The sequence below is a fragment of the Enoplosus armatus genome, chromosome 14 (assembly GCF_043641665.1).
Source record: "Enoplosus armatus isolate fEnoArm2 chromosome 14, fEnoArm2.hap1, whole genome shotgun sequence".
NCBI classification, from domain to species: Eukaryota; Metazoa; Chordata; class Actinopteri; order Centrarchiformes; family Enoplosidae; genus Enoplosus; species Enoplosus armatus.
In genome coordinates, this window is record NC_092193.1 from 18,161,386 (window position 1) to 18,233,474 (window position 72,089).

At 42.7% G+C, this 72,089-nt stretch overlaps 2 protein-coding genes and 1 long non-coding RNA gene across 3 annotated transcripts; all 3 read left to right on the plus strand.

Annotated features, from left to right (window-relative positions):
• Nucleotides 1–1,077: 1,077 nt before the first annotated feature.
• Nucleotides 1,078–16,401, plus strand: LOC139296294 (transferrin receptor protein 1-like). Its single transcript, XM_070918658.1, has 18 exons — nt 1,078–1,163; nt 7,133–7,182; nt 8,321–8,558; nt 8,946–9,129; nt 9,266–9,488; nt 9,573–9,695; nt 9,843–9,938; nt 10,590–10,729; nt 10,860–11,011; nt 11,139–11,258; nt 11,441–11,526; nt 11,656–11,719; nt 11,837–11,904; nt 12,039–12,106; nt 12,326–12,419; nt 12,532–12,753; nt 13,012–13,170; nt 13,662–16,401. Exons 2-18 carry the CDS (start codon nt 7,150–7,152, stop codon nt 13,902–13,904), a joined length of 2,313 nt encoding a protein of 770 aa, XP_070774759.1. The 5' UTR covers nt 1,078–1,163; nt 7,133–7,149; the 3' UTR covers nt 13,905–16,401.
• Nucleotides 16,402–18,227: 1,826 nt separating this feature from the next.
• Nucleotides 18,228–20,272, plus strand: LOC139296982 (uncharacterized). Its single transcript, XR_011598460.1, has 3 exons — nt 18,228–18,447; nt 19,474–19,528; nt 19,779–20,272. It is a non-coding gene; the product is annotated as an uncharacterized lncRNA (long non-coding RNA).
• Nucleotides 20,273–48,617: 28,345 nt separating this feature from the next.
• On the plus strand, nt 48,618–66,724 carry tnk2b (tyrosine kinase, non-receptor, 2b). The gene is made up of 21 exons (XM_070918613.1): nt 48,618–48,680; nt 51,960–52,137; nt 53,532–53,602; nt 56,094–56,363; nt 56,498–56,650; nt 57,233–57,396; nt 58,306–58,425; nt 58,785–58,911; nt 59,072–59,218; nt 59,537–59,631; nt 59,851–60,045; nt 60,333–60,424; nt 61,082–61,515; nt 61,618–61,668; nt 61,714–61,881; nt 61,930–62,226; nt 62,257–62,610; nt 62,662–62,856; nt 64,099–64,194; nt 65,354–65,484; nt 66,202–66,724. Exons 1-21 carry the CDS (start codon nt 48,618–48,620, stop codon nt 66,206–66,208), a joined length of 3,408 nt encoding a protein of 1,135 aa, XP_070774714.1. The 3' UTR covers nt 66,209–66,724.
• Nucleotides 66,725–72,089: the final 5,365 nt, after the last annotated feature.

Below are 72,089 nucleotides of genomic sequence, written 5' to 3' on the forward strand. Positions count from 1 at the left end.
ACTTGCACTGCATTACTTCTGGATATTAGAAAAAGGAGCCAAAATGGTCCCAGACAACTTAACTGGAAATAAATCTGTGCGTCTGACTTAGTCAGCACACCCATGACCAAACTAAATAGGCTTGCACTTCCTTTCCTTTCCTTGGGCTGATATTTCCACAGCTGCAGCATAAAGAAAACACTATTTTGTGGACTGTGGGGTCTTGAAAAATGTTAACAAATCTGGGCACACTGGTGTTTTGTTTGTTCTCTTTTCAAGGTGAACAGCAGATGGAAGTCGCCGATCTGTCTGTGACACACTGGGGGTCATTCAAGGTAATCCATGACCGAGATGAACTACAGGCTTCTTCCCAATCTAAAACACTGGCGTGGTTATAGTGTTTTTGACCAGAACTCAAAAAAAGTTTGTCTATAATGTGCAACATAAATAGCAAATGTTTCATTATTTTTACTTTACACAATTTATCTCTCATCATGGTATGGCTTTATATCATATAGGCCTTAGAGACTATTATTCCTATTGGCACATCTAAGTAAATCTGTCACATAAATATAGTGCAGTCCAGACTGCTATATTCAATAGAAGGAAAGTAGTGACATAGAGCTATTAAACAGCATAAATTGGAAATACTAAAGAAAACCACACATACCTCAAAATTATACCTAAGTTGTAGAGAAAATGTACTTGGGTACTTTCTCTTTCACCTCATACAGCAGTATAGTTTTAAGTATAGTTTTGCTGCTATAGTATCTTTTTGAATATACAATTACCTTACAATAGCTTACATTTTCATTAAAATTAGTGTAAACATATGTGTTAAGAAACAAATGGCCCCTTCTTATGCAAGTACAATCCTCCCTCAGTCAGTGTCAAACAAGCACGTGTAACCCTCACCCACAACCAACCGGTCGTGGGACAGACAGGGTCTCGCGATGACACGACTCATTCATTTGGCGCGAGAACAAGACTAGGCACAAGGGAAGTGACGTTCGAGCTACGCCTTTTCTCAGACCCAAGCCAATCCGATAGGTATAACTGGAGGCAGCATGGTCAAGGGCACCGGCTGAAAGAGACCAGATAGCAAGGAAGCAGCAAGGAGAGGAACCTCGTATCAAAGGCTGCCACGGAAGAAGTCAGTCGGTTTGAGCTGTGTTGAAGAGAAGGTGAGCGCTTTATCCGCGACAAACAGCTAGCCATGATAGTCCAAACTGAGCTGGAGAGGCGTTAAAGCTTAATGTGCTGAAATAACCATTAACTGCGCTTCAAAGACTGCTCCGTGGAAGGACATAAGCCCTCGTTTTTCTTTGGAGAGCTTGTTGATAAATGCCACATGTATTGCATAATTAATATACTCCTTTTTAGTAACTTTAATTTAGGTTAGCCGTGTGAATGCAACGCTAACGTGTCCTAGCATGTTCAACGGCAGCGGAGACGGTTACACCACCTGTCACTTGTATTAAGACACGTTTCCTCTCTGCTTCATTATGCTGTGGTTAGATAGGGATCCGTATTCACAATGCTGCTTGTCACGTTGCCAGTGCAACGAGGGCGCCATCATGAGGAAAGCCCGTGGTCACGTTCAGCAAGTCTTGCTGAGCGGAGTGATCTGCACTGTGCTTTTTTTAAAGTATACAGCTGGCCTCCCTGTATGACCCTTCCTGCTCAGGGGTAACCGTGTCAGTAGGTAGACATTACACTGTCCCTGTTTACTGACCTTGACAGGCAGCAATAGACTGCTGCATAGATAAGCTATCTTTACAACAATATTCACAGCCATAACCTCCAGTCTAGACGGTTGACAGATAACCCAACATGCTTTTTCCACATTTTAGGTGAAGTATAAAAAGCAATTTGATGTACAAAAAGCCTCTCGGAGACGTTATGTCAACGTGGGAGGACAGGAACTAGAGTTGGTTCGAGAGTAGTTCTCCCTAAGGCGGTATAGTGGTGTGAGTCATTACTGAAGCTTTCAACACACTGTTCATACTAGCAGGAGGTGAATGTGACAAGGTTCTCAGCCATTCTTTGTACGGAAAAGAGCAGTTATTGTCTGTCATTGCATGTTAGGTCACACGCACAGTAAAAGTAAAACAGTGTTAAAGAGGGGACCTGCTTCCAGTTTTAGTTGCATCTGTAGTAGTATTAGACGTTTTGAATGTGTGTTTTTGCTGCCTTCAATTTTGATCAGTCCCTGCCTCAAAGGTTTAGTGTGTCCCCGAGAGACATGCACACACTGTGATGCCACCTGGTGGGGTCCGTGTGTAAAAAGGTAATGTGAAAGGAAGTGACCATCAAAACCTGCATTATAGTAAAAAAATATATATATAAATAAATAAAACTGCTTAAAGCTGACAAGAAGTCATTGTCTCCTCAACTGCAACAACTGCATCTTGTGTTGCTGCTCATTTCTATAATTCAAATTGTGCTGCTGTGTTAAGAATACTTGTGCAGACCTAATAAATGGGATTTGCCTGCCTCAATGTTCTACTTCATTTTCCCATGAGCTACTTGGAGCTCCCCCCAGCGTGACTCTCACATGATTTGCCACTGCACAATGACTCCTACGCACCCCTGACCCCTCGCTCCTTCTCCTCTCCTGCTCCCCCATCGTTTCTTTTTGTCTCCCTCGCTAATGTTTCCTACATCTATATCTCTTTGTGCCTTGGTCATCGTCTTTATTTTTTTTGTCCTCTCTGAAAGAGTTCTGTTGCCAGAAATCTGTAAGATTAGACCAAATACTGATTTAGTGATTTTTTTTTTTCTTTTTTTTTTGGTCAGAGAAGAATATTTAAGATTAAACAACCCCAATAACAAAAATCATTAAATGAATCAAATCTTAAGAGATATTTTATGCTTCTTTATAATTATCTAAATTTAACTGTGTTAACCTGTATAATTGTCAGTGTTTAATGATTCATGGGTGATGCTCAGTACAGTAGTGAAATATTTTTAACAGAATATCTAACTACACATACATGTATTGGAGATTGGTTTGTATCTCTGTCTGCACCTACAATTTCTCAATTTAACTTAACCTCACCCATTTGGTGTCTGTACGTGGGTGCATATTCTGCTAAAAAAAAAAAAACTTAGATGTAAAACCATTGTCTCTGATGCGCCGTGTGTGTTTCCAGTTGAGGTTCAGCTACAAGTTAGACAGGATTTTCAGTTAATTGTATGTGTGGCTCCAGGAACGCCTCAAAGCTCTTGCTGTAACAGGAAGAAGACTGTTTTTTATCAGTAAAGCCACTTCATACCATTTTAATGAAATGTGATAACTGATTCTTGCATGCCTTGAAGTGCTTCTACAAAGCCAGATGAGTAGGCAGTTTGTCTTTTGCAACAACAGCTGAATATACACATGAACACAAACAAGGTGTATTAAGAGGCTGACCTGCTGATAGCAGAGCCCTTTAGACAAATGGCTTATGTCCGTAAAACCATAATGATAGTTATTATGTTATCATTATTGACTAGTAATACTGTAATGTTAGTTGTTTTAGTGAAGTGATCATCTGTAAATGATCATGTCAGCAGTTTAAAATGCATAACTATATTTGACTGTCCACTAACAGTGGAATTACATGTTCACACCCGTTGGTTAGATGTATTTAATTTTATGAATGAGTGATTGATTCAGTAATTGTATGAGAGAATGGCCTTTCCACCTCCCAACCTCTTCGCCTCCTCCCAATGACCCTCAACTGAGTTCACAATAGTGCTGTTGTAATGTCTCCTTCTTCAAAAGTCTTCTTGCCACAGCTTTTATAACACACTATTTATGAAGCAATAGTTACTTAGTTAATAGTTTCAACAGGATTTGTTCAGTTCCTAAGAACACTATGAGGAAGCTACTTTTGCAACATGCTTTGACCCTGGAAAGCATGCCTGTCTAACAGGCCAAGCCTGCCAAGTGCCCTTCTCAGAAGGGCGTGACTCAAGTTTGCTTTTACTATCTTTCTCTCGCACACACGTCTGAAAATTATTCAATGGAGACACAAGTCATTCCTCTTAGTCGTGGTTTAGAGACTGCTACAAGCTAATGGACGCCAGTAGAGTTGTTAGTGTAGAGTTAAAAGTTGTTTGTGTTATGTTTCTTGTTTGAATGTGTGCTTGGGCATTCTTGATTTGTGTTCTGTTTCATATTTCTAATATCCATAGGTCTCTCAACTGAAAGAGTAGCTAATCTGATTAAAGTATTAAAGCCTGGTATGTTTGGTATGTAAGATTATAGATGTAGCTCTGCCCACCTTAGAGGGCAATTAGCTGTACAAAGCAGCTAAGCCTGGTCTGTTAACATTTTTTTTTTTTTTAAAGTCCATATTCGTCAAGTGTCTTCAGGTTGTGTTGCACAGCAGGCTTTTTTTAGTTTGTTTCTAATGTACTGTGTTTTAGTGGGGTTGTATCACCCCTCAAGGTTGTAGAAGTCAAGGGCGTCCTGCAGCCATTTGAGGCCAAGCCATGGTCTAAAGTTGGCTGTACTTCATACTGCCTGGAATAGCCAAAGTGTTTTCTGAGCTAAGTTATTGTATGGTCGGGTTCCAACATGTCTGCACCCTCATTTGCTTTATTTAAATACACTTGGAGTACAAGGTTAGGCTTTTTGTCTTTGCTGTTTTGGGAGCATGCTGTTGGAGTTCAGCAAGGCCATGCTGTGGCGCTGCAAATTAGGGCAGGCCTGCCTGATGGTTTGTGTCCCCTTGGCATTTGCCCACACAAGCTCTTCTCACGCAATGTCCAGTTTGGGATCTCTCTCCAGTGGAGCTTGTAAATTGGCCCGTAGGGGTCATTAAGAGTTTTTCTCTGCTGTTTGGCTGCACAGCACACATCACTCCAGGCAAGCTTGCTGTCTGTTTTTCTTATTTTCAGTTTTAGCTTTACTTCTCTTTGATTACTTCACTTACACATAACAGGCAGAATACATTAAACTGATAAACAAATAAAGGCGTGAGCCATATTTGACCATGTTGTGGAGAATGTGGTTAGTGATTGAGAGCCTACTGTCAACAAAGTGTCTTATTCAGTCCAAAGTTTGGTGAGCGTGCTATTGGTTTAACCCCTGAGGCCATATACTTCTCACATATATGTTGAGTGTTAAGGGCTTGATAAGAATAGGCTTGTCTAAGAAGTTTCGGTCTGTTTTGTTCTTCTCTTCGTCAAATCATCCTGTCTGCTCACTAGAACTGGCTTAAGAGGTTAGTTGCTTGGTTTAAGGTGGAACGGTGTGAAATATGGCTAGCTCTTCATGAAAATCCCTTTAGGGTTTAGCTGTCATATGGTCACCTGCAAAAGTAATTTGCTAATCCTTTGAGTACATGTTTTCACTCAAATGATTGCTGCAGGCAAGAGTTTGGAGAAATCGTAAGTTGTCGTGCAGCAGGCAGTGGTATCCCCTCCCTGATGCATATTTAAGAATACAAGTGAGTCGCTCCATGTGAATAGAGCCCCCTGTAGCCAAGAGAGTGGAGACGAGGCAAAAGGGCACAAATCTCTTACTTGGTTCTATGGCCTTTTGTCGTCTATAATGATGCCCTTTTAGCTATTCTCAACCCCATTTTTGTGTCTACATCTACATTGTTGTCTAGTGTGTATTGTTGTAGAAACATGGTGTAATTTTGTACTGCGTCTAGTGTTAACATCCCTTTAGTACAAGCCATATTTGAACAAAAATACCACTGACCTGCCCGCCATTGTGCTTTTATAGTGAACAAGAAAGCGATGCCACTGTTATTTATGTGCAGCAATGTTGTTCATTGGGTAATTTCCCAAAAGGGCATAAATGTCACTGCAGTAGAATAGTTGCAGTGTTGTTTTTGCAGATCTGTCACTTAACAAGTGTACTTTGAGTGAAGAGACTAATATGGCAACCAGATGGATTGAAACATGTTAATACTTTTACATACACCTCCTTTATATACATCTCTCACACATGTTTTATGATCATCATTAAACCCATTTATTCTTTAAAGTACTTGTGGTACTACATGTATTACATATGATAATACATTACACATGATGTTACATGAACCCTATCATCACAAAAGGGTGTGTCTAAGTGTGTGAGCCAATCTTTAGACTTCTTCTTGACCATTGTAGTCACATACACTGTCTACTACTAAATCACAGCTAAATTCTGTGTTTCTTACTGACATTACTAACCTATGTCATCTGCTATGTGAAAATGATAATTGCACTGTATTTGGTTACCTTAGGTAATGACTAATGTAGTCAGCTGGATTCACAAAAGTGTCACTGCAAGCAGCAGTGGAAGGCCATGAAGTGACTATGCAGTGAAGTGTCAAATATCAGTGAATCAATAGAAAATGAGTGGTGATGTGCATTTATTATTTATTAAATTATGATCCTTCTGATATGCGTATGATAATATGTATAGGAACTGTGCACAAAAACATGATATACGAAAGCCAAATGGTTCAGATTAGTTATCATCAAACGTTTGTTTTGTGATAAATGCAATAAGACACCCATCTGACCTTCTGTAGCTGATGCACCTTACAGAGCGAGTCCTCTCTCCTGAGGACGATCACATGCAAAGCTCTTATTCTGCTGGTAGTGCATGGCAATGTTTAAGAAAATATACAGAAAACTTGCATTTCAGGCCTTGTTCCTCTGTTAAATTGAATCTTTGCTTTGTTTGGCTTGTCTTTTGAATCGAAGCTAGTGGGAAGCAAGTTATTCTGTTATTGTATTCTTCTGGCAGTGGAGTTCACATGGAGTGTTGACCTGTGCTGGACACTGGTCTTTTGTGCCCAGAAACAGTGCTGCCTTTCTAGTTAGCAGCAAAAGGAAACCCCTTGGATGTTTGGACAAGAGGTGGGACGTGTTCTTTGGACACCCCATTATTCCCACAAGTGAAACAGTAACACACTGTACAGAAGTGAAACCTTAAAGTACGTTATACTCCACCTAAAACGTATCTTTTGAGTATATGCTCATCCCTTTGTAGACTTGAAAGGTGGCTGTTTTTAAAGAACATATTTATAGCCACAGAGTCCACAGGGGATGAGTTTGGGTGGAGTGTAGTTTTTAAAAAACAAGTGGAATGATGAGAAAGACAACCACAATCAATCTGTAGGCCTGATGCTTCACTAACAGACTTTCCTTTTTTTAGATTCCTGTAAAGCAGAAATGGACCAGGCAAGGTCAACGATATCCAAAATTGTGAGTATTGTAACCTCGGATTGCGACCTAATCCTAAAATAACAAGCTTTGTCATGAGGAATTATCTTCCCCTTATTACCACTTCTGAAATGAGTGTTATTATAACTGTCCATGTTGCATAATTGAATGTTTTTCTTCATTTTTGGAACAAATGCTTATTACTTTACATTTAATCAGCACCATGCTGAATGATTATTAGGCTGAGGAACTTGAGAATGTTTTCAATGAAGTTAATGTTTCATATTATTTAAGTGCTGTAAATTCATCTTTAGTAAGAGTATGGGTGTTATTATTTTCTAATCACTGCAAGGGACAAATACTGCACCACTTTTAAAAGAGGCATACTTTATAAAGGGTTTATAAGTTACAACTTCTAATTATTGTTATTACGCTGATTTTGGTTCTTGGACTTTTGGTTCTTAATTAATTGTGGGTATTTTACTAACCTCAGTTAGCGGCCCTATTAGCTTGCTGACGCTAACCATCTGACTCTCTGAGCCTGGGCCTGTAAACCTCCTCCTCCTCCTGGCGATCCGAAGCTCCTGTGCTAACGGTGTAAACCCCAACACTCCCCCGGAGATCAGAGCTCTCTGTCTGGGCAGAGTCAGCTAAGCTAAAAGGGCCACTAGCTGCTTACTGAGCTAATTGCTGCTACAGTCATCAGCAGTTAGTGGTAACTTTAAAGATATCTGTCCATCAGGAAACTTTATAAATCACAGAGAGTTGAGGCAGAGCAGCCAGAGGACATCAGAGGGAAATCTTCCTGATGACTATTTGAAGTGCTTGCTAAAAGAACTAAGCAACTCATGCTGGAGGAGGAAATAGACAACCTGAAAACCCAAAAGTTGCTGGTTATTACTGAAATAAGCATTGATAAAGGATTTATTAGCATTAGTTAAGGCATTAGCTGCAACTTGTATGCCCTTTATTTAAAGTATGGCTTATTAGAAAGTGGTACCAAAACTGTATTGCTGATGTTGAAAAATTTAAACATTCCATACATTCACATCCATAATGCATGTCACAAAACACTTTGTACAAAACCCCACTGGTCATAGATTCCAGCTTATGTCCTACTGTAATGGGTAAATAATAAACCATATCTTCTCCTCATACCTGCATTGTTCTGTCATTACAGTTTAATGGGGAGCCACACTCCTACACGCGTTTCAACTTGACCCAGAACATGGAAGGTGATAACAGCCAGGTGGAGATGAAGCTGTCGTCCGACGTGGATGAGGAGGTTGGGGGAAATGGTGTGGGAGACCACCTCAATCACAACTCTAACAACAAACCGTACGTGGCTCAAAAGCTTGGACGCACCCCCAAGAACCTCTGCTTCATGGCATCCGCCACCCTCCTCATCTTTATCATTGGTAAGAGGGGGTCGTTGACTGGAGTTTTTTTGCATCACTCTAAAATAACTGTGGAGTTCCTTGATTATATTTTAGGGCCACTACGTTTTAATCTGTATTGGTGGTGTTATTAGGAGACACAGAATGTTTTTTTTTTATGATGGCATTTAGTAGGTAATTCAATAAAATGAATTTTATGGATGTTTCTCGGGTGGTGTAAGGTATACATACTGTACTGTACTGTCATGGTCAGTTGGTGGTAGGGTTTCAAAGTGCCGACTGTGTGGTTTAGGCTGTAACTTGATGCATTTAGTCTGTCCTTGGATGTCTGCATTATTCCTCTCTGTCAGTGCAATTGTTCCTGTCTTTCCCTGGTTGTTCCTCATTTGAAAGCACTGCCACTTTCAGGGTACTTGATTGGCTACCTGGTTCATCGGAAGAAGGACGTGGCTCCCATCTGTGCAGCCTCCGTGCTCCCTTTTGAAGACACTGTTGCCCACGAGACGGGTGCTGCCCCCCTCATGGACTGGGACGATGTCAAAAAGCTCCTTGCTCAAAAAGTCACTGCAGCCAAATTTGAACCTGTTTTCAGGTAAATATGAAGCCCACAGAGTAGAATCTGCTGTGAGGCAGTGTCGGCTTCTTTCCAAAATGACTTTTCTTTATTTTTTTTTTTTAAGTTTAAAAAAATTGTTTTCTTGCCTCCCTTTTATTTCCTCCTATGCCAGGGAGTTTTCCAGTGTCGACCACCAGGCTGGTTCTCCAGGTGATGAGGCTCTGGGGAACAAGGTGCTCAAGAAGTTTAAAGAGTATGGCATGAACAGCTGGACCGATGAGCACTTCGTTAAGGTTCAGGAACCCCCAGCTTCTGGCTCCAACAGATTAGTTTTCAATGGGAAGGAGGAGCGTCCAAACGGATTCCTGTCCTACAGTGCCAATGGAAACGTAACGGTAATTTACAAGCTAAATTAAGTAGATGTATTTAGAATTAAGTGGAGTAAAATGTAGTAAATGTTTTATTGTTCTGGGGTCCAGGGTTCCATCTTGTACGCGTATTACGGGCGGGAAACCGATTTCACATCGCTGCGAAACAATAACATCAACCCGAGTGGCAAGGTCATACTGGTCAGAGCCGGTAGGATCAGCTTTGCTGAGAAGGTGGGTGTCTTTAGCAAGAAATACACTGACTTTTTCCCTCAATCACTCTAACAGCAAAATAATTTGTACAAAATCACGTTCCTTACTGACAGTAATACTTGATTAACTGCAGTCAATAGATTTCTTTTTTTCCCTTTTTGCTTACAGGTAGCCAATGCTGCCAAATTGAATGCGTCTGCTGTGTTGATCTACCCAGACCCCGACGATTACTCTATTGGAGTCAACACTGACCTCTTTGGACATGTGAGTGTGGACAGTTTAGAAGCATAATGTTGGAGGATGAAACCCAGTTTGTTCAGTGTACATAAATACGTCCAACAACTTTAAAGGTACCTTTCTATTGATGCCATGGAGGAATTTATTTATGATGGTTCCCTGTTTTGTTTGTATTTTGTGCTCTACTAGCTTAGTGGGGGAATATAAATTCCTGTTGAGGGTTTCACATTAGTCCATTAGTGGTGGCGCTAATGCACCGGCTGCTTGCCGTTGTAGACATGGAAATAAACAATGCAGGTTTCCAAATATTAAAAAAAAAAAAAAAAAAAGCCTTGCGAATGTTTTATGAGGACAGGAATGCTCAGACACACAATACATGTATTGTGAACACTGAAAGTAAGAGAGCAGAACTTCAAAATGCATCAGTAGTGCTTCTATTCAGCACTGCAACCGATGGACTGATTATTATAATAGGAGTATCTTGGCTATAAGAGTGTAGCTGTCAATGTGCAAATTGAGTTTTTTTTCATATAATTTTTTAAATCTCAAATGCAGCTTGAGGGTAAGGCTCCAGGCTGCTGGGAGATAAGTCTGGAACACAAAAGCATTTTAAAGATTCAGAGTTGAATCGGTAAGACTTCTATCTTTCCTTTACCTTCTCGTGTCCGTCTCTCGCAGGTCCACATGGGTTCAGGGGATCCCTACACCCCAGGCTTCCCCTCCTTCAACCATACCCAGTTTCCACCTGTCCAGTCTTCAGGCCTGCCAAAAATCTTGGCTCAGACCATCACGGCAGGAATGGCTGACAACATTCTGAAGTAAGGCTCGCAGAGACTTATAATAAATACAGCGTCCGTCACTTTCAAATATTGCTCTTGTACTGTAGTCACTACGGTGAGCTCTGTAGTAGCTTCCACAGCGTTAATGTTTATTGTCTGCATCCCACAGGCAGCTGGGGGGCCAGAGTAAGCCGGAAGGGTGGAGTGGCTACTACAAGCTGGGAGAAGAGAGCAATGTTATAACTGTGGAGGTCAACAACGTTCTTACTGAGAAAAGGATACACAATGTCTTTGGGGTCATCAAAGGCTTTGTGGATGCAGGTACGTTGAGATGTTAATTTAACAAGAGAAACAAACTGTGACCAGGAATTCAGTGCACTGAAAAAGAATGAGTGCTGAATGTTGTCTCGTTGTCTTTTTAAATTATTATTATTTTTTTAATTTTTAGATCGATATGTGGTTATCGGTGCCCAGAGGGACGCTTGGGGTCCAGGTTTTGCCAAGTCGACTGTCGGCACCAGCGTCCTTGTTGAGCTGGCACGTTCCATCTCGGACATGGTGAAGAACGGTAAGTTTCATGTGGCAGCTGACGTTTAGTTTTGAATGTGAAATGGTGTGAGATTTTGACTAAAATAATTTTGATGTGTGGGGAGTGGATGTACATTTCATATCAGATCCTACGGAGTATTTTCTATTTAGCGAGGGCACTGCTTTTTTTTTGCTGATTTGCGTTTGTTATCCCCTTGACAGACGGCTTCAAGCCAAGGAGAAGCATTGTGTTTGCAAGCTGGAGTGCTGGAGAATATGGGAGTGTTGGCGCCACCGAGTGGTTGGAGGTGAGAATTGCAAAATACATTTTGTACATCTTACCAACTCATTTATCTTGATTAGCAGCTTCCATCCAGTAATAATACTGATTGGTGTTAGAACTTTATTTTGTTATTGTGGTTTTTTTTTTGGAATAGGGTTATGTCTCTTCTCTGAGCATGAAAGCCTTCTCCTATATCGACCTGGATGGTGTTGTAACAGGTATTTACTGTCATAGTTGCTAGACTGTAGATTAGAATATTAAATAATTAACTTCTTCTTTTACCTACAATATCACACTGTTTTTCAGATTGATTGAATGCAAGTCTTCTTTTGCAGGTCAGAGTGGATTTAAAGTAGCAGCCAGTCCCTTGATGAACAGCCTGATCGAGAGCACTATGAAAGAGGTAAGTCCACAGCTGGAGGCTTTTCAGTGAATCGGACCTAATACAAGCCTGAAGTATTGCCAGTTAAATACTTTTATCAATTTGTCTGTGAATGTTTAAGACATAACATTCTTATACAATTGTCTCCTCCTTAGGTGAACTCCCTAAACAAGGCTGTGACGCTCTTCTCTCAGTTTGGAAGTGGCAACTTGGAATCAAATGTGTAAGTCTGACTCATTCAGTGTCTAGTCAGTTTATACATCACCATGACCTCCAGGCTTTTCTCACTAGTATCACATGCACAGCTGGAATGTGTAGGATAGCTGCCGTTCTCATGTTTGACGAATGTTCACTAACTAATTTTTTTTCCCCAAATATTTAACCCTACGTCGAGAGAAAGCACGGCTAAAGCTCCACCTTGCATGTGTTTTTTATTTTCCAGGTTGGAGCCTCTGAAGTTGGATAATGCTGCATATCCTTTCCTTGCCTTTTCTGGCATTCCCTCAGTCTCATTTAGATTCACCTCTGCTAACGCAGTAAGTCATCCCGCTGTACTATAAGTTAGAGAAATCTTTTTGCACCATTACGTTAAAGTCTGGTTCATCATGGGATGCGTTGTTCCTAACTGTGATTCTCAACACATCTCAGGACTACCAGTACTTTGGCACGAAGCTGGACACCTGGGAGAAACTGAACATAGCCACGGGCAACAGAGTTCCTCAGCTTACTGAAATAGTGACCCGGTTCGCAGGTCACATAGTGCTGAGGCTGGTCCACGATCATCTGCTGCGGATGGACCTGACGAAGTACGACAAGATTATACGCAATGAAGTGGCTCGGATCAACACGAAAGTCAAGGCTGTTCAGAGGGTGAGTGTCCAGTTGTTTTCTTGCTGACAACAGTTGCTTCAGCTGACAAGAGTCTGCATGTTCATTCCATGTCAGTCGGCAGCAAGTGTTTTTGTACAGCAACCAGTGTACTGTTTTCTTTTTTTTAATGCCTTCTAAATGATTTAGTCACTTTTTGTCCAGTTCCTTTTGATTGCATGAACTCAAATGTGCCCTGTCGCATGATTTTAGTTGTTTATTTTTACTAAATTAACTTGTGGATGCCGTGTGTGCTTCCAGCTGCAGCCCCATCTGTTGCCTGAGACCCTGACTGTCCGGTGGTTGTTCTCGGCCTCTGGCTCGTACAGCCGCGCCTCTCGTAGCCTGGCAGCGGACGTACAGAACAGCAACCTGGACGACATCGAGTTGTGCCGCCTCATCAACGACCGCATCATGGCGGTAAGACCTCTACTAACAAAAAAACCACAAACCTTTGTCCGGCATGAACACACTGTTTTCTGCCAGTGTTCGGACAGTTTTTCACATGAGATTTCTGTATTTGTATTTTTGTCCTTGCCTTTCTCACTGGTTTGAATTAGGTGGTGCAGTTGGGGAAAAGGTGATGTCACGTACTTCCTTGCACCAATTAGAATTAAGCATTAAATGTATGAATCAAAATGAGACATTTGTGAGGTTGTTTGCTCATTTTGTCAGGTCACTGTCAATCAAATCTGATCAACACAGTCCTGATGAAGCAGATCAGAGTTAAACAAAAAAATGATATACTTGATTGTTGCTCTTCTAGTCTTCCATATTTAATTGTACAGAGAAAGAAGTAAATTTGAAACCATGTTTTAAAATGATTTATCATATTGCTTTTGCAGTATTAAAAAAATAAGAGTACCAAAGGAGGCACAGTCCATCATCCTGTGTTCCTCTTGTTTCTGCAGGTGGAAAGGAACTTCCTGTCCCCCTATGTGTCTCCCAGAGAGAGTCCTTTCCGTCACATCCTGGTGGGCTCTGGTGCTCACACTCTCAAGGCTCTGTCCAACCACCTTGATTCCCTCAGGATCAACGACCCCAAGGCAGGCGCCGACCTGTTCCGCAACCAGTTTGCCCTGGCAACCTGGACCGTTCAGGGCTGTGCCAATTCGCTAGCAGGGGACATCTGGTCTTTGGATAATGAAATCTAAAAAGCCCTCCTCCCTTGTTCATGGTTTGGCCCTCTTATCACAACTGGCAGTGTGAAAACCAGTGATCATTAACCAACAGTCACAGCTTCTTAAATTAACTGAATTGATAAAAGTGGAGCTGTTTCTGAATGGATACCTGTCATCACCTGTTCCATAATTTTCAGCCAGACATTAATGATAAAATGTACTTAAGCCTTCCGCCTTAACAAAAAGAAAGTTTAGTAGGTCATTCTCTTTTTCCCCCCACTTTAGAAAAATATATCTTGAATCATTTTAACATGTGGTACTTAAATACCACATTATGAATACTTTGGTGCTGGTAACGACTACCTTCAAATGGTCATACGTGGCAGTACTACTTAAATTGGTGTTACCTTATGAATGAGTTGAATGTAGTGAAAGTGATGCTTTTTCAGCACAGTATCAAGTGCTAATCACAGGAAAGGCTGTGTTTGCCAGCTCAGAGATTAATAAACTACAAAAGGGCAGTGTGATATAATAAGCTACTTTCCATTTGTTTACCATACTGATTACAAAATCAAAAACTGCTGGTATTTCCACTGCTGCTGTTGCCTCATGTTCACACCTGAGCTGGTTTCTGTTGGTAGCTATAGTTTCATACTGTGCTGAAATCTGCTACTCAACTCATTGAGATTCAGAAGTTGCTGAAAACATTTACAATAACGCAGCCGTCGTGTTGCATAGAAAGAAGTAGATTTTGGACAGTCAGCTGTCGCTTCTTAATCAGTTTAAGAAAAGTCTGAATTACAAAAAAAAGAATAAATAAAAAATGTAATTTAATGATCTGAATTGTCCACCTCCTGACATGAGAGCACACCTCTGTAGGCCTTTTCAAAAACAGAGAGAATGTCTCCAACCATGTGGCACTGAAACAGAAACCGTACGTCTATTTATTGTGTTATTTATTTATCAGTGGCAGGGTTCACTATAAATAGTTTTTTTTAATTGCCTTTTATAAGATAATATATAATTATCGGGAGCAGTGCCTTCCATAATTATGACAGTTATACTGTCGAAATGACAAAAGCAGCATCTGCTAAAGGAAGTGTACATGTTGACCAACGGCCAGTACTGAACACACAACCATCAGGCACCTCTCGGCAAACGACACGACTCTGAGGTCTTTTTTTGTTTTGTATTTTCTACTTAACTGACACTGGATTGGTCTTCCAGGCGAGGCCAGCTCACATATCACACCTTGGAAAATATTAACTCAACACCTGGCTGACTGTCAGTACTTGGTCCCGTGGTACATGTACACTTCTCATCCTGACAACATTATCGGGAGCAGTGTCTTCCATAATGTGAAAAAAGAAGGTAGTTTTTGCCTACCAGTGTGTGTCCGTATCGGAGGCAGTGCCCTCCATATTTCACTGTAGGGGTGGATGTTTTAATTATCGGGGACAGTGTTTCCCATAATGTGTATATATTCAGTACATTGCTACGCAATTCACATGTTGTCTGCATCTTAAGAGCGCTTCTATGTTTCCATGCTCATGTACCTCTGCAGCTTCGAATCCACAGATCTGAAAGATAGTGATGAGTTTTAACATCAGCTCTTATGAAAACATTTCTATCATTAATAAGGTGAAGAAGCTGCATGTCTTTAACGTGTTCTGGGTTTCTTTTCTCAATCAAACGCTGATAGCGTGTTGTCTTTTCTTTGGGCGTCACGTGGAACTGATATTGAAGGTGTTTTGCTTTAAAGAAAGAAAATGTTCCAAACATGTTTGGGACCACTGTGGTCACAGCAGCGTGGTCCAGGATTTCCAGGAAAGCTCACCACTTTTGCAAAATGGGTTTTGTTTTTAATGATTTTTTTGCTTCATGTCTGCATAATAGAGCTGAGTTTCTACATACAGTACATAGAGGGTTTTCGGAGAATGTGTATTTGGCTTGTTTTTGTTTAGATTTGACATTTCTGTAATTCTTCTTTTTCCTGTTGTCTGTGAGAATCAAAAGTTACTGGGTTAAATGCCTGTTATGCTTCAACACCCTTTTTTAGGTAAAGTTCCCGGAAGAATGGAAAATTGTGAAAACTTGATGTAAAATGGGATTTAAAAATTGCAGTGAATGTTACAGTAGTTGACGTAGTCGTCCTTTTAGCTAATCTGCAAAGTCTGGTTACTCATTGTTTTCAATTTATGTTATTGTGAAAAGCCACCTGATGTTATGCCTCGGTAGAAGAATATAGCCATTTTAAACTGATCTGTTAACCACTCATACAGGCTACAATGAGGCAGGTGCTGGAAGTCTGATATTGGCGTCTTGCTAAGAACTCGCCAAAATCAAAACTGTCTTTATTATTAGGAGGTAAGAATTGTTCTGCAAAAATGTTTTTTGGTGTATTTTCCAAATTCTGACAACATGGATGAAGAATGTGTGTGGAAGTTGTTAAAATAATTATTTTTCTTTTCTCAAACTACACAAGTCTGCTTAGCTTTATGTGTTGCTGCAATAAACAATCACATCACAACTGTTGAGTCATGGTATGATTATTGGTCTATATTATCTGTATCTGTCGAGTTTTAAACTTCTGTCAGTTACATGACTCTAGGCTGTAAATAAAGCTTTGTCTTGCAGTGTTTTACATAAAAACAATGAACTCCATGCAGAAATGATTCCCTGTTATAACTTGTATTGAAGGGTGCCCCAGTAGCTCACCTGCGGGAGTCCTTGCCGCAGGGGCCCGGTTCGAATCCCGGACCCTCTTCTGCACGCCATCCTCCCTCTCTCTGTCCCCTGCTTTTCCTGGCTCTCTCTACTCACCTGTCAAAAATAATAATTTGCATTGAATAGAGATAATATAATAATAAATGTTTTCACATTCATCTGCTGAAGGGGGGGAAAGTTTCTCTGTGCTCACCTTAAATGTTTGACATGTATGTATACAACACGATTATGTGACATCACAACTAGTTTGGAAGCCAATCGTGGTCCAGTATGACTTATGCAAGTGTGACGTGGGAAACTTGAAGCCTCCAGTGCACATACACTGAGAATGGACTTTGCAGTGAAGTAGGCGACATCTTGTATCCAGCAGTTAAACTTTTGAAAAGAAAATATTTGCAGATTTTAGATTCAATGATCCAATGAGGCAGAAGGAGTAGATGTCATTTAAAAATGTTTTTTGTAAAAAAACAAAAACAAAACCCAAAAACAATCAAACAAATTATTGCTCAAAGCAGAGTATTTCTACCCGTCTTAAAACACATCTGGAGGGGATCTTTATTATTCCTTCTTGGTTTCCAACAGTGATACCCGTCCAACTAGTGCAGACCTCTTTATTGGAGGAAATTGTTGTTGTGACAGCCTTTGACCAGGTGATGGAGACAAAGTAAACCATTTGTGTCCAGCTGTTACCTTTAGTCTCCAACTGAAGTTATTCATGAGGTGAAGGTTTTAAATAGGAGGTGGCCATTAGAGGGTCCCAAACCTTTATTTACCATAAGATCCCATTAAGATTCCCCTCAGCTTGAATTGGAGCCATTAGTATCATTAATAACATTACTAATTTTGTCAATTTTGTTTGTAATGCTTGTGGGTGAAACGGCAACCATGATTTTAAATACATATGTCTGAATATACGTTAAATATCAACGCACTAAATTGGTTTGTAGGAGCTGCAGCCGCCAAGTGTAGTAATATTGTAAAATTGTGGCATGTTCCTTTAAGAGTGGGCTGACAGCCTGAATGTGTACCAGAGATGAAAGAAAAACAAAGAGCTCTCACTCCGCTACTGATTCCTGCTGCAGCAAACATCCTCACGAAGACCACAGTCTTCCGATTCAATGAAATGAGATGAAACATAAAATGAAAATATAACAATGGGAAATATTTCAAGGCGGCAAGAAGCACTAACAGTATGTGCTGCATTAGTTTTACTTTAAACTTTAGATGTTTTACTTAGCTTACTAGGCTTAGAAGTACAATTTTAAACTCGATCGTGAAAATATATGAATATGATCATTTTGTCTTTTGTAGACAATTTTGTAAGAATGCAAAATGCATGCAGTGTAAGTTAATGGAAATTGAAATTCCACTCTTGCAAAAGTGTAGAAAACAAGGATGCTTACAAAACAATCGTATTAATTACACGCAGATATGTCTAAAACAAAACTAACTAAAAAAGTTAATTTTAAAGCTAAGGAATCCAGCCGAGTAAATCATTTAACCAAGTAAGTACATTTGCAAACAGGGACAAGTGCACGGAACAAGAGCCAGTTTGTTTTCCCTCGCTGGAGTGATCCATCTTCAGACACACAGACGATCTTTGTGTCGTACAAAGACGGCAAAGAACCGACGCCAGCGGCCACAGCGCTCAAACCCGGCCTGTGTTTTCGGACGGTGAACCGTTCAACACGGACTGGTGCAAACTTTACTCCGTTTCAGCCTCGTTCACGCCACGACCAGGGCAGGTCACAGGTGTCAGGACTCGTGAACTTGTAGCCGGTTTTGTCGGAGTGCCAAAAACACACCGGAACAGGAGGTGACAGCAAGTGACAGGCGCTGAGATTGACAGGTAGGCGCGCTCACTGGAGATACGTGTGTAACAGTGCAAACACGATTAGACTTTCAGTCATCACGTTTCTGTTAGAGAGTGTTAACTTTGCAATGAAAGTGTATTGCAGAAGAGGCGGATTTGTGGTTTAGCCACTTGATAAAAGTCGTCTAATGTAACGCCACCCAGCAGGCAAGCCACATCGGGCCGGTTGCGGAGTTTGCCTGCCCATTTTGGTGAACCGTCTGCGGGTAAAGTTTGACGCACATAAGTTACAAAACTCTCCATTTCCTTTTTTAACAGAAAACCGCGCGACAACCTGAGGCTGTGCTTACTGTCTACACTGCTTCAAAATAAGATAAAACACAAAATGAAAGGTTTCATTCAAATGTGATAAAATGTAATGATGATAAAATGACTGTATGACACAGAAAGTTTGTTTTTAGTGCTCTGCGCAGGTGACCGGACTTTCATAGTTTCAGGTTGTGCTCTTTGAAAGCGTGAAATGTTTTCCTCTGAACTTTGCAGTTGTACCCTGCACAGTGTTGTTCTGTCATTGATTGTTCCGCAGTCTTAAAGTGATGAATTGTCTCCGTGGATTCAATGGGTCTGCCGTTTACACGCCTGAAGGCTGGGGGAGACACGGACACCCAGTCACACGTGTAACTCCAACCCCAACGGGGAAAGCTGCCTGAATAGATTTCCTTACACAAGCCACAGAGGAGAGGAACTGCACGCGGATGGAGACATTTCAAATTAAAATGACAGTGCCGCTTCACTCCGTCCTGTTGTTGCTACAACTGAATATCAGAAGTTGGGGGGGGGGGGGCAAGGTGTTCATTGTGATGGACTATTTATAATACACTCTGGTATATTTTCCCAGTAAGATATTCACAGCTTGGTTGCAGACTGATGATGAGACTCTGATAAGGTTGCAGATGGCTGTGGGTTAGATCTGTGATCAGTGGTTGTGTTTGTGTGTCACAGAATTGACCACTTGGTTGATATTACACAAATAAGCCTACTTTTTTTTTTTTTTTTAAACAGCTTTTTCACTTGTATTGGAGGACCCAAAGTCAAAGGTGGCAACACTTCGATTTAGGTAAGATTTCATCTGATGTTTGTAGGTGAAGCATTTTGGATGGCCTTGGATGTTTGTGATGCTGGTAGATGGATGGAGGGAAAGTTCATGGTGTCAGATAAAGGGAGCCGGGTTTGGAAGGGAAGTGGTGTTCAAATGGCTGGAGCTGAAAAACACAGTAAGAACTCCTATGATGCAGACTAAAGACCGGCATTTTTCAATGTCCAATAGTTGGATGATTAATAAAATGGTTGATTAATTGTCTTTGAAGGAGCCAGAAGAGGGAAAACTTCAGATTGAAAGTGATGACTGAAGAGTATCTACAGGAACTTCCTGGGAGGCTGAACTGAGATCAACAAAGTCCCAGGACCTGGTGTTGGTGACCCGTCCTGTAGAGTTCTGCTTGTTGTGATGTATCAGTTCATATCTATCACGTCACTACTTCACCACTGAACACCTCCGTCTTTGTTGGCTTCAACCTCCCATCTAGTTAAATATAGCTAGCGAAATATGACATTGTGTGTGTTAGAGACTGCCAGCACAAAGTCATGACAGAATGAGAGAAACATCACTTTATAAACGCTTTATAGCGTTCCATAATCTGATTTGGAGAGATGCATTTTCTTGCTAAGTGAGAACAGAGCCAGAGTATGGGCTACTACTGTACTGACTTGTTTGCCTGGGCGTAAGCCGTGTTTGTACTGACTTGCATGATGTGTATATACAGCATTGTAAATGAGTTCAAATAAAAAAAATGATAATTCATTTACCTGTTCTCCTTTTTAATTAACAGTAGTCTGTGAAATTCAAACATTTTAGAATTGGACTTTTTAACAGTAATTCAGAAAAATTGGAGTAGCCTAATTATTTATTTCAGACTAATTTCTGCAAGTAATCTAGAGCTAGGTGAGGGAAGTGTTTTTTGGGGGTGGGTGTGAATCACAATATTAGCATGACGGAGCAGATGGAGCTGAAAGGACGATGTTGCTTTCATTGATAGCAGCATGCTGACATGGGGCCGACCATTAACCTGCCTGCTGCATATTCAGGGCCGAATTTTAGGCGTAAAGTTGGACAACATTTAATTCTACGCAACACTGGAGTCACACCGTGGTGCGTGTTTCTTACTAGTTGGTTCGCCAGTTTATGAGGCTGCATGGTGCATTTTGACATGTCACGATAAGAAAAGCACAGGCGTAAAATGATAACATGAAGGCTGAATTCCATTTATGTCATGGTTCGCTCTGACACTGAATAGAACAGAGCAATCATTAATATCAGTAACGCCTACTATGAGAGGTCAAAATGTCTGCTGTGAATGAATAAAGTACTTAACCTGCTTCCTGCTCTGCAAGTAAATGCCCGGTGTAACTACACTTACAGTTGATATAAAGACAAATAGGGAGTAAATATGAACACAAAGACTGCAGATATGTCTTATAATTAGTGCAGAATGATCCTCATCACGAGGAATCTTGTAACTCTGGGGAAGGTTTTCAGTAGATTAAATTAGTTAAATAAGAGTTTGAACCTCAGAGTAGTTGTGTAATTGACATAATAAAACTTCATATTTTGTGAAGCTGTGGTGTATATCATCCAAGAAATTGGATCACACAGGATGAATAAAATGCCTGCAAGTAAAGAAAACATGCGATGGACTTCAGATAGACAAAATATGCAGCTTAGCTCCATCGGGGCTTTTCTTGTTCCCACTTGCTGTGTGTTATCTCTCTCCCTCTTCCTCTTCTCTCTCTCTCTCGCTCTCTCGCTCCCTCACACCTGACACACCTGGTGTCAGATACGAGGCCTGAGGGCAGCAGAATAAAGCTGTCCACCTCCTATTCTGTAAATGAGTCACCTCAGCTGGGCCCTGCCTCTCTAAATCCCACGCGTGTCACATCAGACACACACTACCAGCTTGCCCGTAATAGCCGTCATTATCTGCAGATCTATGAGTAATGCTCATAGTTTTATGCTTGGCATTATGTAAGCCATTTGCACATAACTGATCTTTTTATTGGTACAATTAACCTTAATGGCTGCCAGTGTTTTACTATAAAATCCGATTGACCCACTGTCTTCCGACAGTGTAAAGTCCAAGCCACTTGCGTACAAGAGACTGTTGATAAATCAGGTGGTCGTTGCTGAACGCCACACGGGTCTGTGTGATTTGTTTGTAGTGCGATGATAATTGATAATTATTGGTTTTCAGTATGACAGAATCAATATTTCACCACAGTTAAGGCTGCAAAGGTCTGGAAATGGAAATTTAAGGAATCTGTATTTTACCACGAAACTACTGGATAAAGTCAGTGTACATGACACCACACTTGACCAACTTTAATCACAACCGCCACTGGCTCCGCCCTTGAAGATTCTTCAAATGATCTTTCGTGCCTTTTCCCCGTACAGATCATCTCTTTCCTCAAGTGTTTTTGTGGTCTTGGTTTCTAAAGCTGTAATTTGTATCAGTAGGGAAGAGTATCATTGCCTTTATCTCCTGCCCCTGCCTTGACCCCTCACATCATCCCAGACTTGGATTTGGTTGGAACCACTTCCGCTCTTTACGTGCTGTAGCTTGTACATTCTTGAGCAACACTAAATCTTGGTTGAGGTACGAAGTCACACCTTCCTGTGAGGAGGTCAGAGAGGCGGTCAGCCCACATGTCCTGTACTGTTGAAGCATCTTAAAAGTAAAACATTGAATTTACATTTACTGTAAATTATTTTTTTGAAATGATTCTGGAGAGTTTCAAATACTGAAAAAGGCAATATAGTTGATTTCTATTGTATTGTATAGTATTGTCTCTATTACTGTGCTAAAGTCAAAATCCAGCTCTGATCTTATTACTTGCAGGATGTTCCATTAGTTACTAAATGAGTAGGATGACGCTGACAGTCATATGACATAAATGCAGTTAAACGCATTTACTGACACAAAGTCAGTCATGCTCTCCTCACTAAATACTGATTCAGCGACAGACAGACAGGCTCTTTACATAAAGGGGTCGACAGTTACGATTCCATTGTTTGTTTGGCGGCTAACACAGCTTTACAGGTGCAGTCGAGACACAGGCTTGTGCGTTTTTAATTATTATTATTAATTTTATTTAATATTATTTTAGATGTATGAAGCAGTTTGGTTTCATTTTGCTGTCATGTTCAGTCCAAGCCACCCCTGTGTGGTAGCCCAGAGTAGATTGTAGCATCTTTGAAACACCTATACACCTTTGATTGATTTGTTAGGTCTTATGTTAAAGGTTCGGCTCACCTAAATTACACATGTTAGGTACCATTGGTGGTGTCAGACCTGCTTTATATCAATGACTAAATATCAATATGTGTTATTCATTCATTGAGACAAATAAAGCATTAGAAAGGCACTAAACTTGCAATCAGCGTCATCCTTTATGACTTGCTGTAGTGTATTGAGTTAATATTTAATTGTAGAAATGAAGGAACTGAATTGTCATTGTAATGCTGGTGCTTCCTCCTCTGAAAAAGGGTCTTTGAAAATGAAAGGAACCAGACTCTTCTGCCAGACCTCTAAAGATGTTAGCATTAAAGCTATTGTTTCTGCTGTGAGACAGTATGATTACAGGTGATTGGACGTGCAAGATGGATTGAGGGAAAGCTGTCTCCATGCCCAGCGAGCCGTTAGCAATACAGGAATAGTGTCAAGAATGCAGGCAGTGCCAACCCCCCAACAGGATGTCACAATCTGCAGGAGTGTTGTGCCAGCTTCCTGCATGAGTAAAAAAAACGTTTGAAAACACTTGATGACTCAGAGCTATTCAAGCTGTGGTTCACACTGCAGGTCAATACTTAAGAATGACAGTCAGGGATTAGATGTCAGTGTGCAGGAAGTTTTCCAGTGCTGCTTCGGCCCAGCTTGACTGTTGAGTGGCTTCATGAGCAGAACGTGAACAAGCATATAGGCTAATGTGAAAACTTGAAGCTGTTGGACTCGTTTGGGACCATGTACAAAAAAGCATTAATCTCACACAAAGAGAAGACATAGCAGATTTAGCTGATAGCTAATTTTCGTATTGCTTTATTCTTCCTTGTCAAAAACCATGAAAAACCATCAATGAGCCGCACTGTTGCACTTGGTGAAATGTTCCAATGTAGTTTATTTTGAAACATCATCATAGAAACATCATCAAAACAAGTTGGGCTCTGTTAAACATATTACACATATATACGTTTTAATTATATGGTTGAGCTAGTGATTTATATACAACAATGTTGTTGTTAGTATAACAACAATTTACTGTAGAAACAATTAGTGGACAAGTTTAAAACACAGCACAGTCTAACACGAAGACCATTGTCGGTGTTCAAGAACTAAACTAAAGATGATGCAATTCAAAACACTTTTTTTTGGTGAGTGGTGCCATGTTGACTTCATCAGTGGGGGGGGCCGCATGAATGAAAGACTTTTCTGTTGACAGTGAAGTGCATGAATCAGCAGTGACTCTGCAATGGAAAAGACAGGAGAGGCAGACACTCTATTCAGCCTGGCCAAATCCTGGTTAATTACATGCTTATTTAAAAAGGAGCGCAGAGACAGGATGAAGAGCTTTATGTGCTGATATTGTTTTAGTAATGCTGCAACACGTACAGATGATCTTGTAACATTTTGTGGTAAAGTGGTATCACTATCCTGGAAACACATTTTGCTCCGTTTCAGGCTGAATTTGCATCTTGCAAGCTTGCTATGCAAATGTTGAGTGCAAGGTCACCATTTTGAGTCGAATACCCTCGCCACGTCAGTTCCAGATGGGGTGCCAACAAGCAAGGCACTTGAGCACCAATCTCCAGTGTGGCTTCAACATGAAAACAATATCTACCACAACCAGTGTTCAATCTGACGTTCAACCAAACACTTAGCCAGCAGCCCAGCATCTTCGACTGGTCATGCTGGAATTAAAGAGAACAGACATAAAAGAAGAGAGCCACCACGAGGAACAATAAATCCATGCGCTGATGTATGAAACAAGAGTCTACAGTAATGGGAGGCTGCACAGTGCTGATCTGAGCTAAATGCTAACATCAGCATGCAAACATGCTCACAGTGATGATGCGAGCATGCTGATGGTTAGGAGGTAGTTTGTCTTCTTCACCATCTTTTTTTGTTAGCATGCCAACATTTGCAAGTGGTGGACTGTGATGTTAAATGTAGTGCTTATTAGTAAATAGATAGTAAACACCACTTTGGTAATCACTGTAGTCGCCCCTCTGATCTCAGTTAGGCAGGAGAGCTGCTTTTCTTGTACGTTTGTAGTGTTTTAAGTGGCCTCTGTGCCTGACTGTGTTTGTGCAGTTTATTTCTGGCATTTTCCTACACTCTCTGGGGACTGGGTGGTGTTTGTGTGTCTTTATGTGCCAGGGTGGGGGGCTGCAGCCATAAACTACCTTCTCCTCCCTGCCCTGCCCACTGACAGAGTTGCGTAACAGAAATGTCAAATCCGCTCGGGGATGGCGTGATGTCGCCCTCTGGCATGTCACAGACTGTTGTCAATAGAAAAAGATGCAGCTTGTGCATGTGTCGATAAATGAATGACATCCCAGCCGCTGGTTGTCAGTTAAAAGCTGCCAGACTGTTGAGTGTGTGTTTGTTTATAGCTCACGTCTATGAGCTTGTGTGCGATTGGCGTGTGTTACCGTCCAGCGTGCTCGTGTTTCACCGTGCACAGTTACATACGTAATCTTTTTTTTTTCCCCTTCTCACAGACAAAGGAGTCATTTGTGGAGGGTATACAGGGAGGAAGAATAGCTTGGTGTTTCTCCTTGTTGTGAGCTTCTCCTCTGGCACTGTAGGCTCCAGTCAGCTACTTTACTAGGTGGTGGGTGGACTGTGTCCTCGTGTGTCCGTGTGAATTGCATTGATTCATTCATACTGCCCTCTCCTGCGCGGGGCCCCTCAGGCATTCCTACCACAGCCCCCAGACCTGGTTTGGAACAATGTCAAGTCAATTCTCATCAAGCACTGGAAGTTGCTTCCGGTTGCAGCCTACTGTAGGTTATTGGTTCAGCAGGCCTGCTCTTTTAATTTGGGTTTTCAGGATTTATATCAAAGGATGTAAACTCTACTGTAGATGAATCAAATTCATCCGGACACAATGGTTTCACTTTTTAGTTTTGCAGCGGCGTTATTATGAGAAAATGACTCGTCTCTGTGGCTTCCTCAGTTCAGGTGTTGCCAGCGCTCTGTTCGGTCATGTGTGTAAAGCGTGAGTGGGTGGATGGTTGTTGCTGAAAGCTTGGCTTCCGCTTCACCTCAATAGATGGTAGGTTTCATTTGCCTTGAAATGGTCAGATGATAAGCTGAAATATAAGAAGCACCCTAAAGTGGTTGATGTTATGTGTTCTATCCCAAAACGTAATGTTTATTTGAAAAAGTAATTAACATGAAGATCATCATGAACTATGTCTATGATGCCCTAACCTGCCAGGCCTACCATGCTGTCATTTCATCATTTAAATAGAAGTGTGGTTTCAAGTTGTGTAGTTAGAAATTATATCACATTATGCAAATAGGTTGACCTAATTTATTTATCTTGTCCTTTTTTTTTTTTTTTTTTACTGCTGTCCGGTTTCCAAAGAACAAACTGTGCTCATCATTAGCAGCCTGTGTGTTCAAACGGAGTGTGTGTGTCTGCAGGGGGCCCTCCAGGGCAGTCGAGTCCTCTTCTGTTGAAACCCTGCACACCCCTCGGGGGTCCTGGCTCTGACTCATTCTTTCATCACAATATTAGGTCTCACCCTAACCCATGGGTGCTCACTCTCAGTCGCTCAGGACAGGGGAGACACAGCGTTTGTGAAGGTGTTTATCTGCCTCATGTTGTTGTCGACACAGGAAATACAGCAGTTCTGCATCTCTTAGAGGAGATGATGCAAACTCTCCACAACGCGCTTCATGAAAGGAACAATTATGACATTTTGTCCCCATCAGACTATAACCTGACCATTTTTTGTTTGTTTGTGTTTTTCTCAGGCAAGTCCTGAAACATACTCTTGGGCTTGTGTTGACCAATGGACGAGGATGAAACCATGTGAGCGTGTGCTAGCCCCGCAGTGCCATGGACTTGTAGCTGGGCAAACTCTCACCTCAATGGACTGGGGGCCTCGTCTGCACGTGGTTGACCTTCTGTCATCAACCTGAGAGGAGTATCTAGGGTGTCGGACTCAGACCAGGAAAGAAAACCAGATTTCTATGGCTCAAATAGTGCAGGTAAGAAGATTGTGTGCATGTGTACACACACTCGCACACTCACATTCAGTATTTCAGACAACAGCACTGTATCAGTGCTATTCTTTTTTGCAGCTGGGCGTGAATGTGTGCTGTGCGTGTTTTTGCCGTAGTGTACACTGTTTAAACACACGCACACACGAGTTTGGTTGGGTATCTGAAAGTTTATCTGCCATACTTTCTGTTTGCTATTCTGTGTGTGTGTGTGTGTGTGTGTGTGTGTGTGTGTGTGTGAGCTATGCAGAGATGAGATCACGCCAAACAGTGACTGTGCTTTCCTCAGAGCGGGGAGGTCCAAAGACCAGCGCATGTCTGAATGGGAACTATTCACCTTTGAAACGCAGAGGAGCAAATACCGGGGATGATGTCAACTTGGGTCACTCTGTTGGTTTTTTGTGTGTGTGTGTGTGTGTGTGTGTGTGTGTGTGTGTGTGTGTGTAAACATTGTTTACATCTCGCAAGTTTTTTATGGTCTCCTTGCAGATACACACTCAAAAACACAAGATTGGATGTGGTTGACCATTTCCTGTTTCATCAGCCGTGTGTTTGTGTATACAAAGGGGATCGGTCATGTCCCGGATTTATTTATTTTCTATTTGTGGGACACATTCACCGAATAACAATTCTTAGCTGATGAGGTAAAGTAGGAGGAAGTTGAGAGTCACTCTGGCGGCTTTAATAGAAACCCCGCTGTTCCTGAGGCACAAACAAACCCACGCACAGGATACCGGCCAGCCAGACACTCCCAAACAGGTGTCTGCAAGCCTCGGTACAGAGAGAAATAATGATCGAGTGTGTGTGTGTGTGTGTTTGAGCTGAGATGGAGCGAAAGTGAGAGGAACAGAGTATGTGAGTGTGTTTGCCTGTGAATGTAGGAATTGTGCCAACATGCCTTTGTGTGAGTGGGTGCTCTCACTGACACTTTGTATATGCTTTTGTTGGGTGAAACACCACGCGATGGACCGAATGCTGCTACCAGGCCGGTTGTTTACTTATCGGAGGCAGACCATCAGTGTTTAGCTGTGTAAAGGGCTCTATAATTGGAGCAGCGTTGAGGGCAGGTGGAGGGGCAGCCTTGTTAAAGATCCTAATCTGTCAGTACTGTTAAGGTCAGGCCAGGCCCCCTTCCTCTGCCAGAGGGGGTACTGTACTCGACGAAGGCCTGACGTCTCACTGAAACATTGCATTTGTAGTTTTACCAACAAAAGATTTGCTAAGTAATGTGAAGCTCAGTGGTGGATGTATATTTACTCAAGTACTGTACTTAAGTCTCATGAGTATTTCCATTTTATGCTACTTTGTACTTGTACTACTTTTCAGGGGAAACTATTTGACTTTTTACTCCACTATATCAACTTATAAAACGTTACATTGTGAATATCAAACAGCCCAGCAGTTTATGAAGTCGTTATCTTCCCTTTCACCATCTATATCATTAAAATGCTACTTACAGAGTAACGCTTATTGTAATAATAATCTAATAATATAACACTCTGAGGTGCCATACTGCTGCCTAATGTACTTTTCATTTTCATGTTTTTTGTTTGATGCTTGTATTTCTGTACTTTTACTTAAGTAACATTATGAATGCATGGCTTTTAATTGGAACAAAGTAGTTTTACATTGCGGTATCTTCCACCAAGGGTGGAGCTCTTGGTTTACTAAAAGTGCTCCTGTTGTTACTGACTGACACGGTCATACTTTACAAAAGCCTTATTCCAGTATATTAGGACTCCTAAATATATGCCCAGTCTATCACCCAACATTATGCAGCACAGGTAGTAGCAGCAAAAAATGACATTTACCACTCTCCATACTTTGCTACTGAGATGACGTTAATCAGCTTGTCGAGTCATTCCTGCCCTGGATGTTTTTATTAATGATTCTTCTTCATGAGGTAGAGTCTGATCTTAGGCTCAACAGCTGTATGTGATGATGATCAGTAGTTGACTCCTGTGGGATTTGACATAGCGTTAAGCCTAACTTCCTAAGCCTTTCTGATAGCCTGCACTGGATAGCACACTAGCACAAACATGTAATGCTGCACAGGAAGTGATGCTTTTTCTTTTTTCCATGAACAGAAACGATAAAATCAGTGTTGTTACCGTGTTGGGTGATCCACTGCAAGAACCACGCAGTGCACGCTTGTTTAAAATCTAACGTCATCTGAAGTGCAGCAGAATGCAGTCGCAAATTCGGAGCTTTTGTTATCACATATTAAAGCTGTGAGTTGGTACCTCTGCAGAGTACCTTGCTGGGCTTGAACCCAGTAAAGCAAATGTGCCCCCTGTCAATCAGAGAGGGTTTTTTCATGCAAACAGAAAAATTCAACTCTCTCATGTGTCCAGTCAGAGACATTCAGTCATTTGTTAATAAAGAGCAGAGATAGTGATAATTAAAAGGGAGGAGGGACAGAAAGTGTGCTCCATTATAGCTTGTGATGCTCCAAGAAGGAATCCATGTCAAATAGAAAACTAGTGACTGAGTTACTTGTTACTCAGGATTTAATTAAAAAGGGAGACGGAGAGAGTATGAGGATGGAGGGACTAAGAAGGAGTTGGGGAGCAGAGAGGAAGCTCCCAGAATAGCAGCGGCGACCAGTGAGTGTGCTTTTTGTGGAGAGTGTTTCTGAATGCTTGGAGGGCCTCGGGGGCCCAGACGGACAGAGGAGAACTCAGAGGAAAGGGAGCCTCTGGGAGTCAAAGTGTGTGTGTGTGTGTGTGTGTGTGTGTGTGTGTGTGTGTGGGTGTGAGAGAGAGGACAGTGTTATTTTAACCCTGAACTTACGTCCGGCTGTCACGCCATACCCCCCCCCCCCAGCCCGCTACTCCAGTCTGCTGACTCCTCAGTCAACCTACCTGCAGACCAGTCGTCACTCCCTCTCTAGCTTCCCTCTGCTTTCACCTTTAGCTGTTTTTTTTCTTCATTATCCTTTCCCTCTTTTCTGTTCCTCCACAGGTATTGCATTACCAGCCCCCCTGAGGACTGGCGTGCTGTCTGTCGCTTCCGGGTGTAGTGCATGTTAGCCGTGTTGTTAACGCATCAGGTTTCCTGATTAGGTGACCCTGTAATAGATCACCTTGTGATATTGGCAACTCGCAGCCGCAGGATGGAAGTCTAGAGCTTCCCATAGTTTTAAATTCAAGAAAGATACACCTCAGAGTACTGACCATTATTTACATGTGACGCAATGTGGTGCAGACAATGCATCCTCTACAGGTGTCCACTTTCTACTTATTTATCAGCCCTACACCTCTGACAGGATTCATCTGTGGTTTTATTCAAAAAGTCTCTTTCAAATGAAATTCCGGGGCATCTGGCAGCCTAGTAGATAGTCATATACCGTATAACCACAAAGAACCGGTTAGATTCAAGCTGGGTTTGCATGTCATACCCCCTCCTCTCTCGCCACCCTCCAAATAACTTTCCAAAGAACTTCAATGCAACAGAGATCATCTCAAACACTTATCCATCTGAGAGTAAACATCGAAAGTAGTCTCCTAGAAATCCTTAGCAAACTGCATAGTGGATCCACTTCCGTCAATAAAAGCAATTTTTACTTTTACTTGTCCGGCCCAATAGAGAATAAACTCCAGCTTTACACTGTCGAAGGGGTGGGCAATATGGATAAAATCCTCTCTCACGGTATATTTTATTTTACACTATGCTGCCGATGAATATCATGATACAGCAAACTTTATCCATAAACAAAGGTGATTACAGAAATCCCTGTAACCCCAAATTCAATACTGCCACGAAACAGCCCTGCTCATTGAGTTACAACATTGTCCACAATGGTCTAATGCCCCCAAAGATATTAATGGGATAGCTGCTTCAGTAAACTGTATGGCAAAATCTCTGACAAGTGAGAAATGTATATATCATCTCATGATATATCGTCATGTCTTTTCTGGAGTATTTTTGTTCCATATCTTTTAAGTCTCACTCTCTCTCTCTCAATTTTGCAGTCTTTCTTCACCGCTCTCACACACACACACACACACACACACACACACACACACACACACACACTTAAAACATACTCAACTTTTTTTCAGTTTGAGGCATTGAGAGACACATTGAGAGACACATTGAGAGAATGTGTATATTGAAGCGTGAGCAGTGTATTATGATTGGAGAAGTTTGTGATAACTTGGGGAGGATTTTTAATGTTTGTACATGTGTTATAAGCTGCTAGTCCTTCTTAAAATGCCATCTGTCAGGCTGTTGCTGAGGCCGTGGTGCGTGCGTGGATAGAAATCATTAAGCTGGCATTTCACTCATTTCCCCATTGCCGAGCTGAAGGATAAACAGCACACTTCTGCACATCAATATCAGTCCAAGGGAGGGATGCTTTTTCCAAAAATAGAAGGAAATTACGTCTCTGGAAGCTGCCGTCAGACATTATAGAGAATTATTAACATCTGACCTGGCATCAGTTTGAGCAGTAGTCTGCAGCCTTTCTTACTATCTTTACTCAAATACTCTGAAAATGATAAGAAGTCGAACATGTTTCAATATGATTTCAAACACATACAAATTAGAATATGTTCTTGCTCAGAGTGTTTTTAAAGAAACAAATCAAATGTAGGCTACAGTAATGAATGAAAAGTGCTTTAAATGTTACATATTCCTCTCACTGCCTAAGGCTGCCCCCGTGTGGCCAGACGGAGAAATAATAAAAGCAGATTGTTCCAAACATATCAGAGACTGAACATTATTCAGTTTCTGTTGAGAACTGCGGCTGTGATCTTTGCTCATTTGGCCAGATGAAATAGCTTTTCTTCGTTTGCATGGTGTCTAACAATATGCTACCTCTTTATACAGTTAGACTCAATGGACCTTTAAGTCAGAGAATCAGACGCTAGTAGGGCTGGACAACATGGTTGAAATCAATGTGTTATTAAAAAGTATTTTTTTTATGTTGAGATATATCACGGTATGGCAAATGTAAAAAAGTAATAAAATTGATAAAATTGATATTTAATATTTATTCAGTATTTTTTAAAGCGGTAACACAGCATGTCGGTGACGACATGATAAGAAAGTTGATGATGTTAATAATGGTGTTATATTGTTGCCCAGCCCTCCATCATAATACACAACTTATACTAATCGAAAGCAATAGAGGGATCTGCCTTGATTCCAGGACAGACAGCAGGGTTGACACGTGAGCTGAGAGTGTGAATGAGTTAGTATGTTCGGTGTCACTTCAATGTCACCCCCCCTCCACACACACAAACACACACACACACACACACACACACACACAAAGCCCCTGGCATGATGTATGAGCAGGCACCCAGATGGCAGTGAAACACAGAGAGCTTTAGCTTGATGATTTGCATACCTCATCACCTGTGACCTTGGCACCAGCGCGCGCACAGATTAAGTGAGACAGTGGGACCCTCGTCCCGTCCTCCTGTCCGCCTAATCCTGTCCCCCTGCTACCCTGCATGGCCCCGGTGTTGCCCCGCAGGCTTTAGACCACCCTCTTAAATCCCACCTGTTTAGCCTGGAGGGACAGGGGAAAGCCAACACCACACACACTCACGTGCCCCTTCACCACTTCGTAGAAAGACAGCATGAGAGCTGAGGATTATATAGCGTGGAGGTCTATCCGTCTCTCACACTCTGTCACATTCACACAAACACACACACACCTCTGTCCGCAGTGGATTTGTTCGGCGTTCCTGTCCACCTCTGATTCAGCCGAAGTGGAAATCTTTCTGGGAAAGGGGTGATGAGAGAGGATTTGTTGAGGATAATGTTTCTCCTGACAATTCCGTATGAAATATTGTGTGTTGTACAGTAAATGGAAGCCATTAGGACGTTTGGCTCGGTGCCCAACCATGATTGATCCCAACTGGGCCTGCTGGGTTGAGGACGAGCCATCTTTCAACCACATCCTGTTCATTAGGTTTACGGTTTGGGACTTAGTGCTTGAAGCTGTACATGGTCTTTTTTTACTTGATAAAAAGGCGACAGCTATGATACAAAGTCACTTTATCAGTCCACACACACAATACAGCAGTGCAATTTGTCTTTCTGCCCCCAGGGCAGTCAGAGTCAATTACAGTTAATCGTAATTAAATGAATAGATAATTGGATAAAGTAATTGATCTAAAAAGCTTAGATCTGTTTGTGCCCAGTTGAGATCTGGTATGTTACTATTATTTGCTGGAAGGAGAATTTGTCCAATGAGGCATCTCAATGTTTAGCAATTTGGGCATTTAAGCCTTCATCACATAGTGATAGCAGAAAGATGGCAGGAAATGAATGAGATGGAAACGAAGGCTCTCAGCTGGATTGCAGTTCATGGTCAGCCATGTGACTTTGAGCTGTTGGTCCAGTGTAATGTGAAGGTGTCACCTTGGGCTCTGGGAAATTGTGATTTTTCAGGTATTTTCTGACATTTTACAGATTGATATATGAATCAGAATGCAACGATTATTTCACTATCAATTAATCTGTTGTTTGTTTTTTCCCAATGAATTGTGCACACTGTAGAATATCATAAAATTTAAATCACTTTTTATGTGATGTGAACAATAATATAACACAAGAAAAGCAGCAAATCTTAACATTTTAGAAGCTGGAGGCATTTGGGCTTGATAAATGACTTAAGAGATGAATTAAAAATCTAAATAGCTGCTGTGACCCCCGTCTACTCTTTTAAGACAATGGAGATTTGTGCAGTGTATACCAGAAATGATCACATTTGTGCTTGACAATCTTATTAAGGTTTTTCAGCATATGGTTGAGGATTTAGGGAGAGGAAAGAGGTTTAGTTTTGACTGACAGCACGTGGATCAGCAGTCAGGTTTCAGCCCTCTAGTGGTGCGTTTTAAAGATCAAAATATAATCAGAACAGAAATTACAGAAAGGAGCTACTATTTCCACACAGTCCACACCCTGACCACAGCTACATCAGCTTCCTCACTGGCCAATTACGTTTTTTACTGTGTCAACACTTCCCCCGGGAACACCGGCCTCAGCACAGTAGCAGAGTCATTGGTCAATGTGAATGTCTCTTTTCATATCGTAGAGTAGTGAATCATCTGGTAGCATGTCTGGCGTTTTTCACCCTCAGTGAGGTGAAGTCATCGCTTAAGTCAACAAGATTTGATCTCTGACCAGAAGTTGTGGGTGGGTGTTGCTGCCATGACCTATCAGAAGAAATATTTCTTTTACATGGGTGCTTTTAAGTGGCGGGGACCCAAATCGCCTGTGAAAAGGATTCATGTGGAGTCTCAGCAGAAACAGGTCTGTAACCCATTTAAAGTTCACCTACAGCTCCAGAAACAGTTTGACTGCTTTTTTTTATTAGAATATTGTTAGAATAATTATCAGTAAAAAGATTCTTTGGCTAAATTTCAGTTACAGTTACAAGTTACGAGTTGGCAAGACTTGATATTCATGTTGACAGGGTCATGGGTTCTTGGAGAGTAGAGGGACAGTGTGACGGATCTTATTTTCTCTTAAATTTCTTCAATTCAATCAGTGCCCCTTTAATTCTGCTTCACAATTAAAGGGGCACTGATTTATCACATAAATGTCAGTTTACTAGTTATCGGGAGTTCTGGGAGCTGAGCAGTTGTATAATGTCTCCTGTGGCTCTGGAGGAGCTCTGTCAAACAGGAGAAAATAACCTTGATGATGTCATCAGGGTTGCCTTTTACCAGGCAGGGAGGGTCTAATGGAAGGATCCTCTGTTATATGTTACAATATCTCAGCCTCTGTTGCATCGACTAATGATTATTTTCTTTATCAGTTAATCTCCCAATTATTAAGTACCCATTACAGTTTCCTAGAGTCAAAGGGGATGTTTTGTCTGACCAACAGTCCCAAACCAAAGGATATTCAGTTCACAATAAAAAGAGAGAAAAGCTTTAAATCCTTACTCGCTGGAACCCGAGAATGTTTGACGTTTTTTCTTAAATGACTTCAGAATTGCTGATTAATTCTTTGTTGATTGGCTAATCAATGAATCGACTACCATTCTTTTTGTGATCGGTCTCTCTAAATAGCCGGAGATGTACAGAAAATATATCTGATACAGTGTATGTAATATACTCATATGAATTGAACTAAATGGCATCAAACATTTTGAAACCAGTATGTTTTGTGTGGTGATTATATTTTGTATCCTTATAATCAAACCTTTAGTTGCTTTGATTTTCTCATTTAAAACATAATAATAATAGATCCTTTACTAGATTTATGGCTTTTGCATTTTCGAAAATACCATTTAATGATGTTGATGTTTAATGACCACAATTCATTAATACTTTCTTCAGTTAATAGGAAAAAAAACTTCAACAGATCATGTTGATTAGTCCTAGAATCGTCTCATCATTATATATCATATATTAATATTGTGAAAGAAGTTTCAAAGAGAATGCTATACTTTGCACAGAGGTATGACACTCACACACACACACACACACACACACACACACACACACACACAGATACAGTACACCATAACCTCTTCTGCTGTACTGTCCAGTTACTACCCTGATTATATTTCCATCCTACGAGCCTCACATCAGTAGTAGACATCAGGGATTTCATCCAGCTCCTGTTCAAAAGCTTACTGCTGCCCCCAGAACCCGCGGTCTGCCCACCAACAGTCGTAAAGAGACAGGAGGGACCCAGCAGTCCACAGTCCTTTTAGTCTTTAAGGACACTAAACGGTCTCTCAAAGGAAAGGGTTTCAGCGGCCTGCTGTGTTTGGGCTGGGAATACTGTACCGTTACACCCACAGCCTGTCTGCTCCGCTTCTCCTAGCTCTCCATCATGGGGACAGAGAAGGCGTTTACAGGCTTTAACAGGCTCAGCTTTACCTTCCCCCTGACACAAGATGGCTGACAAATGAAGCCTCTGGGGTCAAAGGTTGAAGCCCCGGCGTTTGGTTATTAAAGGGGTTTTCCAGGTTTCTGGAGAAGAGTGTGTGAAATGTGGCCTGTAATGGAATCAGAGGGGTCGGAGGTGACGGTGTGCTGCTCTCGGAGCAGTTGATATCAGTGGAAAAATGTGATGCCATGTTTGACAAAAAATAAAACGTATACGTGACTAAGAAATAAAAAAAGAATTGCACATTCCTATTGATAGTCAGCACGTCTGTATTTAGCTCAATAAAAAAAAAAGATGTACAAATACATACATACAAATGTTATTGTTACATGTTTCTGTCCATAATAAGACAACAGTCGATTAGATTTTGACATTCAATTTCAGCAACTTGGGTTGTTCTGCGTTTATGAAAGACAGAAGATGAGTATTAAAATGCATCCCATCTGAGCAGAAATGTAGGACTGTAGCACAGTCATGCAAAATGTGAAAGGAAGTTATGCAAGATAAGAAAAAGGGCATCAGGCTTATTGCCTTCTTTTGCCTTTACCTACTTTTTGAACTTTTATTCTACGTCTACTTTTGTTGTAGGATCACATGATTACTTTTGCCTTGCCCTCTAGTCTTACCGAACTGCCATGCAGTCTGTACTGGAGCGTGTCGGCCTCATCGGGGGGGCAGCAGCGACCCCACATGACACCACCGCTCAGCCCTGCTCCATTTATCATGGCCTCAATTGGCCAGGATGTCCCTTCTCTGTCTTTCTGTCTCTCTTCTGCTGCTCATCTTCTCTACTATCTGGCTCTTTGTAGCTTTGCTCCTCTGTCCTCTCTCATGCATTTCATATTTTATACCATCGTGTTAGATTGTGTATATTTGTGTAAACCTATATTGAGGTCATAGTTTGTGATGTTGCATATTATATCCCCCTCTGTATGTATTGTATTAAGCGTCCAAACCACCTCTTCACCTTCACAAAGGAGTATCTATTACAGGCCAGTGTTGTTTTGTCTATTATTGGACAGATTTCTTTTATTATGTCCAGCATGAGCTGAGGGAGTGTGTAAACGATGCTTGTGTTTTTGGATTTGTATCAAACAAATATGGGATGACCGCTCTCAGTGGCAGAGGGACGGTCAGTTAACCTGCTGGACTGAGGCATGCATGTGTGATGACTCCTTGTTTGTTGATATTGCCATGACTGTCCATAAAGGATACATTGACAGGATGTGGAGAGAACGGGCGTGTCGGAGAGGTTGGTGCAGTGGGAGGTGTTGGTGAAGCTGGCAAATTGAGGGCAAAACCTTTTGAAGGTTGCAATCTGAGATCTGATAGGCTGCGTCAGTGGCCAGTCTGACCAATAAGGATAATTGATTTGGGACTCAGTTGTAAGAGAGGGAGGGGAACAACACAACAGTACACCCCAGAGACCAGAAAGCAAAGCCATATCCATAAACAGAGAGAAAAGGAGGGGGCACTGGTTCATGTAAGGCTCATTTATGGCAGAGGGGATTTGATTGCGATTGCTGCCTTTATAATGTGTAGATATAATCAGCATTGTGTCCAGTGGGGAATGCAGAAATGCAGGCCTCTGTGTTGCTGTGTATTGCGTCTGCATGCACGCACAGTGTCTGTGTTTCAGCTTTGTAGAAATATTAGTTCGCTGATGCGTGTGCATTTGCCTTTGTGCGGAGGTGCGTGCACGATTTGTGTATTTATGGTGCGATGTTGCGTGCCGCTCTCATGTGTGACAGCCTCCAGAGGAGCAGACTCAACAACACAGCAGAGGAGAGGCGGAGGAATGAGAGCAAAACGCGAATGTTGCTCAGCGGGCTGCGAATAACCGGCCTGAGGACATCAACAGGACTGCGACGGACTCAGAGAGGGGTGGTGGGAGAACAAGAGGAAAGCTACAAATGAGATGAGAGCAGGGAAAAGGAATGAAGGCGAATGTTTAGGATGGAAAGAGGGAAGAATAAAGAGTCGGTGACATCTGGCCAAGAAGACGTATGAGTCAATGAGCACTGTGTACCGCTGTCATTTAGATGTGTTAAAGATTTGGTCAGTGGCATCAGTGCTTGGACTGCAATGGTGCTAGTCACACTGCCACTTGGGAAAGACCAGGAGGTAGTGGCATGCGCACACACACACACACACACACACACACACACACACACACACACACACACACATTGTTCTTTTATTCTATTTTCCCCTCCATCCAGATGTCCACTCAGCAAGGATCCAGATGGCCTGGATACCCCTCCCTATAGTGGAGAGGTGCTTTTGATGCACACTCATACACACAAACACACGCGCACACACACACACACACACACAAAGCAGCATGGCCGTGTTTTTCTCCCTCTCAGAGGGAGGATTAACTCTCCTCATTAGGGCTCCCCCGCCTCTCGCTGTCCCCCCCCCACACCCCTGTTGGCCTGCCTCGCTGTCATTGGCTGCTTCTATCAGGACCACCGCTGACTGGATCGCCGTGACTACAGGACACAGGAGAGTGGGGAGGAGAAGGATGGGTTGATGTTGCCACGGTAATAGAGGAGGCGACCACTCACCAAATGATCGAGCCGGGGCTGAAATGAAAAAAAAAAATCAAGTGGAGGGGTGCGGAAAGCAGGTTAGAGGGTGAGGGACTGAGAGGAGAAGGAAACAATAACAACAACAACAACAACAACAGCGAGGGATTAGGCATCAACCGAGCAATCAGGAAGTCCACTTAGGACAAAGCAGCGTTAAAAATCCTCCTGGACTTTAGTCGTGATCGTCAGAGCTGAGCTGCCAGTCCGATTGGACAGCTGCTCAAGATCTGTGAAGGGGGGGGGGGGGGGGGGGGGGGGGCAGAAGCACACAAAGGAAGGATGAAATAAAACAGGTGAAAAATGAAAAACAGCTCCTGTGCGATCTCTCCCCTTCACTGCTGTGATATTTCACTCCAGGCGATGACTGAGAGGAGGTAAGCTGGCCGGAGTGATGCCTGGGGCACAGAAATAGAAACAGAGAGAGAGAGAGAGAGAGAGAGAGAGAGAGAGAGAGAGAGAGGCATCGCTGGATATGAAGAGCATGCGTCAGCACTAAGGCAGAGCGAACAAGAGCAGTCGGAGAGAGAGAGAGAGAGAGAGAGAGAGAGACAGTGACGGCAGAGATGAGCGAGGCAGAGTGAGAGAGAGATTGAGGGTAGAGGTGATTACCGTGGCGTGAGATGGGACGACAGAAATAGACCCTGCCGGATTTGTCACCCCCAGTGCCACACCTTGGCTGCATCCTCCCGACGCTCCATCCTGACTGCAGCCGCCTCAACACAGGGGATTTCCTCGTCTAGGGGGACAATAATGACCAATAAATGATCAGTTTCGCACCTTGGATGCTTCCTGGAGATTTATGCCTCCGGCAAAGGACAAACAGCACGTCTTTAAATTGTCTTCTAAGGATCCCTGCCTGTACTCAACAATGCAAAAATAGGGACTATGTTCAACCTGCCTCCAGAGTTCTTGTCTGCAGCTTGCCAGAGGAATGCATTACTTAAACCTATTTCCATCAAGATAAGCACCTGTGTTTTCGCAGACTGGTCAGTCAGTGAAGGCAGCCCTGTTATCGCTCATTGTCCAGCCATTTTCAAGGAAAGCTGACTCTACCTAAACGAGGAAGACAATGAAGGTGGGAGTATTGGAGGTATACAGCGGCAGCATAGTTATCTCAATGATTAGAAGCATTGTGCTCAGCTATCTGAAATAATGCAGTGCTGTGAATGACATGCAGAATACTGTACTTGTCTTCCTCATGACAGCAAAGACCTCGAAGCGACTGACTGACTAAGTGAGGGGGTTGCTCACTGACTGGAGCTGTGGCTATTTGAGGACTTTGAGGACACGTAGCCCCGGGCAGGTACCGCTCGGGTGTCGGAGCACCACCATGGGCGAGACGGCAGACTACCAGAGGCTGCAGGAGACGTCAGAGCCTGACTACCAACGCCTGCCCAGCGAAGACGAAGAGGTAGACCACTACAGTTTCCTTGATTATAGTAGTGACCGTACCACAACAGCTTTCGACAAACATGGATGACAGACAAACAGTGATCAGCAATTTCAGCAGGGATTATGGATCCTGCTCAAGGAAAAAGAAAGGGTGTGAGATGGCGTGAGGCTTTGTTGTGGTGGTTTCCGACAGAGGCGTATTTCTCACTGAACAGAAAATACATTTTAGATTGCATTAACAATAGATTATGGTTCTCAGTGCACTAATATGTATATTTTTGTGGCAGTAACTTAAGCAACAGTGTTTCAACTTTATCATGTGTGTGCAGATGTGATTTGGGGTGTGCAACATTTGTGTGTGTGTCTGTACCCAAAAAAGAAAAGAACATTTTGGTTCACAGGCAGCTGTTTTCTTGTGACATCACTTCGGAGTCAGAGGTTTTCATGTCATTTTAGTGTGTTGTTTATGGCAGATACAGTATTATTTTGCACAGATGTAAATGATAAAATTATTGTTGGCTGGATTCCATTTAGTTTAGTTTCAGGGTCCTGGTACTGTGCATGCAGGCTCACTGTCACAATGCCATGACTTACTGACAATAAAACAGAGCCATTGTCGAAGTTATCAGTAACACCTGCGCTACAAGTCAAAATGTCTGCTGTTAAAAAGACCTAACGTGCAAATATAATTGCGTGTCATAGATCTCTATAAGCGCTCTGTCACACTGAACCAGCTCTTTTACACTCGCATGTCACCATCACCCTCCTCAGCCACCACACACTCATGCACACCACACACAGCACTTCTCGCCCACACACAAGGCCAGCCCCTGTGTGTGCTGAGTTATTGAAGGCAGAGCCATGAGGTCATTGATGAAGTGCTGCTGAATGAGCTCGGTGACAGGCAAAGTAGGACATTTTATACCCTCCCACCTCTTCCGCAAACCCCCACGTCCCTCCACAAACCCTGTGATGTACTGACAGGCATGACTGTACTGTTGGCTCGGATGAGGCCAGCAACGCCATTGCCACTAAGCTGTCAGTGTGTGTTTGCCTTTTTAAGATCTTTATTTACTAGCACACTGTTGGGAGGCAGATGGGAAATTCTAGACTCAAAAAGTACACTTCAATACTGTAAACTGTCCAGGCTGCTATGTTGGCCAATATTAGCTTATTGCAGATGAATCATATCAGTGTATCTCGGCGGATAAATAGCAAGAAATTCTGGTACAGAAATGCCAAACTAGGTATGAATTAATTTATAAACAGTGTCACCATTACATAGTTTGTCCACCACAGAGCACTGACTGTGGTTGGGTTATAATGGAAAATGTTGTGTTTGGTTCTACAACAATAATAACTAATAAGTGTGCTCAGAAATCAGAATCAGTACAGTACAGTACCGGTGCTCCCATTCAAGAGTAGAAAGTAGCTTAAATTTAGAAATAAGAGTATGTACAAAAATAAGATATAAAAAATATACACATTTACAATATTTAAGTGAAAAAAGTGAAGAAAAAAAAAAATATACAATAACAATGTGTATATATATATATATATATATATATATATATATATATATATATATATATATATATATGTGTGTATGTGTGTATTGCACTGTTTAAAGAATAAATAATAGTGCTGTCACATGTACAATAATGATATATGATCTTATAGATTTTTAGTTTTGGACTGGACATCGTACCGCACTACTTTTTGGTGCCGCCCAAAATGCGTCCGTAGCGCAGAGTATGCAAAACTGTCAAGTACCAAAGCTGGCAAAGCCTGAACTCATATTCTGCGATTGTTCCTGATTAAATTCAGAATTTCCCCAGTTTTTGTTCTTGAATGGCAGCGTGTGTTTAGAGAACTTTTGTCTTTTTTTGTTAAATGAAAAATAAAAAGGGGGGTTGCAGAAAAACATTGATGTCCCCTCAGTGAAAGGATAAAAAATAATCCCAGCCGTACTTTCACCCAGTGTGCACTGGAAGACACACCAGCCTCTCCACGACCCAGCGCAGGATAAGCGGGTATAAAAAATGGATGGGTGGATGAATGTAGATCTGTGCAACAGTTTAAATATCATGAATGTCGACTTGTGTGCAGCATTCAGGGTCCGTGTGCTAGTTCAGCAGAGTTAAGCCGGTGGACGCTGCAGCTGTCCGGGTTGCTGGGGGCTGAATCAGATCACTCTCTTTCTACAGCTGCAGCTTTGTGCTGAATACAGCGGTTTTCTGGTTCGATCACACACAATCCCGACACACTGCATGCTGCCATGTTTTTCCCCTTTTAAATGGGAATAATACATATTCTCCATTTATCTCATTGTAGCTCACACTGTGCTGGATTGTTGGTTCACACGCTGTTGACTGTCTGTAGGAGGTCGATCATGACATTTGACCGACATTTTTCACTAACCCCCTCTTTTCCCCTCTTAACCAGCTTTAGGGGATCAAAGAAGAGATGGCTTAGGATGAGCGTTTGTTTCAGGGCGGAGGCGACCTTAGGAAGTGTTGGTGGGGGGTTGTTTTGGCATTATGCATATTAGGCCAAGGTACCAAAAGGGGACACATATGTTGTGTGTTCGCCTGGAAGCCGTCTGTTTGCATCCAAAACTGTTTTCATTCCCACAGTCGGCCCCTTCTCAACGTCGACGCCCACCGCCACATTACGCCTCTCCTCTCCTGACTCTGTGAATGATGAGGTGCTGTGGACGGGGAGGGGATTTAAGGGGAACGAAAAAGCCAGACTTTGGCAGCAGGTTACTATCTGTGAGATCAGGACTGACGCATCTCTGTCTGTCTGTGCATGCAGGCCTCCGTCAGAGGCGTCGTGTGTGTGTGTGTCTGTGTGTGTGTGTGTGTGTGTGTGTGTGTGTGTGTGTAGATATTTTGCTTGCACAGTTGTAAGAGGGATTAATGATGTTTGTTCTACTACTCCGTCACTCTGCTCTGTCGGTTTTTGGCACCCGACACCAAACCGCAGATTGACGTTTTGCCACCAAAAGGTTGCCACTCATTTTAGAAATGCACTGGCTGTGCGTCCACCCGTATCCACTAAGCTATCTTAATTCCCAACACTGTACGTCAGTGTGAGGGCATGCCTCTGCGTGCCTGTGTCCGTGTACAGTGAGCATCATATTACAGAATCAAGCTTAATGTATATGTGTGTGTGTGTTGCAGTACTTAGGACATAATGCAGACCTCCCACAGCGCTTTGTTCATAATCTTATTAGCCAGCAAGCCACTAATTTGATGTCAATTCATGATAATACAATCTACACGGTCAGACGTTTAATTTGGGCTTTGCGGTATTAGCATCCTCTTCATGTTCCAGTTATCATTGAGTCATACTACTGTGTGTGTGTGTGTGTGTGTGTGTGTGTGTGTGTGTGTGTGTGTGTGTGTGTGTGTGTGTGTGTACACGCAGCAGAGAGACGGAAAGAAAGAAAGGGAGGTGGAGGCTGGATAGGAGCAGCTGGACAGGCCTACAGTAGCTGCTTCATTCACAAGTGTGAGGGACCAAGCAAGTCAGGCACAAGAGACACAACACAGAGTTTTATTTACCCAAACGTCAACGTCCACGAGAAACAAACCACTTTAACTTTTAACAATCAATAGGGCAAAGTAATGCAGCTCTTTCTAGCTTTGTATGAACTGAGGTCCACATCAGAAAGTGAGCTAGAGGCACGAACAGTGAGAGCATTTACATGCACATTAGTGTCCCGGCTTTGCATCTTATCCTGGTTTTGATCATTTTTCAGGATATGGAGTAAACATGGAACATGAGAAACCTGTTTTTTTCATGTCTCTGTGTATGTGATCATAACCGTATCCAGGTTTCTCATTTCTGTGCCGACTGAGTGAACAGTTTGATCTCTGCTGCATTTACCACTCTGCCGGCCTCTCTGTCTGATTTAAAGGAAAACACGAGCGACAATTCAATTCATGATCTGCATTACGGAAGTCAGACCTGCTCCATATTTCAGCACGTTGATCATCACGTACCACTGCATAACTTGAGTTGACGACGTGCCTGCGAGCATGGCAAACCTGGTGTAAGGTGTTTACATGTCACAGTATCCTGGTTTCTGAAGGAGTACTCCAGCTAGCATAGCCGGGTTTCTCAAAACCGGATTTAGGGTTTATGCAGGTTCACTAAAGTAAGGGGATAACATTAACAATAACTGTAGATAGTTGTCCCCAGTCTGTACTATTTAAAAAATAATTTTTGAATAGCACACATTCAGTTTTGAGCTTCCCCGTGGATCCTAATGATGATTGCTCTGCCTACAGTGCGTATAGTAGGTAGGTCAATGGTTTGAGGAAGCACAACTCATCCTGTGCACCTAAAGACACGTGACTGGGCCTTCACAGTGAGTTTTATAGCAGACTTGTAAGATTTCAAATATGAAAGACAGACGTTGTGCTTTGCAGTTATCACGAATAACGTACTCACCCATTGAATAATATCTGAATATATTACCACAGTCAATATGAATCAAAGCTGATAGTTTTAGGTGTGTTACATTGTTCAGCTGACTGGTTTAATCCAGATTCTCTTCATGTCACGATGAAAACTGTGCAATCTACCTCACACAATCTACATACCTAATGCAAAGTAATGCTGAGGTCACTCATCCACCCAGCTGAATACTAACTTGTAAGATTGGTGCTACCTAGTGGTATCACAGTGGAGCTGCAGGTCTGCTCACTGACCATTAATCGTATTGGTCTAAGCTCCTTAGTCAGGAGGCAGCTGACGGCACCGTGACACATTCCTTCCACTCGGTTAAAACGACCAGGCATCGGTGCGACTTGGATATCTGATGCTGTACATTCACTGTTCCGCCACCGTCATGAGTTTTTTCCTGCCCTCGATCGATCTGAGGTGATTTAAAAGTGTCGCCTTGTCCAGTTTCCTCACTGTCAGCTGCAGATGAGTCCTGAGTCAGCGCACACACACACACACACACACACACACACACACACACACACACACACCTGCCTGTGCTTGTGTTCAGATTTTAAACTCGGCAGTGCACAAGTTCAACAATCATTTGCAGGCTGTTTGTCCTGCTGCTGATTTGATGGAATGTGAGCTATTTTATATCATCTGTTTCATAGTCATGTGAGTTACATAACTGTTCCTATACTTAAGCAAACATTAGTTCCCTACTTGTCATAGCAATAAAGTTGACTTCACTGTGACCCATTCCTTCCCAAAGCACATTTGCCAACTTAAGATCATGAGGACTTCAGGGAATCTTTCTGCCATTAATGGCGTAGCTCACTTCAGGGAGTGTTTCCAGGCTCTGTGTGAGTGCGTGTGTGGTTGCAAAGAGGGCGGAGAAGGGTCTTTTTGTTATTTTCTCCTCCTGTCCTGTCACGTCTCGTGTGCTTGATGATTTAGAGCCTGAACCATGACGTCAACTCTGCGTCTGAGTGACTGTGAGAATGAGACAACTGATGGCTGAACGAGCCCACGAGGAATCCACATTTAAACTCTTGAAATAATGGACCAGCGTGCCAGCTAGCCCCCTCAGATACTTCTCATAAAACATTCGTGAAAGCACAAGAAGTACAAAAGGTACCGTCGAGGCTTTAGGAGGCTTGCCGACACTGCAACAGATTGTGTTGGAGCATTGTAGCAGTGATTTAACCTCACCAGCCTTTCTTTGGGTGTGGATACCATGCAAGCTTGATTTAGAAGCTTGATTTCATTGTTGAATAAAATACAGTGAAAGAACCAAAGCAGCAAGCCGGACATGGCAGTCTATCTGCTTTACAAGTGATGGATGTCATCAACATCACACTACAGATCTTTTGTATTCCATGCAGTCTTATAAAACTGATTTAGGACGAGGCCTCCCTGGAATCTTTTATGTGGACGTAGTATTGATATGCGTTGCCCTAGCCCATGCACAGTAATAATATATTTTGTCTCCTGACACTGAGCCAGTTTTATTCTTCTTCTTTAAATCATTGAGGTTGAGTTTTTTTTTTCTTCAACCAAAGTTTGGACTACTATGAACTAGGGCAGAGAGATAAATGAATCTAGGTTAATGATTGTTACTGTCATGTTTATGATGACATTTGGATTAAAATGCGTCATTTAGACAATATAGATCAAGTGTATGCAATGTTCTTAGATCATGAGTATAAGTTGCTTATGATCCTCTGACAGATATTCTGAGAAACACTATCCTAAAATCTTAATACACTCCTGGCACTCCTAAGTGCTTTTTTGAATGACTGTTTCTGGGTCAGCTTGCTTCATAGGAAATCAGAAAACTAAAAACACAACTGGTCTTGTTGTGAATGAAGGCACATAGTCATGAACACACCGACATACTCAAGAACAGAAACCATTGTACATGGCAGCACATGCTCTTAAGCCATGTGCTGCCGTCCGGTCTTTAATTAAAATCAGACATTTTCTGACAACATATCCCTGTTTTGTTGTTGTTTTCACTTTCCTTCCCCTCCATGACTCCACCGTCTGCTCACCTCCCTTCCTTCCTGTAGTAAACACAAGGCTTCCTAATTAAAAGCAGAGGACGGTGGAGAGGCGAGCAGAAAAATATCTAGCAAAAGGCCAAGTCAAATGCTGAATAGATTGATTAACTGGCAAAGAACAAAGAAAAAGCAAAGAGCAGAGAGAACAAAAACCGGTGGAATTAGAAAACCAAAAGCTTAATAGTGTCTGGCAAGAGGCAGAATGAGAGGGGGCTCGCTGCTACTGAGGGTCTGAAAAGCAGCTGGAAAGGGTTTGTTTATAGTCAGCGGAGGGGGAGAGAGATAACATTTTTGGAGGATTAGAGGCAGGAAATAAAAGGCAGCACCAAATAAAGAAGAAAATGCAACGGGTTGGCCAGACCCTGGGGAGGGAGGGAAGGAGGGAGGGGGAGCAGAGTGAAAGAGAAGGGATTAATGAAGGATGGGAGGAGAAGGGTGAAGTTAGGACTTTCATGCTGCAGTTGTAAAATAGACGTCACTGAGACTGAGAAGGAGTGGGGGAGTTGACAGAAGTCAGGTGGCCTGGGCAGGTCCTGTTGAGATAATGTGTTTTTATTTTTTAACTTAGTCACCCACTGACATCTGCTGCCTGTGTGATTTACACTCACCAGTCAACAGGCTTATGCTACTGCTGCCTTTTAAAATGATGCTTTGTAGGTTTAAATGAGCACATTCAGAGACCTAGATTGTAGTTGTGTGTTGGGCTGCAAATGTCAAAAAATAGTTAAGTCAGTGAAACTTTTCTAAAGCCTAATCTGAAGTCTTCAAATAGCTCGTTTTGTCCGATCATCAGTTCCAATTAGGTTGTTTTTGCTTGAGAAATGACTTTGAATGTATCAGCCCTGGTTGTGCAGTTTGTGCGTGAAGGAGGCTGCTGGGGTTGTAGAGCAGATACTCTTATGTGTATGCGCTCGCTGTCAGGTTTTTGCTTTTGGCTCATGACAAAGCAACGCATACCGGTGAAAAGAAAAGAAAATCATTTCATTTCATGAGAAATTTAAGAGGAAGACATCATTTGTAGGAATAGCTTCACATAAATATTCCCATACACATTTCTAAGATCAGTCTGTTATTTGTGACTGTAAACAGTCCTCCTCCCCAGAGTATGCACCTCAAGACTGTCACAAGTTCACTCAAAGCCAGTGGTTTCAGTGACTAAACTAAAACTAAAAACCCCAAAGTGACATTTTCCACCGTTTTGAATTTAAAGACAAGCAGGAGGGGATATAAGAAGAGTTCGAGTGGTGGAGAAGGGGAAGAAGTGGTCAGTGGTGGTTGTGTGTGTGTGTGTGTGTGCGTTTGGGGGGTTGCATCACAGGAAACAAGCTCTCCATCCTGCAGTTGAATGTGACCCTTTGGCCCTTGATCAAATGCTCCTCTGGGCTGAATACCATGAAGCCTCTGTCCTCTGCACCACGCACTGCTCTGCACTGCACGGACCGTCTGACTGACTGCAGGAGGGGAAGGGGGGGGGGGGTGTCAGAAAGATAGGGTGAGGAGTGGAGCAGGGAAAACTACTGCAGGAGGAGGTAGGAAAAAGGGGTACATGGGGGAGAAAGTGGGAGAAGAAGGGACGAGACAACAACAGAGGAAAGAGAGCTCATGAGCTGGCTGTAAACAAACACACATTATTGTTCTGTGAAACCACACAGGTCTCTTGTTGCACCCTAAATTGTGAAACCAGAGAAGCTCACTCACTCTGGCTCTTGCGTCTCTGCTGCCTGCCCGACTGGCAAGTGACTGAATCCGGGAGAAGTCGCTCCTATTTTTAGCCCCACGCTCGATGGAAGGATGGAAAAGCAAACAGACAGTAGCTGCACGCGCAAAGACAGACAGACAGAGAGACAGCGAGAGAGAGAGAGAGAGGGAGGGAGGGAGGGAGTCTCTGTGTGTGAGAGAGTGGGTGGGGTGGGGGGGGAGTGAAAGGCAGGGAGGAAGGAGGAGTGACTTATTTGTGAAGTTCTGCAAGTTTGGATCACTGGCTTTACTGCTGTCTGAGGAGGACACATGGCTGGACTGGGCACGGGGCAGAGCTGGGCGGCTTTCTCTGCCTCAAACAGCAGCTCTTAATCACAGCAGCCCCCCCCCCCCCCCCCCCCACACACACACACACACATACACACATATTATAAGACAGCTTAAGTTCTCTTATGCACACTGAAGTGCTACACACGAATGCGTCTTTGCCTTCTTGAGGGAGCTGAAGCTAAAGAAGGGGCTTACAGGACGATTGCCCCGCCATGGAATGTCGTAGCTTTGCGTACAGGATCGTAGGAAGCTTTCCTCCCCCCCTCTGGGGTTCGGGGCTGCGGGTCTGGATCCGAGGAGTGCGTGCGCTTCTTAGAATTCCCTCAGAGACTGGGGACGTCAAACTGGGAGGACTGTGGCTCCGGTAATGGTTTAAAAGAAGAGCAGCCACCTCTGGCCATCTAAACGCTCATTTTTTTTTGTTTTGCACACACACACTCGTCCAGACGAAGGAATTCAGGATGCGGCGCTTTGACAAGCTGAAAAAGTCATTCCCCTTCCTGGCACACTTTCACGTATATCGAGTAAGTCTGGCGTCTGTCTGCTGTCTGTCTGTCTGTCTGTCTGTCTGTCTGTCTACTCTCCCTGGTCCGCTGCAGGATTTTATTTTTCATATTTGGAAATATGACATGAATAGTTGTAACTATAGTCAGGATCATGTGGTCTACCCAGATGTTTGAATATAGCATTTGTGTCATGATTATGGTATGGTGGAGCTCAGTTTATGTGTGTGTGTGTGTGTGTGTGTGTGTGTGTGTGTGTCTGTGTGAGTGAGTGTCCAGCTGGACTGAGGCCGTTCCTCTGGGAGGGTTGTTGTTATTGCAGCAGGATGTTAGAGCAGAACAGATCTGATACAGGACATGGCTTTGGCCAGGAGATCTGTGTGTGTGAATGTGTGTGTGCATGCCGTTCTCCACCACCATGAGGAATGAGTTCAGGCCAGAGGCATTTCTCAGCAGGGACATCATGTTGTTTCTCTGCATCTGAATTCCTACATCCCTCTCTCTGTGTGATGCTTGTTGTTTCTGTCTCTCTCTTTTTACTCTGTTCACCAGATTCTCCAGCAGCAAATGTAAACTTTTAATGGTTTATTTGACACTGAAACCCAGTTGTGCTGTGCTCCTTATTTTGTAACACTTCATGCTCCTTTTAAAAACACACACACACACACACACACACACACACACACACACACACACACACACACACACACACACTTGTTATGAATGTAGGGAGTAGGAGAAATGGCTGTATTTAAAGCCCTGATACTGGACTCATGGCCCTGGTTGGATTCCTCAGAGTCCTGCAACAAGTCACGCCTAATGGTTTGAACGAAGCATTCCTCCTGCTGACCTCACACCTCCACAATGAGCACTTTCCCTTTTCATCCCATTATAGGAGAGGTCAAGATAAACACCTGGGAGTGATGCGAAAGAAGATGCTTTACATGTGACGGCATAACAAAGGAGTGAAGAACAGCGCCTCCGATAATGTTTATCAACTACCTCTATTAGTGAATGTATGACAAATTGTTTCTGTGCAGCATAAGAAGCGTAAAATGTTATAAATATATATGCCTGTTTAATGAGTTTTGTAAATTAGTTAGCAGGTTGACAGAGAAATATGATATAAGGGCTTAAGCACCTTGATTTTGACCCCTCATGCCTCAGATATGACACTGTCATGGAAAGAGGCCCAACAGGAAGCTGACTTGCGTCTTTGGCACCGTCCAGTGAAATAACACTCACATGTTGACTGCCAGGGAAGATCAGACTTGGGGCTAAAGGTGTTTGCCCCATGTAGGCATGTGTTGTGCTGTTGTATAAAAATGTTTCTTTCGTGGATGCAAAAGAAAAAAAAGTTTGTCTAAAGGTTGTCAGGGAAAGCGTCTGCTTTAAACTCTTAATAGCGTGAACTGCGGATCAAATAAACATGCCACATGGCAGGGAGAGCATTTGGCAGCGCTCAGCACAGTAGTGGACCAGCCAAACAGACCGCTGTATCGTCTTTCTCGGGGTAAGGGTCAGGCATGATGCAGCAAAATGCAAAATATGGAGACGGATTCAAATGACTACAGCTGTAGTTAATCCCAAAGCCACAGGCACCGCAGGCATTCAGTGCAGCCTGCATCTCCTATGAAGTGGATCTTACAGGTTATTATATTATGTTGGGTTAGGTTAATAACGGGGCTTGTTGTACCTGCGTCCCTCCTCAAGCTAACATCAAACGCTCATCTCACAGTGTGCGTTTTAACAGAAACCAGCTCAGACTATTTTCAGCTGAGCTGTTGAAAGTGGACGGAGCCTCTCGCTGACTCGGAAAGCCAAAGCTGCATGTTTGGACGTCACTAAAGAGATATCAGCTGACCCACTTTTATGTGCATCGCGATGAATTTGTATCAGGATACAGACATCTGGCATAGCCATTGGGGATCGAGCCCTCCCAGCAGATCGGCCTCAGTCAGACCTCGCATCAGAAATTCATGGAAAATTCAGGGCCGCTCACTGTGCTGAATCTTTCCATTGAAACGGCACGGTGGATATGTGTGTGTCTTATTTTCATGGCCCCACATTAGGTGTGTATAAGACAGAAAGACGACCTTTAACTCCTCAGGTCACAGTCATTAAGCAATAGGAAGTGACCTCTAACCAAGCCCATTCAGAAGTTTAAATGACAGAGAGAAAGCTGCGACCCCTCTGACACTTTCCTCCGGACCTTGTAACCTTGGCGCAGCCTGCACAGGAAGTTCCTCATTCACAGAGTCCAATTACTACTCAGTGGTGTGACCTCTACGCCCCAGAGCCTCCACCCTAAAGGTCTCCCTGTCAATCTCAGCAGATTAGGAATGTTTACCATTTTTCTGTGTCGTTAAGGTTGGTTTACGGGTTCACTTCCTGTGGAGCAGTGTGATGAAAGAGTAGATGAACTCTGGTTCATCTTCAAAGTTTCATACTCTAACTCTATTATTTCGACTAACAGCCCCATGAAGAAGCCCATCAGGATTTGAGCTGAAGTTCAGCTGTATTTTGTGCTAGTTTCAGCTTGTTACATTAAGTAGACAGTGATGGATGATGTTTTAAGCTGGGGGTGTTGTATTTTGACGTTGAAGATTGATGACTCAGTGTCTCATGGAGGGATGTAGTATATATACTGTGGTCAGATTGTTTAGGAGCCTCCCATTTGTCTTCACTTACACTTATGGTCACCAGATGTGCATCAGCCATCTCATGTATCTACCCAAAATACTACCTTCATTTTCCAGAGTGTTTATTAATCTATTTTGTTGTCATTTGAATATTCTGAAGAAGATAAATTGCCAACTAAACGATGTATTAACTCCACAAAGACACAGGATCTGTGTAATCAATGCATACCTGGTACTTTTTAAGTCAAATTAGTGTGCAGTCATTCTTTGGCCCACCGACAAGCAGCGCATGGTATATTTGGCCCCTCGCCCTCCATGTCATGTTTATGTCTTGTTGATTTGGGCAACGCAGTCTGCATTGTGCGTGTACGCATATTTATGACTACCTGTTGGGGATTTATTTACTCTGATGTGAATGTCTAAACATCTAAGCAGGTATTTAAGTGTGCTGTAAACAATTACTGGCGAGCACACAATGGATCTGAGCTCAGCTTCCTCTCTTTTTTTTTAAAGAAAAGAATGGTTTGATTGTTTTTCAGTGACTCTCTATCTGGGTGTATTTTGCAGGTTTGAGACCAAGCATTGAGGGAGCTGTTGAAAGAATATTGAATGGTCTGAACTTGACAGTTTCCTATATTTCTTTGTGTGTGTTTTGCAGAAACTGGGCAGTAGCATGCAGTGTGAGGAAGGCACAGAATGGCTGCTGGAGCTGCTGATGGAGGTACAGCTGCAGCAGTACTTCCTGCGGATCCGTGACGACCTTAACGTCACGCGGCTCTCACACTTCGACTACGTCAAGAACGAAGACCTGGAGAAGATCGGCATGGGTCGACCTGGTGAGAAACTGAGAAACGTTTCTTCTAGCGCCACCTTAAGGGTTCACATTTGTGGGTTTGAGTGAATATCTTGATTATTATTATTGGATGGATTGTTGTGAAATTTGCTACAGATACTCAGGGTCCTAATGATAAACTCTAATGACTCTAATGGTGATCCCTTTACTGCCCAGTACTTTGGTTTATGTCTAAATATCTGCAAAACGAATGATATTCCCATCAGCTGTTTAGCACTAATTAGCAAATGTTAGCATGCTGTCATGCTAAACTAAGATGGGGAACATGGTTATCATTATACCAGCTAACATGAGCATGTTAGCACTTTCATTGTGAGCAAGTTAGCATGTTGACCAAAGACTGTAGATGTTGACGTTAGCATTCAGCTCGCCACTGTGCTTAAGTACGCCATTACAGAGCCACTTGCATGGCTGTCGACTCTTAGTCTTGTTTTTAACTCTTCATCTCTTTCAAGACTGGAAATGAACACCTGACAGATACTACTAATCTTCATGCTAGTGTCTAATAGCCTGGCTTATTTTCACTGTGTTTGCTCCTCGTTCCCCTCCTTGTAATCATAACCAGCCAGCATGTGTGTCCCCAGCTCCTCTCTTTTCTCTGAGAGCCATCTAATTTTTCCTGATGCAGGGCTACCCTCTGCCTCACATACATCGTTTTCACTCATTAATTATACACTGCAGAGAGATCAAAAGCTAAGTTAAATGAATAGTGTCGTTACAATTTCCTCTTTGCTTTTGTATGACTATATAAAGGGATATTCTACGTCTATATATAGCCTACAGTATTACTTTTGTCTGCAGTAACGGCAGTGTGTCATTTGGCTCACCCTCAACATAGCGGGAGCAAATCCTCCATCACTAACACCCCTAATATCATTTTAAAAGCAGAAGTGGTAATTAGGCACAATAGGAAGGGACAGGAAGTGCCAAGTCTTTTGTCTGCAGTTTGGGTGTGTGTGTGTGTGTGTGTGTGTGTGTGTGAGAGTGTGTGTGACGTGGATGGCAGCAGTAATGTTCTAAATCCAGTTATTGAAGCCCTCAGGGCCTTGGCTACCGAGCCGCTTAAGACTAATTACACCCACTTCTCCTGCTCATATATTCATTCACATCTTTCTTCTACACTCAGCTCACTGCTCTCCAGGCTCTCCATCTTTTATTCTGTCTTGTATTTTCTGTTCTTTTCTTTTCATACTTTATCAAGTATGAAAGGTACTTTTCCAATCTCTTATCACATAAAGTAAGTGTGCAATATAGTACACCTTCTGTACTCAAATCTTAACTGGTGCTATGAGGAGAAGCAGCTGCAGTCTTCATCCTTTTGTGCTCATCGCTGACCATCACTGCATGTGTCTTTTTTCTTTCATTCTTTTGATAAAGGACAGAGACGACTGTGGGAGGCTGTGAAAAGGAGGAAAGCCATGTGCAAGCGCAAGTCCTGGATGAGCAAGGTGACAGACATAGACAGGCACAACACACACACACACACACACACACACACACAGGACTCATTTATTGCAGTACATGGCATGCTTGACATTATGTCACTACGGTGGTGTCTGTCTGTCTGTCACAGTGTGGACACATTCATGTGAACATAATAACTTATGAACAATACATGGTAGAAACTTTTTGCACAATCACATTTTTACAACACCTTGCTGAATACATTTTTCTGTCATCATTTTTTTATTCGAAGACAAGTATATTAACATAAACATATCTCCTAAATATTGACCATCTTTAACGTAACTAGCTGGATGCACACGGACAGGTTGTGTTTACAAGATGCGTGAACCGTTATGCAATTTTACAATTTATTCTGTTACTGCTACAGACTTTACTGTTTGTGTTGGAAGGTCTACGGTGATTACGGAGGGGGTCTCTGTGATTTCTCGATTGGTTCTGTGACTTCTTTTCCAAGGAAAAAAAAACATCTGGAATGTTCCTTACAGATGCATACACATCTGTAGGGAACATTGCTCCAGAGAACACACACACACACACACGCACACACGAGTCAAGTCACAAGAGTTGGTGACACACATTGAGAGCATGCTGCATTCACAGAAATGTCGTCTCAGTTAAGCATAAAGTTCCTCCCTTAAAGAGACAGACTAGCGTATGACTGCGACTGATTCACTTTCTTTAAGTAGAGGCTGAAAAATAAAAGGTAGAAAAGTGAACAGGTAATTCCTCTGATACACCTACACTCACAAGGCTTGGAGGAATGAAGTGTGTTAGGGAATACTGAGCAGACGTGTGTGTGTGTGTGTGTGTGTGTGTGTGTGTGTGTGTGTGTGTGTTGGCTGTTCTCAGTGGAAGTCATGGTGCCCAGAGGACGGTGCTTGCCGTCTATAATTACACCTGTCTGTTTCTCCCTCTGGCACCATCCTCAGCTAGAGTAATCTGCCTCCTCAGCCCCCTGCATGTGTGTGTGTGTGTTTGTGTGTGTGCGCGCTGCCATAGTCAGAATCTTTTGAATGTCGAGCCTCCTATTTGAAACCCACTTACCACACAGGGACCACAGAGATGGGGCGTTTTTAAAAAGGCCTGCAGCATTATGTCATGTCTGGTCCAGTGTGAATGTGAAACCACACACCGCTTGCTACTGTTTATATCTGGCCAGTCAAATATGTTTGGCACTGGGGATTCATTGATACCTCTTTTTCACTGACGATACCGTTTCTGAGTGCTGACCTTTGTTTACCAGCCAGTAATCACATTGGTTTCATTCACTTCATTAGAATGAAACTTATTGCCCGAGATTGAATATTGCTCTGCCTGTGAGACAGACATGTGTATGTGATGTGTTACATGTGAATTGGTGTTGGATGTTCCCCTCTCATTTGATACGTAGCACCAGTTTCTGTGCCACTTTGGGCCTCTAAACAAAGGTTTCCCTTAATGGCTCTGCACAGCACACACATTGCACGGGTTCAAATTTAGGAGAATGGAAAGCTCTTAAGGACTCACACAAACACACACACACATATATACGCACACAGAAACATTCAGGCCACTTAATCTAATAGTGCTTCCTAAGGAGCACTTCCTAACAGCGAAGTCATTCTTGCTGTGTTGTCAGCGCTAAAGCCAAGAGGCAGGATATCTCTCTCTTTCCCATAATGATAAGTGCATGTTTGTGATTGTTTTGGTACATTTGCTGACAGCATATCCATTAGTTTTTGTTGAATACATTCCACCATATGTTTTTGTGCATGTGGTGCTTGTGCCTGTAGTTGTACTGTAATTTCGAGCATGTGTGTTGTAGATAAGAGCCAAGGGATCACTGTTTTGGTGGTTTTGTGAGTCCACTCGTGTGACTTGCCCGGACTTGACTCTGCTTCCCAACCACACTCTCCTCGCTGCACGCAACCCACGCGTACAACGCGTGGCCTATCGTGCATTCACAACAGGAAAGAAGCAAGAAGTTCACAAAGTGAACAAGAGAATGTAACTGTTATCACTGCCTGATAACACATGACGCGTCCAGCTAGTGTTGCCGCAGGCCTACGATAGTGAGTCAGTCCTGTGTGTGGGAGAGGGGCATCATGCATCGAAAGACAAAAGTTGTATTAAATAATAGTACAAAAGTAAGAATAGATGAATTATACATTGATGCCTATGGTCAATGTCCAAAGTCATTTTCTTTCAACACTGATGCCGAAGTTTCTCCCTTTTTCTTCATTATTGGACCATTTCACTACTATTTTATACTTTATATACAGTTTTTGACAGTATTTCACCACATTATTTCTCTTACACACACACACACACACACACACACACACACACACACACACACACACTCTCACTCACTCTCTCTCTCTCTCTCTCTCTCTCTCTCTCTCTCTCTCTCTCTAGGTGGTCAGTATTTTTTGCTTACCTCATTGCACGGCCAGCTTCATTTGTTCCTCGTCTCTTTCTGTTCCTCTCTAGGTGTTTAGCGGTAAACGTCCAGACGGAGGAGACTTCCCCCAGCAGGGCCAGCCGGCCTCCTCCTTTCGTAAGCTGTCTCCCACACCTCCGCTGGGCCTGGGGGAGGGAGTCCTGGCCACACAGCCCGGCGGTGGAGCTCCTCTTGATGGGCAGCAGCAGGCCCTGACCTGCCTTATCCCAGAGAAGGATCTGACACTGTTCGAGAAGCTGGGGGACGGCTCCTTTGGTGTAGTGAAGAGAGGAGAGTGGCTGACGCCTGCAGGGAAGGTGGTGAGGAGAGCCGCACTTGATTTAGTTCTCCTAATAACTATAAAAAACTCGCATTTTGTGTGCGTGAATCTGTGTACTGTCTTTATGATGAGTTTGTGCGAAAGAGCTCTGAAAGTTGTTGTCCTTGCTTCCAGCTGAACGTAGCCGTGAAGTGTCTGAAGACAGACGTGCTGAGCCAGCCCGACGCTCTGGAGGACTTCATCTGTGAGGTCAACGCCATGCACTCCCTGGACCACCAGAACCTCATTCGCCTCTACGGTGTGGTGCTCACACACCCCATGAAGATGGTAGTGGACACACAGAAACGCACACACACAGGGAGGATGGATAAACATTAAAACACACACACACACATACTGTATATGCACAGGTGTACATCAGTCAGTAGTATGCTCTAGCTTATTCTTGACACCTACACATAGAGAACACAGGTGTTCCTCTCAGGAACTCTCTCAGGTCGCTTCACGACCTGTTTAAATCAGGTCAAGTGTCTTAAGACGCTAAGTGATGGAGGTAGGAATGGAGACAGGAGGGGAGGGGAGCATGTGGGTGGAAGACTAAAATAAGGGCTGACATTTCAGCTTTGCTGTTTTCATCCCACTATTACCCTGTAGTTATTTCCTCTGGCGTATTTTTATTCATATTGCCCAATAGTTTTTGGACCATGTTATGATTATCAACGTCTGTTTCTCTTCTTCCTCTGTTTATGTCACATTACATTCTCCTCTTTCTTCGACATATTTCGTCCTTCTATTATCACTTCTTCTCATCTCATCTACATCATCTATTTCCTCTTTCCTTTTGCTTTTTGCTCCCACGTTCCTCTTTTCACCCACCCCTCTCTCCCCTCCTCTCTCCCTGCTCTGAAGGTGACTGAGCTGGCTCCTCTGGGTTCTCTGCTGGAGCGCCTGCGATGTGTCCGTCCACAGGGCCCAGTGTTGATCCACACTCTGTGTCAGTACGCGGTGCAGGTGGCCTGCGGCATGGCCTATCTGGAGCAGAGGAGGTTCATCCACAGGGACCTGGCAGCCAGGTAGGGGACAGAGAGCTTTTTAAGGTAGACTTAATACGTTTTAGCAGCTATAAAAATGTCAGAACTTGTTTTTTTAAAGAGGGCGTGTTCTTCACATTCTCTATGAAGCCTGTTTTTCTTTCAGGATTTTTTTTACTGGTATGTTGAATTATTTATACTGCTTCTCCTTCTCCTCCACCCAGACATTTACAGGCCATTACAGGGAGACTTGGCTCATAAGCACAATGAGTCACTGGTTGGCTGGCTGCACTGGGTGGTCTAAGTTCTTGGTCTTGCCCAAATTCGTCACTTTTCACTTAACTGTTGACACCATGTCGATGCTTGAGAAAAACCTAATGGCTGGTAAAAATGAGTCATTTTCCCAGTTAAAGCTGTGATAAAATGGTAATGACTACATGTGGCTGTTACAACGTGACAAACACTAAGAAGATTTCTCAAGCTGGGGTTTTAAATGCTGCACCTTTTGAAGTTAAGGTCCTGCTGCTTTTATAACCTACCAGACAGTGAATTGTGTTCTTAATAATCGTCTCCCACAAGGGTTTTGACCATTCACCAGGACCTAGTCAAATGAAAAACAACCAACGTATTTTCACAACAATAAAAGCCTTATTTATAAAACCTTTATAGAACATATATTTCTTCCTCATCGTAGTTGTTGCTGCTGTGTGTGGAGGGTTTTATGAGCATCTGTGAACTTATGAGTGTGTTGATGTCATCAGTAATATACCACCTTTGAGCCAGAGTTAATATCAAACACCAATCATTTTAGATTGTAGGTATAAGATTATAAGATTATACAGCTGCAACCCGATTTCCCAAAATACTGTAAATGTTGGTTGCAGTGACTCTTCAGTGCTGTATAACAGGCATGTACAGAACATTGTTAAACATTTGACCCTCTCTCTTCAGGAACATCCTGCTGGCCTCAGCTCACAGAGTGAAGATCGGTGACTTTGGCCTGATGAGAGCGCTGCCTAACAACCACGAGCACTACGTCATGCAGGAGCATCGAAAGGTCCCCTTTGCGTGGTGGGTGGACTGAGAGAGCAACACAATAACCAAAGCTGCACTTGGAGTGCAGTCCAGGGATGGATATGAGTGGTTAGGGTGGGAACCTGAATCTGATCAGTCACAGTTGCATTCCAGCCATGCTGATAATTCTTATAAAACAATGCTTGCTTTTTGATTTCTGTGTCAGCCAAGCCAATCAATCTGTCTTCCTTTCTACTGTTTAGTTTAAGTTTCTTAACACTGCGCCTTTTAATGTGCGAGTGACCACAAAACGTAATACTTTCTCTGCTCAAAGTGAGCATTAGCTTTGGACAGAGTTGTAGATAATTGATTTAATGTGCAGTCCATGTTAAAGTCTGTTGTCCACCCTGATGCAGGTGCGCCCCAGAGAGTCTGAAGACCAGGACGTTCTCCCACGCTACAGACACATGGATGTTTGGAGTCACTCTCTGGGAGATGTTCACACATGGCCAGGAGCCTTGGCTGGGCCTTAATGGAAGCCAGGTAAACACGCACAGAAGCACATATACAGTATGTATACAAAAAAGCAGGAAGCTCGAAGCTAAAGTGACACGGGCAGACCCGCGAAACTAGTGGCATTTATTCACATCGACACTGATATATTCTTCCTCTCTCTTTTTTTCTTTAAAAAAAAAAAACCTAGATCCTGCACAAGATTGATAAAGAAGGTGAACGCCTCCCCAAGCCTGAAGACTGTCCGCAGGATATCTATAATGTCATGCTGCAGTGTTGGGCTCAGAAATCAGACGACAGACCGACCTTTGTCGCCCTGCGTGAGTTCCTGCTTGAGGTAGGAGATCTGTCATTTAGGTAACCAAATCCTGTGTTAGATATGAGTTTTTGTTATTATCTTGCTTTACTTTTTAACTGTTCAGTCCACGAAACAAAAGACACTCAATGGTGAAGTTGGCACCTCTGGTGCAGAGAGGCCAGTGTTCCCTCAGCAATCCATCCTCGCATAGATGGACTTTTAGCTCCACCTAGTGGAGGTACTGCAGTGTAGAAACTGAAACTTGCCCTCAGCTGGAAGAAGTTTGCTGTGTTAAAAATGACTTTGGTGTCTCATGTGTATTTTCTTGTGTCTTGTGTGTGTGTGTGTGTTTTTCAGACCATGCCCACAGACATGTGTGCTCTGCAGGACTTTGACGAGCCTGACAAACTGCTGATCCAGGTCAATGATGTCATCACCATCATTGAGGGGAGGTGGGTGTTAATAAGCCTTGTAGACTTTGAACAAGAGGCCTGTCCAGTGATCCTTTTGATATTTTGACTTAAGTAGCTCAGTAATAGAAATATATTGATGTTCTGTTCAACTAAATGCACTACATTGTAAATGGTTAAATGTCCCCTAGAGTTCTTTGATGCGCATGTCAATAGCTGTGGTTCGTCCTGTTTCACCATCAGTGTTTCCTTGTCTTTCAGGGCAGAGAACTACTGGTGGCGAGGTCAAAACAAGCGGACCCTTAAAGTCGGACAGTTCCCCAGAAACGTGGTGACATCAGTAGCGGGTTTGTCAGCTCACGACATCAGCCGGCCGCTCAAGAACAGCTTCATCCACACGGGACACGGAGACATCAACCCTCATCGCTGCTGGGGCTTCCCTGACAGGATTGACGAGTACTAACTGTTTATTAACTCCTAGTGTTATGTGAATTTAGTAAGGTCTAAATATCACTTCATCGCTTCCTAAATAGGGATTATCATTGTGCCCCATGTTGGAAGTTGGTGGTGAAAGTCTGTCCGATTAGTTTTTTGCTGAGTTGTAGTAATAAACTGTCACCAATAGATGGCAGTAGCACACTATTATAAATGTCCAACTTATTGCAACATTATAACACCCAGATTAGTTAGATTCAGTATATTGACATTTACTGTAATTAAGTCTGTCCCTCTCTTCACTTCAGTTTGTACCTCGGTAATCCCATGGATCCTCCTGATGTCCTTGGTTTACACCTTGGTGGTACTCGGCTCACACAGTTACCAGGACGAGCTAACAGTGAGTAAAAGAGCTCTAAACAAAGACTTAATGCCATAAGGGCGGCCATGTTGACTGACAAATACCAAGAATAAACACTCTCATGAGACCATTCAGGGCAGATTTTGCTTTTTCATTTTTCTTAACACGTGCTGGCAAAGCTTTCATTTGCAATCTGACCTTTGCTCCCTGCTTTTCCCCTAATCTTTCTCCCTTTGCTGCTGTCTTTTTCTTCTTCTGTCTGTTTCTCTTTCTCTTCTGTCTCTTCGCGGTGGCGGTATTTGCTTTTATTCTTCTAGAGGAGCCTCCTCCCCGCCCTCCTCAACCAGCAGTGTTAATCAAGAGTAAGTCTGGTTTCACCCATTGCTCCTGCCCTCTCTGTTCCCTCCTAGCTCCACTCCTCAAAGGTACATCCCATATTTTTGTGTCTTTCCTTTGTCTGTCTTTGCAGTGATTCTGTCATCTACTTTCATTTCCTTTCTTAACATCATTGTCTCTCCATCTTTCCTCCCTTGTGTCCCTCTAACAGGTGTGCAGTGTCCCTGCTGTGCACTGTAGGACTAACTTTGGTGGAGTGTGTATTCTGTGGTGTGAAGTGATCTTAAAGAGCATGGGTGTCATCGCTCTCTAAACAGTTTTCAGTAAACTGATGAATGTACCGTGTGTTTGTGTCTTCAGAGCCTTGCTATGATCCAGTAAACGATGATGAGGATCTGACCTCGGCAGGACTAAAGAGATTATCACTTCGGAAAACAGGTTCTGTCAAAGGCTTAAAACTTAAACCGGCTGCGTGGGTCTCTGCTTCCAAACAGGGGAGTGGCCGGATTTCGGGCTCAGGCCACATCCTCAACAGTGAAGTGTCCCTTATTGACTTTGGGGAGGAGTACCCCCCACCGGCACCCTCCCCCTCCCCTGTGGTTGAAATTCAGATTCCTTCCCTGGCCAAGCTAGCTTTGGAAGCAGATAACATCCTGGACCGGACTCCGCCTCAGAGTCCGTCTAGATCGTTGCCCCGCCCCCTCCACCCTACGCCAGTAGTGGACTGGGATGCTCGGCCATTACCCCCACCCCCGGCCTATGACGATGTAGCCCAAGACGAAGACGATATGGAGGTACGGTAGGAGGTGACACAGCACATTTCACATTATTGTTCTAACATCCCGTAGACTCATAGCAGAATGTACTGAAGCTGTAAATCTTCTTTCTCCACAAAGGTGAGCTCCATCAACAGCTCGGAGCAGCAGCATGAAGAGGAGCAGAGTGATGTCTGTAACCCAGATGAGGCTCTCTCCTCTCGACAGAAGGTGGAGGGTGAGGCTCTAGTCCCTCGGGGTCCAGACAGACCTGGCCTGGACGACAACCTCTTCCTCCCCAGCAAGCAGAGCCAGGTCCTGTCCACCTCCTTCTCCCAGTCAGCAGAGATCTTCCAAGAACTCCAGCAAGAGTGCATGAGAAGGCTCAATGTACCAACTGGAAGCGCTGCGCGCTCAAGCTCACCGTCCCAGAGCTCAGCCTCGTGTCCCCAGACTCCACAGACTGAGGAGGGACACCAGCAGAGTGTCCTCTTCTCCAATGAGGACAAACCCCAGATCCCTCCACGTGTCCCCATACCCCCTCGCCCCATAAAAAGGGGCGACTACACATCTGCTCGCTGGTCAAGGGATCTCTCCCTGTCACCGACGCCAGCCGACACCACAGATGAAGTTTCAGGCCCGGACCAGGACCGGCCACCACAGATCCCTCCCAGGGACCCTTTGTCCCAGCCGGGCTCCAGGACTCCCAGCCCCATGATGGGCCTGGTAGTGGGCTCTCCCCAGCAGAGAGTCTACTCTGTCAGCCCCACCACCATGCAGGCTCCCCTTACCTCCTGCCCCTCCACACACACCTATGGCTCCTACCTCTCCACCTCTCCAGGTAAACTCATGCCTACCACACACAGCTTTGCCTCAGATCCTAAATATGCTGCACCCAAAGTGATCCAGGCCCAGGCGCAGGGGAAGGACGCCGTCAGCAAGGGCCCCTGTATCCTCCCCATCGTCCGCGATGGACGTAAAGTCAGTAACACCCACTATTACCTTCTACCAGAAAGGCCCCCATACCTCGACCGCTACGACCGCTTCTTCAGGGATGCGGAGAGCCTGCCTGCCAGCGGTGTGGAGGAAAGGCATGTACGGCAAGCTAACACCGCCACTGTCAGACCAATGGTGGTCAGCGGCCAGACACTCCAGGGACACGCCCAGGGACACGCCCAGGGACAGGGGCTTGTCCAGCCAGGCGAGCTGAAGGCTAATTTCTCCTCCAACAATAACAGCAGTCTGGGTGGGCCACGGTCAGGGATGAAGACATCAGTTAGTCTCCCTCGCGTCTGTTCAGACGGGCTGACAGCACCGGTGGTCACTGCCTCCTGCACCAGGACAGATGGAGGAGGGAACTCAGCTGACAGGGTGAAAATGGTAAGGTCGGAGATACTTTGATTGCCTTTTGCAGCTACTCATTTGAAATACACTGTATACTGTATACTACAATTTCTAATATATGCTGAAAGGTTTTATTTATTGCTTCAGTAATGAAAATGCAAAGCTGGCTCACTGTCTCTCTCATGATGGATATCAAACCCCTGCTGTTGGATAGTTTAGCAGCAATATATAGTTGACCTCATGTCCTCATTAATGCCACTTTGATTGCTTCTTTGTAAATTAGAAAACTAGATAGCCATCAGTTCTTACTTAGTTTCCCATCACTAGTATGAGAGTATGTGGTCCCATTATTATGAGATGAACTCATTATCACACAGCTAAGAGCTAAACTATCAGTACAATGTTCAGGGCTATCCAATAGGATTGAATTAAGAAGTAATAAGAAGACTTTAAATGTGATGTAATAGAGCGCGGTGCATATTTGATACAAGGCTTGCCCGACTGCTTCGTTGAAACTTGCATCTTCTCACAGTTAATGAAGCTTTTGAATGAAACATTATTGTGTAGCGTGTCACATTTGCTCGCACACTGAACACAAGGGGGCAACAGAAGGTCATTTTTATTGGTTGTCCACCCAGACCATAGTTTGTAGGGACAAGTGTGTGTGTGTGTGTGTGTGTGTGTTAGTGTATGTGTGTGTGTGCCTCTTCTCTGTTAGACACTGAGAGAAAGAACGAACAATTTGTAATTTCTCCACATACAGTAGCAGCTTTTCAACTGCTCAAATCTGTTTTAATTAAACAGATGACCTCCCTATTCAGCTTTCAGTCATTACCAAACCAAATTATGAACCAAATTATGATTGATGTGTAACAGCAAAATAACATTTCCAAGCTGAACTGTGTTACTAGGAACGCAGGTATTGTTGAAATTCGACTTAACTTGAGGTGGATTTGGATAAACATAATTAGTAGAAATAAATAGTTTGTGAAGTGATAGGGAACAAAAAAGCCTCATTAAATCCAGTGATGCTTAAATCTCTGCACTTAGATTCTTATCAGCAACTGTTACGAGTTGCCCGAAAAAGGTTAAAAATAATCTTTGCAAGTAGAAGAATATTGCTTGATTGTGGTGAGATCTCGTGTGTGCAGGTGTCCCCGAGGTAAATGTTGGTAGTACTGAGGCCCATCAAGTGAGGAAGTGAGCAATCAGAGCTAGGGGAATATAAGTGTCGCTGGATGCTGCAGAGACTTAAACTGTTGATGTTGTGTGATTCAGGTGCAGGAGGCAGTTCACGGTGTGACAATAGAGGAGTGCCAAGCAGCCCTCCAGAACCACAACTGGAATGTCCAGAAAGCTGTGCATTATCTAAAGGTGAGAGCATTTATTAGTATGCTGTAGACAAGCAGTCACTGAAAACCATATGTTTCCAATATCTGTTGTTCATACTGTGATTCTATAGTAATCACAATAGTAAATGTTTTTTATAAAGGTAGCGTGTTGAGCCCAGAAACTGACAAAATGTAGTAAACGGTGGTGGTGAACAGTAAAGAATATAACTGAATACATCAGTACATAATGCAGATAGTTAAATAATTAGAATGAAGTAGTATCAAAGTACCATATAAACTAAAGCTGTTCATAAATAACATTACAGACATGAAATGAATAGTTACATACAAAGTCAGGAGCAAATAAAAGATAATATTAGTCTCTCACTCTACACTAACTAAATAATAAGCTGTCACTCTGAAAGGCAAGCTGAGATGGTAAAACGTCATACAAAGTAAGGGCAACAAACATGTCAGGGTTCTAGTCCATCAAAATAAAGACGCTATGAAGTGGATGATAAAGAACCAGAGTCCTCAGTGATGCACAGACGGGTCCTAAGAGATCCGGTTCATCGCATCTCAGGTCAGGCCTTGAGTCCTTTTCTGTAATAAACTTTTTTTGGACAGGATATAACTGCAAACAGGAAGTCATTCAAAGTTGCTGAATGTCATTTTTACTTTATAGGTTCATATCGGGATATGATAAGAGCAACTTTATTGAACCTTTAGGGAAAATCAGGTCATTGCTGCTGCAATGAGCCGGCTATAAATAAAAAGGCATACAGGTGCTCTGATGCGTCTACAGCAGTAATCAGCACCCTCTTAGCTGCCTGTGGTCGGGGCCACTGTGGCAGGATGGAGGATGTGTTTGGATGGCAGTGGGCACCAGGGACCACTTGAGTGCTCCTCAATAGTGGCGGCAAAGTTTAGAAAGATGAAGAAAAATGCAAACCTAAGGTCTCAGATTCAATCCGAGCAACAGAAGTGTGTTTGAACAAGACACTGAGCTCTTACTAAGACTGAAATAATGTTACAATATGCTCACTGCTGCTGCAATCACACTCACCTAAAGGAGTAACAAGAGATGAATTCTGCAGTTCCTGTGAGCCTGCTGTATTGTCTCATCCCTTCTTCTCCCTCCGTAACTCCTGGCTTCTTTGTTCGATTGTTCTCATCTTTGTTTGTTGTCTGTCTCTCCGCAGGTGGAGCAGTTGTTCTGTTTGGGTTTGAGGAGCAGGTCAGAGTGTCTAAAGCTGCTGGAGATGTGTGACTGGAACCTGGAGGTGGCCAGCACTCAGATGTTAGATAACTATGGATCCACAACACGACAGAGGTATTGTATTCTGTAGCTTTGTTTGCTCAACTTTGGGACTTCCCACATAGAATCTACTGTGTGACATTTCACCCAGAGCCTCTAATCTATATTTAAAACTTAGTATTGCATCTGTGGCATTTTGACCGTCACAGTGACAATAATGTTCATGTTGGGACATTGTTTCCGGAAATTGAGTTCAGTCACTTGTGACCTCGCTCCACGTGCTGACACGAGCTCCATTTAGTCACATCTGTCTGTGGAAAACATACCATTAAAATCCGCTTCCTGCTGGAGATTTTCCATCCTCCAAATATGAATTACTTTAAGTGAACAGCAGACATGTACAGCATGGAGACAGGCAGCAGATGATGCAATGACAATGTTGGTGTGCTCTGTTAATGAGGCTAAGGATCTTATTTGGCTGATACTCTGAGAAAGTTTTCTTTTCTATTATTTATATGTATATATATATATACATATATATATATATATATATATATATATATATATATATATATATATATATATATATATATATATATATATATGTATGTATATTCCGGAAATGTATATACATACATACATATATATATATATATATATATGCTTGGCAATTTAACATGTATCTCATTTCAAATTCCTCAAAAGTGGAAGTCTCTCAATGTAAATATCATTCAAGTTAATTTAGGAGGATTTAGCATTTCCATCTAATCTAAAGCTTCTTTATATTTGCAGACGGTGACAGAAATCTCAAGCTGCTGAGCTCTGATTGGAACTTCATCCTCAGTAAAACATCATCAGAGGAGGTGAATCTGACCCTTCCCATTTATGCTTCAGACACCTCTCCAATTAGAAGACTGTGTAATTTGACTGTTGAAGAATCAAGCACATTTTCACTGAACTAGCACAAAATACCAAACTTCATTAAGGCTCCATTCATACTTCAACATGGACAAAGAAATTCAGCCTGGGGGCAAAAAAGAAGACTTTGGCTCACATTTTGACTTTGGTCTGAAAGATATGTCATTGTTGCACTTATTAAGAAATTGCAGACCGCCATCTACCATCTTTATAAAGTTGTTCAAAGACAAAAAATGACACTGTACTTGTGTCAGCCTGAAATATGTCATCCTATCAGATCCCTGCAGTGTCACAAATCCTGGGTGCTACCATACTGCGTCAGATCCACTTACGGGTGTCCTCACTGCTGCAATTACACTGCAGTCAACCAACTGCAGAGAGGTACTTTTCTTTTGTTAACGGCATTAAAAAGGGAACCCGAGGAGGCCAAAATGAGTTAAATAGCACAATATACACAGTAGCACTTCCTAAAAAAGATCCATACTTTGCCATGTGGTTGTATTTTGTCAGAATATGCCGAGAACTAGTACAGTTTGACTGAAAACTTATGTTTCATTTATTGAATGGTGTCAGAATTTAACATAAGTACTGTATATTGTATGGGCAGATCGTTCATGTTGCACCTTTAGCACATAAAAGCAACAACAAAATACAATGCTAATATTTAATTGTCTCTCCAGGCTATATTGTGCAGGAAATAATTTGGCCCGTTTACAGTTTAAAGAGTGGTGGAGAATATGATTATGAAGATTGTTTGGTGCTGAAAGCCCGTGGAGTCCCGGAAAAATATGCAGGCAAAAAATGCTGCTGCAGAAGAAACATTTAGACTTCTCTACAATAAAAAGAACGCTCATATCCTCAATAATCTGTATAATACATTTTATAATTTGGCGAGGGACATTAGTCAGCATTGACGCAGTGCTGCGCTCTCTGTTTTAAGAGTCAAGGGGCAAACCAGTCCAGTGTCGGAGTCTGGAGAGGTAAAGGAAACAGATGAGACAAGCAGACCTACAAAACTGGGTGTACGCAGTATACCCTTCATATCATCAAGAGGCACTTATGTGTTTGTGAACAAAATACTGATATTACTATTATTTTAATATATTTTAAACACAATGCTCAGAGACAAAGAAGACTGTTATGTCTGTTACTGGGCAGGCCATTTTTAAAAGATATCTAAATGCGTCACTCCTTGAGTCAAACACAGACACACCTGTTGCCACATCTGGCAGTGGAAACGTCCTGCACCCCCCCTAGTCTGTCCTTATTCCTTCCCTCTAAGCATTTTGCCCCACACAGAAGTCCTGTGCATCAGCTGAAAACTCCTGCCAGCTTGGTATTTTCTGCGTGCGCCCAGACTGCGTTGGCAGCTAATAACAGCAGACGTAGTGAAATATGCCTCAAGCCACAGATCCTGCCCCATAATCATCATTTAAACCACAACTGTGATATTTTGGTCAGCAGCTTCGGGGCCAATAATTTAAAACTGGGAGGACGTGTCAGCTCTGGGTGAACTCGCTGCTGGACGTGACTATACATCTTCTGACTGGGTATCGTCACAGTAGAGCCCTCAGCAATGACTGGTTCAAAACTCAGTTAGAAGCATAGAAAGCTTTTTGGGCTTTTGTCCCGTTTTATTCCAGATGCACTTAGCATGTGAGGACTCTACTAGAAGGAAGGAAAATAAAAAGCATTCCTCATGCTTTGACGTCTAAAATTCTCTTTTATGTAGTCAACCAAATAGCAAGAAAACAATACTTCACAGGCAATTTTAGGTCAACACACACGATCCCTACGGTGCTTCTCTCTATAAGAAAAAACTGGCACCCATCTATTTAAATGTCAACGTATAAACCAATCAGCCCCTCCACATGTCCATAAAAAACAACCCCAGTATGTGACCGGTCTGAGCACAATCTGTTTGGGCAGAAACTTCAAATGGCCTCTGAAAAAGCTAATATGGAACCACAACAAGTCCGCTATCTGCCGGGGCAAATGAAGAGGCTTTAAAACGTGTTTGGAGTATCTTTATAAAAAAGGACGTACAGGACTGATTTTGGGTGACAGCCTCCAGTCAAAGCTTCCTCCCGTGTGCAATAAGGCTGCTGTAGAACCTGTGACCTCCCAGTCTGTCCATCCATCAGTGCCATCCAGTTGTGTAAAAAGAGCGTTCTTTGTCATGATGTGTCCCAGTCATTGAACACACAGGAAACACCATTTTCAGTGCAAAGTGTTTGGTGGCTCAGTTTTCCTCCCCAGAGTACGATGAAGTTGTCCTTAAATGCTGATCCAGAGTTCAGTTTTGCCCCCCCCCTCTGATGTGTTGATGATAAAGCTGATTGTTAACCAGTACACAAGGACAACTTGATGTGAGTGCCACCTCCACAGTCTGTTCATGTGTTGTTTGTCTTTTATACCAAGCTGCTGTAATTGTATTGAAGGACTGAACCTTGTGGTGTTATGATCAACCCAAAGTGACATTATCCTGTTCTTGTGTTGAGATGTTAGAAAAACTCTGTTCAGTTCTGTTTAGTCTTTGTTTGCCAGATCTGTTTCTTCAGAAGCTATTTCAAATCATTCATATTGTTTTTGCTGTTTTTCCTTCAGTCCAACTTGCCATTTCTTCCTCATGTGGATGTATTTGCTTCCCAGAATGTGTTTTATTTTAAACGCCTACTGTACAGTTGGTTTTCATTGTTTCTCTCCTCCTGGGTTGATGGAAATGTTTAAGAGAAGTTCATGCTGCCGAATTTATAAATGTATTTTTTATTAAAGAATTAATTATTTTTTAACATCTTTTCTTCTGTTTATTCATCTTTTTTCAGTCACCTTAGTATCGAGTGCTGCTTGACGGGGATATCATGCTGGAGTTAGTTTTTACTAAATTAAGACATGTTCACACACAGCGCTCTGATGCATAAGAGCTATTTATTCAAGTGAGATAAATACTGCATTAATTAGCCTTAAAGTATTTCAATGGACACAGAAAGGTTTCGGCACTTCTAGTATTAATTAACAACCACAACAAGCCTCTACAACAGAAATCTGTGTGTTTGTATGATACTCACATAATCAGGTTTTGTTACTTAAACTTTATACATTACATGCGTAAGTGTTTAGGTTATAATGTTTGCCATGGTCACCAACTTAGTTTAGCATGTTAGCAAGCTAACATTTGCTTATTCGCACTAAACACAAAGTACAGCTGAGGCTGATGGGAATGTTGTTAGTTTTGCAGGAATTTGTTAGTAAACTGAAGTACTGGACAAGTTAAGATTTTTACCTGATGATGGCGCTAGAGGAAAAGTTAAGGGATCAGTAGAGTGACTACAGTTGTACAAAATGTTATGCCAATCCAATAGTGAAGAATTTAACCTGCGGCGAGTGCTAAATAAAAAGTCAATAGAACACCAAAGTCATTAGGAATCATCCTCTGGGGACCACGAATGTTCGTACCAAATTTGATGGCAATTCATCTGAGATATTTCATCCTGGACGTTGTGGACTAACGTATCTCTACAGCTTCTCCACTAGTGGGGCTCAAAATGACAAACATTGCAATGCAATCTGAAGACTGATAATTAGTGCTTTTCGCTATTTTTAGACATTATACACACATTATAGACTAAACGATAAATAAGTTAAACAAAAATAATAATTCAAAGGATTAAATGGTCATGAAAATCATGTTAATGGCAGCCGTAATTGTGTACATGTAACCAGCTGGGCTCAGCTGTGCAGTGGATTATGTCACACAGAGAGTAACTTTATAAACAAGTACTTGGCCCGCCCTCATGGCCTTAGTGTGTGCGTGATGTGACAGATCGATCTGAATCAATTAGGCTGTGTTTGTGTTTGTGGTCATCGACGTTCCGACAACGTGAGACCTTGAGCCCTGTGAGAAAAGAAAGCCCAGACCTTACACGTGGAGACCGTATTGATCCCCACACACATATCAATTGGCCTCATATTGTATATTCATAAAGTCGGCTGCAACACCACGCACTTTATGGTTCACAGTCCATAAAATGTTTCCAATGTGTGTGTGGACCTAAATGAGCATATCACAGACTCATTTGTTTATTGATGATGCGGTTGGAATGAAAAATGTCTTCGGGTCAATAAAACATGAAACATTATTACCGAATAAAATTGGACAATGTGGCCCAGCAGAGAGTGGCCTAGTAGAACCTTTAAAAGATGGCAAAGGCTGAAGAACTGCTGAACCTTCAGTCACACAAACACATGTTATCTCCCACACCATTCCCCCTCTTTGTTTTCTACACACACACACACACACATCATGCTTTACTGTTGGACCTGAGGAACCTCAGCTTATTAATGAGAGACCCAGCAGACCCTCTCCATTCATCTTAGCGGTGTGTTCGTGTGAACAGTATCATTACTCAGTCCCTGGGCAAATTATTAATGTCTGTTGTTCCAGTTGTTTTTGGACACTAGAGCAGTGAGCTCACAGGAATCTCCAGAGAAATTATCATGGTTTTCACCAAACAGAAGAGGGTAAATAAAGAGGGAAGAGAGGCAAAAGCAAAACCAGGAGGAGAGTTGCCAAGAAAGTGCAGAGGAGCAGATAAGAGAGAACCTTGTGCCGCCTGGAGAAGAAATCCTCCAGCATATATATTTATATATGTGTCTACAGTTTGCTTTATAGAATATGATTTCAATGCCTCTCTTTGCTCTTTTCTTCTGTTTTTCTTTGTTTTGTTTTTTTTCCTCCTCAAAGGATGGTATATTTTTTGCCAAGGCTGTCTTTTTCCTTCCTCGCCATCTCCTTTGTTGTTCACAGTTGAAACTTTAGCTCGGAGCTGAGCACACAGCACAGGCGCAACCCTTCAGTGCGCGTTGGAGCGGAGAAAGACGGAGAGATGGCAGGGCGACGGCGGAGAGGAGGAGATGTAGGAGATGTAGGAGACTCTTTTGAGAAGCCGGAGAGGAGAAAGAGAAGAAAGAGAATCCAGGAAAAGGAGGGATTGGTGACTGGACTGAGAGGGAAGTGGCGCTGTGCTGCATGGCTCTCCTCAATCTCTCCTCGCCTCCTCTTTCTCTCCCCTCTATCACTATAAATAATCACTGTAATTAACATTATTTCCATGTCATTTCTCTCTGTGCTGTTAGGACCGGGCAATTAGAACTAAGCAGTATAAAATTAGCTTTGTTCCAGCAGCCATCACTCAGATGAACAAGTCGTAGCAACGCATTGAGGGGTCTTTTAATTGTTATTGTCCTCTTTTTAAGTCTTGATTACTGGAGCCTTGAGTACTTTTATCATGTTTGTCTATTGTCTTTGTTGTTTGTAAAATGTGTGTTGAGGCGGATGCTTTGTCTACTGCATGTTAAAGTAACATGACCTGACCTGATATGTATGAAGGATGACATATAAAAGACTCAAATTGATGTATAATGCAATGAAGTGTCTTCCACTTTTATGTATTACGTCAGACAAAACTAACTAACTAACTCATAAATTACAACTTTAAGTTTTTTTCTCACTCCCACTGCCCTGTGATTTTTTTTTTTAACCAACAAATGACCCTAATACGCCACAAAACAAAACCATTCACCTCCATAAAACACAACCCTTTACGTTTTTTTGTTTTGTTTTTATTTTACTTGGACTCTTTAATTAAATTAACAGAATCATACTACAATCACATCGTCATTAAAGAACTCCACTGAAAGCTTATTTAAGATATTAGTGAATTATGGTGAGTGAGTAAATTTGTTGGCCACTTGGGGGCAGC

Coding starts and splice junctions, on each gene's coding strand:
- LOC139296294 (XM_070918658.1), top strand. CDS start 7,150: ATGGACCAGGCAAGGTCAACGATATCCAAAATT. Junction 7,183..8,320: donor GGTCAACGATATCCAAAATT/GTGAGTATTGTA, acceptor CTGTCATTACAG/TTTAATGGGGAGCCACACTC. Junction 10,730..10,859: donor ATGGCTGACAACATTCTGAA/GTAAGGCTCGCA, acceptor TGCATCCCACAG/GCAGCTGGGGGGCCAGAGTA.
- tnk2b (XM_070918613.1), top strand. CDS start 48,618: ATGCGGCGCTTTGACAAGCTGAAAAAGTCATTCCCCTTCCTGGCACAC. Junction 60,046..60,332: donor TTCCCTGACAGGATTGACGA/GTACTAACTGTT, acceptor TCTTCACTTCAG/TTTGTACCTCGGTAATCCCA. Junction 61,882..61,929: donor TCAATGTACCAACTGGAAGC/GCTGCGCGCTCA, acceptor TCGTGTCCCCAG/ACTCCACAGACTGAGGAGGG.